Below are 60,505 nucleotides of genomic sequence, written 5' to 3'. Positions count from 1 at the left end.
CACATTAATGATCGTAGTTGACACATAGTGTCACCTAAAATATTTTGAAGCGAGTATACGAATAGTAATATTCATATCAACCTATGCTGCAATTTTGACTTTAAAGGGACACTTCACCGATTAGCATTAAGCTTTGTATCTTTAGAAAACCAGTTATGTTTTTGAATGGTCGTGCATCATTCCCTCAGTTTGCCTTGAGATGGGAGAAATACGGACTTCAATGTTGGACTTCCTGCTTTCAATGATGCAAAAATCATCATTTTACATCATTGAAAGCAGTAAGTCCTATTCATGGGTTTCATCGAAATCCGTATTTCTCCCATCTCAAGGCAAACTGAGGGAATGATGCACGACCATTCAAAAACATGACTGGTTTTCTAAAGATACAAAGCTTAATGCTAATGAAGTGTCCCTTTAACTATGTTATCAGAAAGTGAGTTATTTGCTTATTTCATACTTGCCCATATATTTGGTGGGCTTGTTGCTATGGCCCCCCTCTCTCCCCTTCTTTCTCTCTCTCTCAGCTGGAGGTCTCTCTCCTTCCCCTCTCTCCCTCTCCTCCCCCTCTCTCTTGCAACTTACACACGCACGCACTCTCTCATTAGCACACACACACACACACACACACACACACACACACACACACACACACACACACACACACACACACACACACACACATACACACACACACACACACACACACACACACTTGGGGCAGGCGTGGCCTACTGGTAGGGCTTGGGGCTTGAAAACTGGAGGGTTGCCGGTTCGATCCCCGACCAGTCCACCACTGAAGTGCCCTTGAGCAAGGCACCTAACCCCTCACTGCTCCCCCAGCACCGCTGGTTGGGCAGGCAGCTCACTGCTCTGGGTCAGTGTGTGATTCACTGTGTGCTGTGTGTGTTCACTAATTCGGTTAAATTGGGTTACATGCAAAGAAATGAATTTCCCAAAAAAGTGTATATTCTATTCTATTTTTTTCTATTGCTCCATTTGTCTCTACCCCCTCTGTCTGTCTCTCTCTCTCTCTCTCTCTAGCCCCTTTCACATTTAGAAACGATACATTAGCGTTTAAGAAATAGCGGGGTCAGGGCATTTCGCAATGTGAAAGGTAGACGTGTTTTGGTCCCGGGGTTGTTTGAAGCCGGTTTCAGAGACGAGTTACGGGAGGCGTTGCCTTGCAGCATGTCACACGCAATTTGGGAGTGAACAATGACGTTAAGCATGCCTTGGACCTCGGAGATAAACTGATATACACAACTGTCATGCTAGTGCTACGTGGTTTAGTTTCCAAATAATGGCGGGCCACTTGTTATGTTATTTGAATGCCAAATGAGGTCCTTTTGTCTGTTGAAGTCATATTTTAGTGTGTTGAATCCTGAACAACTGCTGCTCTGACAGTTAGCTCGTTGGCTAGTTAGCTAGCATTAGGCAAACATTCTAAAAAAACGTGCTGGCAGCAGACGGTTTTGGTAACCTAGCAACAATAAACACTTGACCGAAGTGCTGAGAAAAGGAGGTTCAGGGAACTCTCCGCATAAAAACGCGATTCAGCCAGATATATGGACACAGCAAAGTTGTCTTGTCTCCTGTGTGTTTCCTGTATTTTAACCTCCTGCCTTGCCAAATACGTCATCAGTCACATACCCCTAATAGCGGGGTTGACCTCTGTTCCTTTCATATTCAACACGCCTCGGCAATAATACTACCCCCCGAGACGGGTTCGATTGCCGAGGCGGGTTGACTCCCCACCCCGTGTCGTCAATGTGAAAGGAACAGCCTTAACGTTAAATTCAGCTGATTTAGCGTTAAATTCGGTGAATGTGAAAGGGGCTTTTCTCTCTCTCTCTCTCTCTCTCTCAGCTGCATTGTTCCCCCTCCCCCGTTCTTTCCACACAGACACACACACATACACACACACTTTCTCTCCCTTCCTTGATCCACCTGAAAATTAATGGCCAGAGTTGCCATGAGTCGGTCAAGAATGACAGTGTGATGTAAAGTAAAAGGTAAAGAAAAGATCATGTGTATGATGATTTTATTCAGGTTAAGTCGTTTTTAGTGATTGAATTGGGGACTGACTAAGCCAGACCCAAGTTCTTATCCTCACAAAAATGCTTGGTTGGAATAGCATGTAATAACCAAAATACAGAAAAGTCAAACAATCATGACTTATTTACGTTTTGTTTACATCAAGACTAAGGGTGTCACAATCTGGATTTTAAATCGAAATCGATCGAAATTACATCTCAATCTCGAACCCTCGAACTGAAAAGTAGAATCGACGATGCAGTCACACCCCCAACGTGACGTCCAGCATGTATGCCCAAAACGCAAAACCACACACGTGCAGCATCAACACTCCTCTAAGTTTAGGCTGCAGCCAGTTAAAAAATGCACATCAACCTCTTGTTACTCTGAAATCACGGGTTTGGAAGCATTTTTGCGTTCATTCACGTCAGTTAGCCTAACACCAATTTAGCCTTCTCAACTTAGCAAGTAAAAAAACGATTTAGTTAGCCTACAGTTCAAAATGACTTAAAGGCTTAAAATGCACATTGATAAGTACTTATTCCATTAACACTAACCTTGGGTCTCTTCAGAGTGTCTTCAGAGTGTGCACAAACATTCAAAGTATCATTCTGTGTTGCTTCATTTCACTATGTTCACATGTCTATGTTTGACTTTTTTTTTTGTTTACAACCTCACGGACGGAACGGTTTCAAAATAAAAAGTGCTTTCAAAATAAAAGCCCCCTGAAACAGAATAGGAAGAGGGCAAAAAATAAAAATGAATATAATAATAATAATAATGACTAGGGCCGGGACTTTAGCGCGTTAATTACGATTAATGAATTACACAAACATTAATGCGTTAAAAAAATTGACGCATTTTAATCGTATGCCTATTTATTTTTGCACCGCGGAACGTTTCTCACTGGATGAGTTTCAGACGGACCGATTATACTGGAGCACCAAGTAACGCGCATGAGTTCGGTTCAGACAAAACAAACCACAGTGGCACAGTGAACATGAACAAAGAAGCTGATGTGACCGCGTTGGCTGGCCCCGTGGTTGGGAAATGTTGTTACAAAAAACGAACGGATGGAAGCGTAGATAAGAGCATGGTTGTGTGCAACCTATGCAACAAGGACGTATCACCGCAGGTATCACCTCAGTGCAAAACATAAAGCAGCTAGCTGCTAGCGTGGACAAAGTATTGTGATACTCCAGACACTTGAGGGAAACCTTTGAGCTTTATTTATTAAACAAATAGCAACCGAGTTGCTGTTACAGCCACAACTCACGCTTATAACAGTAATCCACCGCACCTAATTCCATGTCCAACTTTCATAGACCTAAAAGAAACTTCACACTCAGAACCGCATACAAGCACACACGCACACACGTAAACTCCACCCCCCAGTTCCCCTTAAAGGGACACAACAATTTCATGAACTCAACTCAAGGTAACAGGTGACACAATTAACAGGATACCACAGTATTATAGTTTACAGAAGGTCTACCTATCTGTAGGCTACATGGATTTCTGAAAATGTACTATTTCTAAATATGGTATTGCTACACTTTATGGCAAAAATTGCACTGGTCTGTTGGACTTATTAATAAACAATATTTTTGTTGCTTAAGGTTAGGCCTATGTATTCAGTCATTATCCAATAGTAGGCTATACTAAAAATCCATGTGAAAAAAAAATTCTTCTCACTGTTCTCAGGTCATATATTTATATACAATTAAAATGCGATTAATTTAATTACAAAGCCTCTAATTAATTAGATTATTTTTTTTAATCGAGTCCCAGCCCTAATAATGACACAAGGAATGCATTAATAAAAAAAGATCGAAAATCGAATCGAATCGTGGTTTTAAAATCGAAAATTAAATCGAATCGAGGATTTGGGGAATCGCGACACCCCTAATCAAGACACACACACACATTTACACACACACATTAAATGCAGCAACAGGTTTTGTGAGTTCAATGATCTGAAGCAAAGATATTGATGTAAGCCTTACAGATGCATGATTTACTGTACACCATATCAACACACTGGTTATCATCTCATGGACTACAAATATGGATACAGAGACAGAGCTCTGGCCTAGGGTGTGGCTTAGGGGCTCTCTAGCGCCACCTAGCGCGTTGTGTATTGTGGTTGACTCATATATTCACGAAAATGAACCAAATTTAGTGGGCTTGTGTGTTATTGCTACTACTAGTCAGAGACAGAGCTCTGGCCTAGAGTGTGGCTTAGGGACTCTAGAGCGCCACCTAGCGCATTGTCTGTTGTGGTTGACACATACATTCACGAAAATGAAACAAATTTGGTAGGCTTGTCTATAGCTATTCAGAGACAGCGCTCTGGCCAAGGGTGTCTTAGGGACTGTATAGCGCCACCTAGCGCATTGTCTATCGTGGTTGATACACACATTCATGAAAATGAACCAAATTTGGTCGCCTTGTGCGTTATTGCTATCGATAGTCAGAGATAGAGCTCTGGCCTAGGGTGTGGCTTAGGGACTCTATAGCGCCACCTAGCGTGTTGTCTGTTGTGGTTGACACATGCATTCAAGAAAATGGCCCAGATTTGGTGGGCATGTGTGTTCTATTAATCTGAACAACTTTTACTTTTACACTCTATAGTAAATATTAGAAGAATTTGAGTTATGATTATGATTAAGATTTTTGCACATCATGTATTTTGAAACACTTCTCCTAGACGGTTTATCGAAATTATGTCATATCAGCAGTGCGTTGTCTGTTGTGGTTGACACATACATTCACGAAAATGAACCAAATTTGGTGTGCTTGTGTGTTAGTGCTATCGCTAGTCAGAGACAGAGCTCTAGCCTAGGGTGTAGCTTAGGGATTCTATAGCACCACCTAGTGCGTTGTTTGTTGAGGTTGACACATACATTCACGAAAATTAACCAAATTTGGTGGGCATGTGTGTTGCTCATGTACATGCCCACAAACACGCACATGTTGCTTTGTTTGATCCAAAATATCACAGGTCCTCACCGCAGGTGCTCGGGCCCGCCATCGCCGCTTGCGGCTACATTTCCACTTTGTGTCTGCAGTAAATTAAAAGTATGGCCATTAATCATTGGCTGCCAGCGATTTTCAGTGCAGAGCGCTCCATACTGCCAGACGTTTTACAGCATTTTGACTGTTTTTCCAAGATCCACCGAACGGTGAGCTTTATGACTATGTAAACACCGAAGGTAACAAATGAAAGAGTAGACTCTCTTCTTTCACCAGGAGAAAACGGCTTGTTTCTATCGTTTTCCGTTCTTTAGTAATCATCAGTAGAACATGGGTTAGTTTTGCTAAAAACACCTGTTTTTGACCAAAACATGGAGAAAACAATCTTTTTGTGAAAATCAACTTTTTAACGTTAGCGTTTCAGTAGTATGTCAACCACGATTGCACTGTTATCTCGTCAGTCTCGTCAAGGTTGCTAGGGACTCTAATGGTCGCTAAAGACTCTGAACAGGATGTTAGACTTAGCAAGCTAGCACTAGCAAGGTTGTTGTTAGTCTATATCGCAATATCCAATGTAAATGGATCATACCGTTCACGTGTTTTCCATCCTTGATGTAAGAAGTAAGCATATTTATTCCCTGCATCGCGTGCAAACTAGATCCATTGTGGTCGATCTTCAGTGTGTTTGCTAGTTGTCTCTGCATGACTTGTGCACTCTAGGCAGATACTAATGATCCAAATGGCACTGTTGCCATCTAGAGGTTCGGATCGCTAGTGCAGTCTGTTTACAAGCCTGAAACTCTGCCAGATCGTTCCCAAGCCCACCCAGGAGCCCTCCCCATTGAAAACGGCAATTGACGTCTATAGACGTCAATGGCAGTCAAGGTATGTGTCTAAATTGACGTTTAAAGACGTCAATGGCAGTTAATGAGTTAACCAGGTTCATAATGTTTTATGTAAAATGTTCAACCATAGGTCATTAGTATCATTGAGATGAGAGAGACTTGTTTAATTTCATTCTTCATTATTAACAGATACGGTGCTGCTGACAGATCCTCTGCAGGACATTGGTATGATGCAGTACTATCCTGAGAAACTGTCCCTCAGCACGGTCCTGGAGATCGGCAGTGAAAGTGTTACAGATGACCCAGTCCAGTCTCGTTCCTCACTGCCATGGCTCTTCCTGAAGAAACTAATGATGGTGAATGTTACTGCCAGGTCTGTTAAACTTGCCCTGTCTGATGATGCTAAGGCTGATGAGTCTGACACAGAGTGGGACATTGATGGGGAGAGCCTGCTGGACAGAAATGATGTAAATCCTTTAGACATTATCACTGCACTTTTTCTCTGTTCAGACAGCTTTCTCCAGCAGGAAATGACCCTGAAAATGTCTTTGTGCCAGTTTTCTGTTCCTTTACTTCTGCCAAACTCTGACAACAAACAGATAATGTTCATGCTTTGGGCAATGAGAGATATTGTAAAGAAGTTTAGACCACATTCACTATCAGATTCTAAGGGATTTGTTGAGGAAAGAGTAGTTGGTTCTAGACTCCCAATGGTGTCTTTTGTGAGACTCGGTGAAAGCAGACTTTCAAAGTCCCACATTTTAAACATGTTGCTCAGTAATCCCCAACAGTACCATGACACATTTGTGCATCGTAACATGGAGTCAGGTGATGCTTTGAGAAAGATATCTAATGGCCTGGTGGAAATCAGCTGGTACATGCCATGTGGGAACAAAAGTATTGACATCTTTCCGGAGCCTGTGGCTGTAGCCAATTTGAGAGGTGATATCGGTACATTTGAGAATCAATATTGTTTCCTGTGCCAGACATCTGCAGCAGTGTTTGTTGTTTTTGATAATCTGGAGACTACCTACAAGGTGCTCCCCAGAGAGCATATGAAAGGGCAGCTATTTTTGGTTGGCAATGCACAGAGCAGTACCTTCAATTACGCTGCTTTGAAAAGTGAAGCCAAGCGCTTAGAATTGAAGAAAAGAAATATCATTCTCAAAGACAAAAAGAATGATGCAGACTTTATCAAGGTTCTTCGCTCTATGGTAACAGATGTGATTACACACAACCCACACAAGATGGCACTGGAACAGATGGCCACAGTGGCAGAAGAACTTGGAATCCTTGTGGATGAGAACACTGATGAATGTCAGCATGCCAAGAGAAATGCGGATGCAATCACATCACAAATACAGGACATACAAGAATTCAAAGAGAAACACCTTCCACTGCAGGGTGATACATGGCTGGAGTTGGCCAGGGTGGAAAAAGAGGAGTGCAGACTGAAGCAAGCTGGTAATAAGGGAATTGAACAATATAAAAGTGATCTCAAAATCAAGAAAATGGAACTTAGAGACGCTCAAAGACAATATGATATGTCTGACACAATGGCATGTTTCATTAGTGCACTATCAAGTGGAAGCTTAGAGCGATCATACTTCTTAAAATGGATGAGGATGAATCTGGACAATTTGTCTCTTACAAAACTTTCAATTCTTAGAGAGCGGTATAAAGAAAAATGCCAGGACTCAGCAAGTAACAAGGAGGAGATTGCAGAGCTGGACAACAAGATTTCGAAGAGTTCCTTAGGAATTGAACAATTTTTACGTGAAATGGGCCAGTTGTATGAATCAGCAGTCACCCTTCCATTAGACGAAGAACGACATAAGCAAATGCGTTCTCTGCCCAGACGCTGTGCAGAGTTGTTGCTTGATGGCTTCCCCATTGAGCTGATTGATGGAGATGCCTCAAATATACCCATAAGATGGGTGAATGATGTTCTTAATGAGTTGAACAATCTAGTGGAGCCAAACAATAAAATGTTAGTGGTGACAGTTTTGGGGGTACAAAGCACTGGAAAGTCTACCCTTCTGAACACAATGTTTGGGGTGCAGTTTGCAGTCAGCAGCGGAAGATGCACAAGAGGGGCTTTTATGTTACTGATTAGACTCAAAGATGACAAGAGGAAAGAACTAAATAGTGACTTTCTACTCATCATTGACACAGAAGGACTTAAGTCACCAGAACTGGCTCAGCTTGACTATAGCTATGAACATGACAATGAGTTGGCCACCCTTGTAGTTGGACTGAGTGATGTTACAATTATAAACATTGCTATGGAGAACTCCACAGAAATGAAAGACATCTTGCAGATTGTAGTCCATGCCTTCCTCAGGATGAAGGAGGTGGGCAAGAAGCCAAAATGCCTGTTTGTACATCAAAATGTAGCTGATGTCTCTGCACATAACAAGAACATGAAGGATCGGAAAATGCTGTTGGAACAGCTGAACAAGATGACTCAGGCAGCATCCAGAATGGAGGACAAGGAGGAGAACAAAAAATTCACTGATGTGATGGACTATGATCCAGAGACTGATAGTTTCTACATCCCTGGACTCTGGCATGGAACTCCACCCATGTCACCAGTCAGTGCAGGTTACTCTGAGTCTGTCTATGACTTCAAAAAGAATATGATTGGTCATCTCAAGAAATGCGAAACATCTAGAAACACTGTGCCAGATTTCCTGGAGTGGACCAAAAGCTTATGGAATGCTGTGAAGTTTGAAAACTTTATCTTCAGCTTCAGGAACAGCTTGGTTGCTGAGGCCTACATGAAGGTGTGCACTGAGTTCAGTAAGTGGGAATGTAAATTCAGAAAGGACATGCATGCATGGCTCACAGCAGCTGAAACAACCATTTCCAATTTTGGAAAATTTTCTAAGACATCAGAGACATCAGACATAAAGTCTGTACTTGATCAGCTGAAAACTGATGCATACACTGAGCTCATCAAAGGAGAAACATGGATTTTGGATGGGATTTCTACATACTACAAGCAGGCAGATTGTCATGTGGAACTTGTTGAAAAATATAGAATGGACTTTGAAAACAGTGGCATAGCTTTGAGAAGGGAATTGGACAATTATGTGACAAATCGTCTAGATGGAGCAGCTTCACTCCGCCAGGGGATGATAAGGCTGGAGTCCATCAAGAAGAAACACACCAGTGTAATGGAGGACAGGGTGCTGAAGCTGCTTGAGGAGTGCCGCAAGAGTAAGTCTAATAAATCAGAGGAGGACCTACGATCTGATTTTGAAAAGATGTGGGTTGAAACAATTGATGAGTTGTCTTTCAAAGGACTTCAAAAGCAAGACATTATGACAGCAGTTTTCAGACAGATATGGTTCAATCTTAATCAAAAAGGAAGTTCAGTGGCTACAACATTAAACAAAGTCAACTTGCATGAATATGGGTTAAAGCCCTTCATTATCCCTGAAGGGAGAGGTTGGATAAAAAGGTTTGTTGGTTTATTTACGGGCCATTCTACTCAGGCAGCACAAGAAATGTCAGACAGACTTATTAGAGAATGTCAAGAGTTTACTGTGCGTTTGTCAAAACAAGACAGTCAACAGCAAGATGAGGATACATCAAAGGGAACTGATTATGATGACACATATACAAGAGAAATTTTGAATAAGATTGATGAGACAATAATGGCTCAAACAAACCTTAAAATAAATGAAGAATTTGAAATATCTTTAAAACTGCATATTTGTGCCAATGCTGCCAGGGAATTTCAAAAAATGCATGACAGATTCATAGAAAATAATGACCTACGCAGATCTCTTGACAATGACAAAGAGAAGTACTGGGCTGATTTCAAGGATATCTTCCAGGAGCGAGACCAGTCTCAGAAGAAAGCGGATGAGTTCACATCATCCTGCCTCAAACCAGCAGTAGAGATGTACATTTCCAAATTTCTTGGTCAGGACATAATTGACAAAGTTTTATTAAGTAATGGACTTGAATTCAGCTCACGTACCTCTTTTCAGTATTCCCTTTTGAAACTGCTGCTTGATGAATCCAACTTCGATAAGTACCTTTCTTACATTTCTCGTTATGAAGAGTTTACCAAAAACTGGATATCTGATCAAATCACAATACACTGTGATAAGGAAGTAATATTAAAACTGGAAGAGAAGCGTTTGTCAGAAATCATCAAAAAAATAAAGGAGGCCATTTCTGAAGCACAGAAAGACAAGCAAACATCCAGCAGTGTAGAACAGGAGTATTTGCCAGAAATCCCCACTGAAAGAGCAGATGCTATTTTACAGGAAGACCAAAGCACAGGAAGGAAAGCACAGGAAGACACACAAACATCTGGCAACATAAGAGATTTTATTCTGAAAATGTGTACAATTTTGAAAGCTAAATTGACAATCTCCAGTGATGCACTTAATTCATTTCTGAGACCCAACAATGCAAACCAAGACATATTTGTTAAGTGGCTCATGATGTCAGTGGATGAATTGCAACCACAACTGCTAAACTCATTGAAGGAAAAAACAATTAGTCGTAAACTAGAAAGTGTTGAATTCAAGCCACAGGATCAACTCTTCAATCAAGTGTTTGGCTGTGGACAGCAGTGTCCTTTCTGCAAGGCACCATGTGAGGCTGGAGGGAACAAGCATGAAAAACATTTTGCCTCAGTTCACAGACCTACGGGACTGGGTAAATACAGAAACATGTGGACTGGTAAACTTGTCCCTGACATCTGTTCATCTCTTGTTGTCAGTGATACATATTTTGGTTGTGAAGAAGCCTCTCATCACCCATTCAAAAAGTACACTGAGATTTTCCCTGACTGGCATATTCAGCCAGATAGCAGCATTCAGCCCTCAGACTACTGGAGATATGTGCTGAAAGAATTCAATGACAAGTTTGCTGAGGAATATGATGCTGAACCAGCTGATATACCATATGCCTGGAATTCTATTACAGAGGAGGATGCCGATCAGGTCTTGAAGAAATGTTACAACATAATATAAATAGCCTAACTGTTGTTCCCCGCACCAGCCCAAGTTTTGATCTACAATGTCCTTCCTTTATAAACACTCAGAATAGGTGAGCACAACAAAACATGCAAACATTAAAGCTGAAAAAGCACTAATCCATTGGTGACATTCAACAGTTTATGGTCCTGAATGCATGACGTAATATGCCAGTCATAGTGATCATCTTAAAGGAGTCCTAGAATTCAAAACCACATTCACCTTGTTCCTGTTGAATTTAGGCTGCGAGCAGTGTCCAAAGGACAACACCAAAGACTTTACCGCGTCCCCCACCTGCTTTCGTATGCAAATTGAGAAATAGAAACAGCCGTGTTGAAATGCTCCAATCTGAACAGAGCTCAGATAACACGTAATAGGCGCCCATCCCCCTTTAGATACACCCCCTCTCATTTGCATACCTTCGATTAATAATTCTTGTTAAACTGCTCTTACGATGCTAATATCTAGATATGTGGTCTATGGCAGAGACGTTGTAATGCTAGCGTTATTACAGCTAACTTTGGAGAGTTACTATACTAAGAAATGTACTGATAAAACTTACCAATCTAACACATTCATTCTGTTGGGGAATCTGCTGCACTTCATCTTCGTCAGAACCTTCTTCTGACTCGGTTTATACATGTACGGCTGTATTCCTTATTTAAATCCATTGTTGATAGCTTTATCAAAGACTTTGGCTTTATTTACCAGCAGTAAACGTAGTTTCACTTTGCTCTAGCTACAGACCGGTGGATTGAGCCAATCAACTTTCAGGACATATCGGCCAATAGACCAATCAGCGCGCATCTCATTTGAATATTCATGAACTTGCTGAGTGGGCGGGAAAAACAAACTGTTTCATTGCAAGGCTTATTTATGACCTTGTATTAGGCGATCTAGCAGTGCTCCTGGGGCGTTTTCAGCCCCACAAATTTACATATGACATTATTTAGGCTCAAAGATCAATTTGTAATGGTCAAAAAATGCGTTCTATGACTCCTTTAATGACACTTACCTTTCTGAATATAGCAACATCACAGAGGCAGAGATGGGAGTATACTAGATAATTTACACAAAAAGATCATCATTGGCCAATTTGTGAGGACTTGAGACATACATCATAACTTCCAGTTAATCAAAATTAATCAGATGCTTGTCAAAATTTAGCTTGATTAGTTTGATTTTATATTTGTACATCAAATTAATTTAGGGAAGCAAGGGTGTATTCTTATTGCAACCTTAACAGTATTTGTTTGCAATAGCTTTGGTTTCTAAGTGAAGTAACTGCACTTTTGTTGATATTACCTGAATTACACAATTACTGTAAATAACACGACTTAATTCATGTTTTCAAAAATGGATTTATAGCATTATATGAAGAGCACTTTTCTAAAACGCTATAAATTCATTTTAAAACATTAATTATGAGTTTCACTGTTTCTAATCAGGCTTGTGCACAATTCCCAATTTTAGAATTGGCCTCCATTCAATTCATGAATTGAAATTTGAATTGAATTGGGCTCGCCCCACAGGAAGTTGAATTTGAATTCGAAGGAAGTGGAATTCAATTCATGGCAATTCAAAACAATTCCAGGCACACATGAGGAAGAATGTGTTGAATCTCACATTACATTCAGTTTTGGGAAGGCTACTGTACCTTGGAAATGTAATTGGTTGCTGTTTGTTGCGATCATATCTGACATATATTGTGAAACTTCTTTGTTAAACACAACCCTTAAATGTATGTATATGTAAATGTGTATATGATTTTTTTCAAATTTCATTGAATTTCAATTCATCTTCCTTTAATTCAAATTAAAAATGTAACTCTACATCCTGTTTTTTATGTCAATTCAAATTCAAGAATGGAATTGGAATTTATGAGTCATTCTCAATTAAATTCTGAATTTTGCACAAGCCTGTTTCTAATCATTCAGGTTGTTCAGGCTCTTGTGCATGGTTGTATTCTCACTCATACACAATATTTGAATAATATATTCTCAGAAATTAAATTCTAACAATACTTGTACATTTCCGTATGGTTTTCCTTTTCCTTTCTTCACGATATGACCTTTTGCTTGTTTACCAGATCATGAATTGAAAATATCTTAAATTGTACTTTGTGATTTATGTTGCCAATTTAAGTCTAAACTCTGAACAAAGGGAAACTACTGTATACAGCAAGGATATTTACCACGAATGACAAAGGAAAAAAACAAATCAGGAGGTGTTCACACTAGGAGTTTTTTATTTACAGAAAACACCTGACCTCGGTGTTTTTTCAAAAGATAAAAAGCCGACAGGGTTTTTTTATTCCCCTAAAACAGCACCGAACCGGTGGCCTACGTCAGAGCCATATAGATACAGGCCTATGTTACAGTTATGTTACGTTCATTGCTACTGGTTAGCATTAGCTTGCCAGGTGAGCGGACGGAAACTGAAAATGAATATTTGTTATTATGGCCCAAAATTCCACCAATCGAACTCCAGATGGTCTCCTTATGGTAAATGTTGTGGTATAACTTGTTGGTCATGTCGTATAGCTCAACGTGTTCACTCACATTTTTTTTTCTGAAGAAAGAACTGTCAATAAAGTTTCACTATGACGCAAACTCTCGTTCATTGGTCAGCTGTCAAAAAAACACTTGACGCGGGGTGTTTTTTCTTGGAGAGTAGAAATTTCTCAACTTGAAAACCACCCAGGGTAGGTGGAAAAAAACGCTGGTGGCGGTGGTTTAAAAAGCGCCCAGGACCTTTTTTTTTTTTTTAAAAAAAAAGCCTCTCTGTATCATAGGAATATAATGTGTAAAACATCCACCCGCAACCGGAGAAAAAACCTCCTAGTGTGAACACGCCCTCAGTGTATCGTGTGTCAACTATAATGTTTCTTAAAGACTACTTTTAATATGCTTATTTTAGTTGATCTTATTTATCTGAGTTTCAATGTTTCTAATGATGATTTGGCTGATGTGCATGTTTATTATTACTCAAATGTATTGTGAGACATTAAATTGTTATATTTAGCGGCTTCCACTGAACTTAACTTTAAACTCTGATGTAAACATAAGGTATAAATTATTTACACTAATGTTTTAAATGAATAATAAATTCAACTAAAATTTAATTTTGAGACAGTGATGTGTGGTTTGTTTACATCTGTGTAGCTTTATTCTACTGCTATAAATGGGAAACATCCTCTTCTTGACTACTGGCAGATGAGCAAAACAGCATCTACACATTTATCAGCCATAACTTATATGAACTGTAAACACATAATGAGGTCAGTTGTGTTTAGCATAAGCACATAGCACAAGGCCACATCACAATTGGAGAGGGACTGAGGAACAAACAGAGGTAGGGAGGTAGATATCAAGTTGGTATGTGAGAGTGAAGAAGTACTGGAGGGGTACAAGATATAGGGAGGTGAGCTGTAGGAGAAAGATGCAGCTCAACGTCTCCTGCTGCTGTTGTCCAGGAGTGGACTAAAGAAACATTGCAGTACTTGCATGAGTATACACTATATACTGTAGGTCCCAAGTCCAATGCTGCTCAGTGTTAGTGGATATTTAGTCACTTTTTAGTGACTAAAGTTAAAGTTAATGCTACTACGCACATGTACTGTATGCTATATTACTATTGCCTGAGAGAGATTGATTTGTTATAGATCTTAGTAATTTGGCTATCAATACTAATGGTTTGGCATAATTTTTGACAATACAATTTAAGAGTGCAAATGAAGATGAGCCAGTGAGTTTTCAATATATTGTAAATTATATTGTACACGATATTGTAGATGACCTCAGGGGGGAGAGGGCATAGTGCTGTTTGAGGACATTACACATTTTTGAAGATACTGTATTTAGCAAATGGTTACTCTTCTTGATGAATTATATACAAAAGTGTGTCAAAGAGATAACGGGATGGTCTGCACACTGTATGATGGCTTCAAAAATACTTTATTTATTTACTAAAGAGGCAATGTTTTGATCTACAGGTCTTCACCAGCAAAATGATCAGGTGAAAATGATCAGGAATTAAATTACAATTTAAAAAATGTTCCATGTATGCCTAAGAGCTCAAATATCCTGCCACAATGAAAAATGAAACAAAAATACCCACAGTATTAAATGTTCCTCTTAAGCACAGGTCAGGCGTGACAAAAGTAAAAAATAAATGTGAATCTGACATTTGTTATTACCATCCTGGTATGTGATGATGGCCATGTCTAAAATGAAAAAAAGCTAACAAAGAAAAAAGTCAAAACTAAAATAAAAAATATGTTACTTACTGTATGTTACTTTTTTATTGTTTTTTGTTAAATAGTTATGTTATTTTTTATTATTTGATGTTTTTGTTAATGAGCATGGTATTTGTGTACCTCTTTCACATCAGTAAGTTTCATGTAAGACTAAATGAAGACATGTTTGCAATTTGTTCAGTTTGCGATTCAGTTTTCATCATCATGGGCCATGTTTTATTTGTCAGAATTAAAGGTGCATTCAGTAATCGCACATGACGATTGCATTGGTTTATGTTTACATTTCTTAGCAGACACTTTTGTCCAACAGCATTTTATTTTACCCAAGGACCAAACAAAAACACACTACTGTAGCTCACCTCTCCCTTCAGTAGAGAAACACACACACATAAGTGTTTTGTTTTTGTTTGGGGGACATGCTGCCCTCTCTCTCTCTTTTACAGTGCTCACAGGATGGACAGCTAGCAGATCATGGGGAGATTATTGTTATGAAGATGATTGCTATAAACATTAAATGGCCATTGAATGGCCTGCACAATCGCTGCCAGTAGTAAAAGGCACAAGAATAGGAACACAGGTGCCATCTGCTGCTGTTGTAGGCTACTGCATGTGCTTTCACTATGCATAGGCCTATGTGTTGCATAATTCACTGTGAATCACTCTTGTTTGTGTTCATACGTGCTGCAGGGTATACGATTGGTCTTGTTTTAAAGTGAAATCGATAAATTACTTGTAGTCTTGTACATTTTAAAGACACTTTTCCATTCTACTAGTTGCTTTTTTTCACAGTGCAACCTCCACAATCCACCCCATCCTCTTTGTCTGTGCATCATGGCCAATAGAGTTTCTTTAACAATCTTCTGTTTTTAGAGACAATAAAAAAGCATATTTTTCCCGTAAGCACTTGACGATGCTTTGTCGATAGTGAAATTTCCTGTTGTGCTGAGAGTAGCTTGACAATGTTGGTATAGCTTAGGCTGGGTGAACCCTGCCTGAACTTCCGGGGGATTTGAATGTCGCCCGTCAGCTCAGGCTGGAAACCAGCAGATCTATCTCCTCTGTTTACTGCCAGAACCTTTGGCTCCAATCAGAAACGGGCATACTAGTCCTCGCATGGCCAGTGACGTGACGATAACGAAACTTAAGCGACACAAAGTGCAGTAGAAACAAAGCGCAGCCTCCCCAGACTAATGTTCAATCTTAAAAGATTGAGCTTAGTATGGTGTAAACCAGACTAGGTATAGCTGTGATGTGAGGTGATATTCCTCACATGAGAATACTGTAGAGGCATTGTGTGTGTGTGTGTGTGTGTGTGTGTGTGTGTGTGTGTGTGTGTGTGTTAACTTGGGGTATCGCAGCTAGTCCACCAGGGGGCAATCTGGTCATCAGTTTCCACCTCTTGGGTGGCAGTGTTCTGCAACCTGTGTGCATAGCAATGTCACATGCTCATCCAATCATCCACACTCCAACCCACAAACCAGCATGCATATTCACACACACACACACACACACACACACACACACACACACACACACACACACACACACACACACACACACACACACACACACACACACACACCAGGCAATCCATTGCCATTGCAGGTGAATATGACTACAAAAAGGAAGCGATGCGCACATCCAAAAAGTAAACAAAAAAAAAAAAGGGGGGGGGGGGGGTAATGACCTCCTGCATAGTATTACTGTGCCAAGTATTATGGATATTTCTATTCATATTACAGGGTTGTCAGATGCAATTGCTGACTGCACCTTTCATCTGGTTTTCTTATGTTATCCTTTTTATTCTAATTATTAGAATAATCCACTGGAAGTATATTTCATAAAAAAGACGCAGCATGTTACCTGGTTTCATTTGTCCATCTTTTAGAGGATATGACGCTGATGTTTTGTCGATTCTTGACGGAAACCCGTTCTCCTGTCCTCTTATGATCGTCGTACCCATGATGACCACTAGAGGGAAGCAGCTCCTCTGTTCTGCCACAGCACTCCTTGTTCCGTGAGGTGCTGACTATTTGCCTCTGATCATCACAACACCAGACGAGCATAAGTGTATGGTTTGAATATAGTGAATACTGTTACAATGTTTTACACTTGTTTTAGAATACATAAATAAAGTGTAACGATAAAACAGTGAGAAAATATCATGACATGACTAATTTTCTAATTTTGCTTGTGTTATAGCTAGCAACCACAACCCAGGTTGATGTGAACTCAGGTACTGACCTAGCCTGACCTGTGACCAGATACTTATCTGGACTGCTGTGTCCAGATAATATCGTAAGCAAACTGCACTTCCTATTTAATTACATTATTTCCCCCTGTTAACAGCAGTATCTGATCCTGTCACGGACAGCTCAGTGAATGTGTCTGCAGGAAGATCAATTAATCTGACATGCACTTCTCAAGCAGGGAAGTCATGAGGAAGGGGAGTCATGCAAGTTAAACTTTTCATGTGTACTTGATCAAGACTGTTGCTCGGAACATGGGAACATATCACAAGAATTGTGAAACATCACCTGGTCAGGATACTGTAACTCATTGGAGATTGTCTTTGCCTGTTGCTATTCCGTCAGCTCCAAAACAAATGCACATGTACCGTGTCTAGGGGGAACGGCTCATTCTTCACTGAAGCTGACCTGGGTACCATGGGAACGCTCACACCAGGGCTGGTCTCAGTTGGTATGTTACAAATGCCTGACATTTTGAACCAACAATATGTAAATAATGACTTAAAATGTATTTTGGAACACTGACTCATAACAGGGATAATTGTGTCACTGCCTGGTATTGCACTAATAATGTTTATTGTACCAGAAAAGTCAGACAAATTACCTTTTCAATCACTTCAGACACCTTTGGCTACATTTTCAGCATGCAGTGCAGTCTAACAGACTTTTATGGAATCCTACACATACACCAATAATGCTAAAGGATGGATACACAGCAGGTTGAAAAGTATCAACAAGGAGTAATAACACTTCTCATATAGGGCTGTGAACAGAGCACACATATGAGGGTCAAAGAGTTTAGCAGTTGGACTATATCTCATCTACCCTCTTCAGGTCTGGCATATAGCCAGTGCGTCAACAGTGCCCATCTAGCTCAACTATGTACTGTAGTTAGTATACTTCATCTACCTGTTACACATAGAATGCACATGTTCAATTTATAAGAGTTTAATACTTTTTGACAACTAGAATAGCACCATATGAGAGCACTGTAGGCTACAGTCAGTCTGTTTCAACTGCAAATCTGTAGCCTATTTACAGTTGTTACATTTCTTGAACAGCAGGTCAAGCAACAATAGGGAGAGAACGAAACTGAAGTGTGATAAAGTAAAGCAGGAAAGAACCTCTTAGTAGGTCTACACTTGTCGGATACGTTGTTTTCTTCAAAATGATTAACAACTCGGCGTTATGTCAAGAGGAGATGATAACATAAACATTGTAACACTTATTTAATCGAGAAACCACGGAGCCTACCGACTTCTGTCAAAATCGCCAGTCTCTCGGTTGAAGAAGGACGTTTCGAGGTGAGGCAAGTTACCGTTTAGGCCTACATCTTGTTTAACTTCTTTCATAATTTTCTTTAAATAATATTAAGGGTTCCGCTCTGGCACTATCTAAGCATGCTCAAAATAAACGTAGGCCTACCCTGTCCACAGCGTAGGCTATATAATAAATGTATCCACCGCGTTTAAAAGTTATGAAACTTTTTCATAGCGTTGACCAGTGGCCAGGGCTATTCATCTAGCGTTAAAAAGTTTCAGATTGTGTCGGAGTGGGTATTTACAGTACGAACGCACAATCTACTGTACACAATATGAACTCAAAATCATAAATCAAATATGAGCTATCCCATGATGCTGTTTCACTGGTTTATTTGACAAATAATCTACATAGACCATAAGCACATAGGCCTACTGTAATATCTTTTTGGAATCTGTTTTGAGAGCCTATTGATCTCAGATTAAAGAAAGGTCCACCAATGTTTGTGAATGTATTTAACTGAATATAAATGTAGCTGGATAGGCTACTCATAAATGCATGTTTCGTAGCCATAATAGTCATTTAGCAATACCATATTTTGGGAGACCGCTGGCCCAACTTGGTATTGAAGTTGAATAGCTCTGGCATAGGCTATGGAAAGTATGTATTGCTTCCCATCAAAAAGCAGTGCAACAGATATTCCGGGCGCGCAGTGGTGGTGCCTATATGACCAGTAAAACAGGAAAGGCTAGTAACTCCAGTCCTGATGGGTGTGTCAGTTCCAAAAGTACATCCAGCAGTCAAAAAGAATTCTGCGCTGAGGATGGTCTGAATTGGAGCGAAAACGTTTTGCACACACTTTTTTTTTAGCACTTTTCAAATACAATAAAAACGTTTTTTGCGTCGGCTATAGTGTGCAAGTTCTGTTCCTTTTGACTGCTCTATTTAGGCTATGTCAATGAAACTGCCAGTGCAATCAAAACGAGAAGTCTTGACACCATTGTTTATGAACAAGATAGTGAACTGTCTTTGTCATGTTTTCATTATAACAGTTTTCTCAGTGTTTTCTGATGCAAAAAAAGGTCAGAACTCAGTGATACCACCTGAAAATGCCCAAGACAGCACTATACACTACTACAGAAAAGTTACACATTGCTGTAGTGAGGGGAGTATGTGAGTACTAGTTCAACAATTTTGTATGTAATGACTCAAACAATGAAGTGAAGACTAATACCTTTATTAGGAACGACTATTCAGCAATCATAAGTTCATTTTGACTGACATGACACACAGTAGGCTAAGCAAATGATAATATTATAAAACCGCAGAGAATTGTATGAAAGCAAATACATGTCGAAAAGCATTTGCAATTTGTTTAGAGGAAGAAGAAATTGCTTGATGTGCACAAATGACTAAATGTTGTGGAGGTTTAACTAGTAGTAATGAGAATCAGAATTTTCATTCTGATCTGAGAAAAGCACCAAAGCAACTGAATCTGTAAACTCAGATTGTTGAGAGGGCTCTTTAACACAGGATGCACTTCGTATGATCATACTGCATTCTGTCTCTACTACTATATGGACGATGGCCTGTCTGATTTCTCAGAACACTATGCACTTTATTTGCTAATGCACTTTAGTAATGGACTAACATAATCATACTGCATTCTGTGTTTTATGTGTTGTTAGATGTTGCACTGCATTTCGTAGTGCTGGTTCTCCTTACTTGTGCAATGATAATAAAGTTGAAACTAATCTAGTTCGATAAAGAATAGCTTGAATGCAAGCATATGAAAGAGTTCAGGATAAACAACAATCTTTGGCGTAGGCGGCATCTCTGATCCATCCAACGATAAACGAATCTCAATTCCTGTTGATGGAAGAAGGCAGAGGAGATGAGCCTATACCCGAGACAGGCCTATACATCGAGACAGGGACCAACTGGTAGCGGTGGCTAAAAGGGAGAAGATGCAAGTTGGCGTGCTGAGTAGCAGAGAGAAGTGTTAGAACAGATTTAAAACAGATGCTAAATTCATATAGGCTAGCACTGATTGATTGATTGAATGAATGAAGGGTTTCCCCGAAAATACAAACTAAGGCTATGATTAGTTCCATTTATTTATTTTTTTTATTTTTATTTATCCTTTATTTTACCAGGTGATAACCCATTGAGATAATTGAATCTCTTTTACAAGGGAGCCCTGGGGCAACAAGTACACAAGTTACACAGAAACATTGATGACAAAATAGACTAACATAAAAAGAGGACATGAAGACTAGACAGGACAACAACAAACAGCAACTAAAGCCAATGACACAACATGCAACATGCAACACAGATTTACAGTACATAAAAAAATTACATCAAGGGATCATTGAAAACATGTGCACTGTTCAGATTTGGATTTTTTAAGTAATTGTTTAAAATGTCCAAGTGGGATAAAAACAGAAAGCTTCAAACCTTTTTGGAGCAAATTCCAACACCAGGGGGCAGCATAACTAAAAGCAGTTTTACCAAATTCAGTTTTTCTACGTGGAATATGTAAAGCCAGAGTGTTAACTGAGCGGAGATTGTAAGATGAATGATTCCAAGTCAACAGACTACTGAGCTGGTTTGGTAAATGACCAATAATAGCCTTATAAATGAAAATGTGACAATGGAACCACCTACGCAGACCTAAAGAGGTAAAACCAGTCGCCTCATAAAGACTACAGTGATGTGTGCGTGACTTGGTATTAGTAATAAACCGCAGTGCACCATGGTAAACTGTGTCAAGTGTGTGCAGTGTAGTGGAGGCAGCATGCATATAAATCACATCCCCATAGTCCAACACTGGAAGGAAAGTGGCCCTGATCAGTTTCCTCCTAGCTTGGAGAGTAAAACAGGATTTATTTCTAAAATAAAAGCCAAGCTTTATTCTCAGCTTTTTCACCAATTTGTCAATATGAACTTTGAAAGTTAGCTTTTCATCAATCCACAGACCAAGATATTTATATGATGAAACATTTTCAACACACTTCCCATCCAGTGTGGAAATGGCTAGAGCGGTTGGTACAGGTACTGTGCGGGACTTTGTGAACTGCATCACCTTAGTTTTACCAGCGTTTAAAACCAGTCTCAGTTCAAGAAAGGTGGCCTGTAATAAATTAAAAGACTGCTGTAGCAACTGATAAGCTTGAGCTAGGGTGGGGGCGGAACAATAAAGAACTGTGTCATCTGCATAGAGGTGTATTTTGCAATTATCTGCAGCAGAGGCAATGGTGTTTATGTAGATGGTGAACAAGACCGGACCAAGGATAGACCCTTGAGGGACACCTCGCCGGACCCCCAGTGGGGCAGAACTATGCCCATCGACAACCACAGTTTGAGTTCTGTTGGCAAGATAGTTCCTGAACCACTCAACTGCCTTAGAGCCCAAGCCAATGTCCCGGAGTCTCTTGAGCAGGATACGGTGATCAACAGTGTCAAAGGCCTTTGACAAGTCGATGAACAGTGCAGCACAGCTCAACTTATTGTCCAGGTCACAGATGATGTCATCAAGTACCTTGGAAGCTGCCGTAACGGTGCTATGCTTGGCTCTAAAGCCTGACTGGGCCGGGCAGAGGATATTGTGATTTTGCAGGAAGCTCTTAAGTTGGGTATTAACTAAAGACTCTAGGACCTTTGCAAGCACAGACAATTTAGAGATTGGACGGTAATTGTCAAGAATGGAGGGGTCCCCCCCTTTTAACAGGGGCAGCACATGGGCTGACTTCCAAACGTCTGGTAGGTCATTTGAAGACAGAGACAAGTTAAAAATGTAAGTTATAGGTTCCACTATGATATGTGCTGACAGTTTCAGTAAAGCAGGATCTAGGCCATCAGGGCCAGCTGATTTCCTAGTGTCAATTTCCTTAAGAGCCTTAAGCACTGCAGATGAGGGAATGATTTCAAAGTCAAATCCCTCACTGACCAACGAAGAAGCAGGTGAATTATGTTGTATGGGTGATGACACAGGGCTATGGGAGACCTCTTCAGGATGTGATTGTTCAAATAAGTCCCCAGCCTTAATAAAATGGTTGTTAAAAGCATTTACAATATCATTTTTGTTTGTGATCTGGTGAGTGTCTTTAACTACATGCTTGGGGAGAGCAGAGTCACTGGGAGGTAGATCAAGGGATTTTATCATCTTCCAAAATTTAGATGGGTTATTTAGATTTGAGGACATTGATTTGAGGTAGAAGTCAGATTTGCACTTTCTTATAAGGTGAGTGCACTTATTCCTAAGACACCTAAAGTTGGTCCAATCAGATTGGAGGTTTGTGGTCCTTGCTAGGGCCCAGGATGTATTTCTCTCATGGATCAAAGAAGACAGTTCGTTGGAAAACCAGGGATTGTCACGCCCTTTAATTCTATAGCATGTTAGGGGTGCATGCTTATCAGTGATAGAGAGAAAAAGTGAGTGAAAGTAGTTCCAGGCCACATTAACATCCATGAATGAATGGGTGGAGTAAGAAAGATACACTATCTATGAGTCTTCCTATTAGAACTTTAGCTAAAGCTATCATATCCTATAATACTATTTGAAGCACACAACTGGGTGTATTATTGTTTCCCATGCCTGCCTCTATGTTTATGTGGCTAATGACTATTGTTTTTATTTTGCCACAATTTCAGTGTTGGCCATCTAGCAATGCCTTCAAAGTTATCTGTGTAGCAGCCGATAACAATATCATGATTATGTGTCTTTATGGAATCTTTTTTTCCTGCCATTTCCCCCTGACCTCAGGAATTGAGCTGATGTGATCTGAAAGAAATAGAGTCAGGAAGGGCTCCTTGAGGACATGAGTCTCCCTGACAAACAGCAGTATCATCTGAGAAGAGGACAGATAGGTGACCCAGAGAATCCTCACAGGTAGGCTGAGGTTATACAGCTGAACATAGCTACATTCTCCTTGTCTTCTGCTGAACCTCTCCCTGCTGTACTGTAGACTTGTGTGATTCTCACAGGGACATCATGAAGAAACTAGGCTCCACTGGGTCCAGTGCCCCATCGATGGAGAGTGACCATTCAAAAGGCCTCCCACCTGAATTCAAGGGGGAAGAGGAAAGGTATAAACAACACAAACTCAACTCCTACAGAATGCATTCAGCTAGTGGTGAAGTCAATCAATGAGAATCAGCTATTAAACAGAGCAAATGTGAGGAAAGAGTGGGTTTGGAAGATTGGATGATCTCCCTTTTGAAGCTATCCAGTTTTACCTATTTCATCACATTTTACAGCCTCAAAATGACTGATTACAGTAAAGGTGTTTATGTACTGTATTCTCGCTTGGATTTCCATATTTTGGCTTAAGGAGTTTTATTCATGAAATACAATATAGAGATACATTGTAAAATATGTGTAGTTTTCTATGCTTTCAATTTCTTTGATTGGACAAAGGTGTCTGCTAAATATCATAATCATAACCATAGTTGAGTGATATGCTCACTAACTAATCTTCTAAAACTGCTGGTTCCGGTCCTTGATTCTGATTGGCTGAATTGCGTTCAATGCTGGTGTAAAGCCCAACACATACACCTTGACCGCATTCCATTCTATAGTAATGCGCTAACACAAAATTAGAGAAGCTGCGTCTCAATGTTGCTTGGCAACCATTCAGATAGAGGAAATATATTTCTTGGCAGAAGAATGATTATATATGAATACATGGTTATATTTTTCATTGCTTTGCCTTTGTTTCATGAAATCTTGCCGAATCGACTGCTTGCGTGTCGTGCCTAACAACGCCCCATAGCTGTTTTAAAATCAGCACAAACAGTGGCCTCTTGGGATTTATTGCTTAATTATGCATGGATATCTTGGGGGATCAACAGCTCAATAAAGATACAAGATGAGATAGAATGGAGTAATGTCAGAATGTGAATGTGCTTTGTTTGAAGTTGAGATTCTGGATGGCCTGAAGATAGGAACTCCTCCTCAGTTTTTCATGTTGCTACCGAAGCGTCCACCGGACCTAGGTCAACTGTCAGAGTGTGAAATGTGAAATGATCGTAATGCTTAAAATGATTGGCTAATATCCCTGATTCCCTCAGCACCAAGTCCTGGGATTCTAGTTCTGTATCAACCTATAGGTATGTTACTACTTCTGCTTAATAGCATTCAGACAAATGCCACTCTCAACAGAGAAGAATGCAATCTAATAGAACACACATTAGTTATTAACACAAGTTTTGTTCAGCATAATGCGTCTCAAAGACAGAAGAACCTCTCAGATGACGGAATGAAAAAGATTCTTATACTGTCCTTGCAGTGTATCAAGTGGAAGGGACCAGTGTGATGTTTGCAGTCACACAGCAGTGAAGACATGTTTAACCTGCATGGCCTCCTACTGTGGGACTCATGTGAAGGACCACTACACATCCCCAGACCTGGAAAGACACCAGCTACAGGTACTTAGTAGCCTTGACAATAAGTGCATTTCACAAGATGGTGCCAGTGTGTAAACCAGTGTTGGCTGTCTGCTGATAATGATTAAAAATGCAGTGCTTTTTCAAAACTTCTTTGTCACGTTTGCTGAGGTTAAAAGGTTTGAAGGTGTAAACAGAAAGTGACTCTTCTGTGACACAGTCTACAGGAACGACAGGAAGATGCTTGATCATGATACCATTCACCTGAGTTCAACAAACCTGGAAATAGATATAGTTAAATGGGATAATTATCTTTAGTAGACTCCGTTTCTGTAGCAGATATGTGGACATATGAATTCAGACAGCACAAGAATACCAAAAAAACGCTACTGTAAAAAGTCTGTGAACATTATGGAAATATATGTGTGTCTGAAAACGGCTACAGTGAAATGGGATTCTCTTTAACAGACTCAGGAGACCCTGCTAGTGTGCATGGTTCTGACACAGTAACACTCTCACTCTCATTCCCAATTATTAATTATGTGTTTGTTTTGCTGTGTTCATGCAGAACCCTCAAGACACATCCTCAAAGTCTATCATCAGAAGAGGTACAACATATTTTGAAGAACATTGTTTGGTTTATTTTTGTGACCTAACAGAAACACATTTAGAAATCTTTAGCATGCAAACAATCACCTCATGGTCACCTCCCGTGTTTCCAGATATTCCTCCTCCTGGACAGATCCAGTTCACTTCAGTGCAGACAGACTCTGTGTCCTTAAGCTGGTCACCACCAGAGGGTGCTCCTGGACCCCACAGGTTCAGAGTGACCTGGAGAGGAGGTGAAAAGCAGCACAGAATGGTAGTGGCAGGTTTGGGTCTGAAGGTGACAGGACTGATTCCAGGAGAGAAGTATAACTTTGCTGTGGCCACCCTCGGTGAAGATGGCTATCAGAGCTCATGTGTGGAGAGATCTGTTCATACAGGTGAGATATACATCTATATAAGTTGCCAAAGGTCGGCATCTAGAATGTCTCCATAGAAAAACTGGTCTCACTATTCACAAAGGAATGTACAATAACCATATCTTATGCTATAAGGACTCCATTGCCAGCACCAAGACCCACTACTACTCCAATATAATCGCTGCCAATAAAGGCAACTCTAATACACTATTCACCCTACTAAACAATATCACCCAACCCCAGGACTCTCTCCCTCCTCACTTGTACACAACCTCCTTCTGCAACTCCTTGATGTCATTTTTCATAGCAAAAATCCAGAATATTCACCAGCACCATTGGAACAACTCCTCACCTCAGCATTCCAGCCGACTCTCACCCTTCCACACTCATTATCCTCCTTCCAGGCCCCCACTCTCTCAGAAATCACAGAACTCATTCAGGAATCCAAACCAGCCACCTGTCAACTTGACCCTCTCCCCACACAACTTGTTAAAGCCAGCCTCCCCTCCCTTGCCCGCCTCATGTCTGATATCATCCACTCCTCTCTCACCACTGGAACTGTCCCTACATCCTCCAAAACTGCTGCCATAACCCCAATTCTGAAAAAAAAAAAACATTTTGCAGACCCCTCTGACTTCAACAACTTCCGTCCTACAGTATTTCCAATCTACCCTTCATCTCCAAAATCCTTGAAAAAACAGTTGCCTCCCAAGTCCATTCTCATCCAATAACCTGTAACAGTTCCAGTCCGGTTTCCATCCGGTTTCCATCCACTCCACAGCACTGAAACAGCACTTATTAAAATTACCAACGATCTCCTTATGGCAGCTGATTCTGGACTCCTCATCATCCTCATCCTCCTCGACCTGAGTGTAGCCTTTGATACCATTTGTCACACCACCCTCCTCAACAGGCTGTATTCCATAGGCATCACCTATACTCAGTTCAAGTGTTTCACATCCTACCTCTCTGGCCGCACTCAGTTCATTCAACTTAAATCCATCCCCAGAGTAGTGGCTCGGGCCCCTACTCTTCATCATCTACCTCCTTCCCCTTGGCAATATCGTCCGCAAATCATTTCCACTGTTATGCAGATGACACCCAGCTGATACTAAATTCACTCTATCCAAAACCGACAGCTTTCCTCTTTTTTTTTATCTCTTTTTGATAACTCCTCTGTTTCACCCTCCCCTCAGGTTAAGAGTCTGGGTGTCATCCTTGACAGCACACTGTCCTTTCAATCACACATCAATAGCCTCACTCGGTCTGCTTACTTCAATCTACGTAACATCAATTGCCTCCGCCCCTCCCTAACCCCCCGCACACTGCCGTCTTCCTTGTCCACAGTCTCTTCTCGTCTGGATTACTGCAACTCTCTCGTTTTCGGCCTCCCTCACAAATCCCTCCATAAACTTCAACTAGTCCAGAATTCAGCTGCCCACATCATAACCCGAACCCCCTCCATTCACCACATCTCTTCTGTCCTAAGTCCTCCTGTCCTACTTTCAAGGCCATTCACAACCTGGACCCCCATATTTGTATGAATGTAATAACGTTTGGTATAAAGCATCTTTAACATAATGAATGTGTACAGTACTCCAGAAAGTGAAAGTAACATAGGCCTACAATGTGTTTCATGTCTGTTATGTCTGTTTATGTCTGCAATCGATTATGTTCCTCGGGGTTCCTCGATTACGTTGGGAATCGGACCGGCAACCCTCCGGTTACAAGCTCAAAGCCCTTACCAGTAGGCCAAGGCTGCCCCTTGTAACTTGTTAAGCAGAGGTTTAACCCGAGCCAGGCTAAATGCAATAGGAAATGTACAAGAAGTCAAGGAAATATTGATAACATGTGACTGTTGGCATAATGGTAGGAGATGAGGCTAGGAAGAAGATGGTTTGAATGATGTCCAGTGGGTAGTAGCCTACCTACTGTTTTACTGTACATTTGTCAGGATTGACAATAATGAATTATGAGTTTTGATATTTAATAAGTCTACAGTCTACAGCCATTGTTTAACTGACCTGAACAGCAGGACTTGACCAAGGGTAGACAAGTAAATAGTTGTGTGATTTGTGCATCAATGATGTGTCACAACCACCGGGCTCAAGGTAGCCGTGACATTAAGGATGGGGACCACACTGTAGCTAAAGGTTTTAAATAGAATATTTATTGAAACATTAAAAGGGTAAAGTCAGTATATGATAAAGAAAAGTGTAATGCAAAGTGTCTAGGGATGATCAAACAAAGAGTGTAAAAACGCGACGTCTAGGTGCAAGCTGGCAACGGGTTGCGGCTCTCCCCAGAGGAGCAGCCATCGAGCGCAGAGAGCAGGCCCAAGCGAAGAGCAGAGAGCAGAGCCAAGATCAGAGAGAACGCGTCCATTCATCCTGGTTGTTATATAGCACCACCCATTACTCCAAACACCAATGGGGTCCTTGCTCTGCAAACCAGGGAAACAGATTCAAGGGGCAGAGCCCACACAGGCATTAGACCAGAGGGCGCAACCCCAGGACTGACTAGCAGGGTCTTAACAGATGTAATGTGGACACACAGCATATCAACTTTTGTGATGTGTGGAGCGGAATAAATTAGTCCTGACGCAGGTCTGGGGCCTAATAATAATTATAGCCCAGTAAAACAATGTTGGCCCATACTGCATTATGCCCCCCACTTCCTACCTGTGTTTGTCAGACAACACAGCTTTTTATTTTTACTAACGGTATTTACTAACGATATTCGCTCAAAATTCTGAGTGATGTGAATGTTATTTGTCAAAAAAGTGGAGAAGGGAAAACCATGTGGTGATGACCACATACAATGTGACAACATGCCTCCTCTTGTCCCCACTATTCCCTACAGAGGTTCCTCCACCAGAGAATCTCACTGTGGATTCGAGCTCATCGGAGGCCTCTGTGAGGTGGACCAAACCCGCCGGAGTGGACCAGATATCTTACCTGCTGGAGCTTTTCAGTGATCAGATATGCATAGGCTCTATCCACAGAGATTATCCTAATTATACCATCCCTGACATACAACCTGGAAGAGATTACACCATCAGAGTGACCACTGTACTGAGCAATGGTCGTCAAAGTGAACCAAGCAGCCAGGTCTTTAAAATAGGTATCAAATACAGTAAGTATTGCAGATACATTTACAATTAATTTAGTGTCACAACAATTAAGAAACTTTTTGCAGAAATGTACTCACTCTTGCCCTGCTAAAACAGGTTGGATTACCCCTTTATCTGTCAGATATCACATGGATAATCAATTCGTTCCATACTGTTATATGATTAAATGAGTCATTACCGGTTGAACGGTGTTTTTTTCGGCTGCCCTAGTGGTCTGTAGCGGTAGAACAACGCTTGCAACTTCAGGAGACCTCGGGCACGCACCCATGCTCTACTCCAGGAAGTGTCATGTAAAGTCTCATGAAAAGGCACGGCAGACTGACCGATTGAGGAGTTTTGTAAAATATACACGCTAAAGCTGTAGGGGAAGCTCTGCAGAGAAATATGCAAGCATAAAACGAGCGAAAACGAAAAGTGAAAGCGAAACCGGCGATGAAATCGCCAATCCTGCATAGTATACCTTTAAGACTACATATACTGATTTCACATGGACCTTCAAGCAAGTTTTCCTATAGCATTCAGATAGATTGCTGTTTCATGAGTTAATTTTTAAGATTGTTGTGAAATATAGCTGAGATACTATTTACATACGTATACATTCATGGACACCACATAATCTTCTCTTAATTGTTTGGCACACTTTTGAAATAGCTTATTGAGAGTCTTTAGAACCTACAACTTTAGGATTTCTTCTTTTTATTAGTATTGCATTTTAAAGCACATCTCTTCTATTACTGTACCATTTGACTATTACTTTTATAGGGAATCAGTTGATTAACTGCTACCTAATTGCTAAGTTACCTTTACATTTTCTTTAAATTGTAGGGAGAGTATGGTGCATAAAAGCTATGGGGTCACAGGGCAAGCCCCCAGGGATAACATATATAAAATAACCCTTTTAAGGCATCCTACAGTATGTCTTAAGGTCGCTTTATGTGATAGTGTTTTGTGTTTTATCACCCTGTTTATGTCAATGGTATGCCTATGCAGGGATATAGAGTATGACAGGTGAATAGGCAAAAAATATCAACTAATATTTATCCTCTAAAAACTTACACTGGCTATTTTTACAATAAGTCAATAATATTTACATGGAACGCTTTCTGAAATGTTATGTTGTATATGTAAAAATGAGCAGAGATTTATAGAAAAGAAGTAGAACTACTTCACTACTCTACTTAAATTCATATTTATGAGGGTTAAAACACCCTTACTCCTCCTGTCAAGCTTCAGTGCCATGCTTGTCTTGTCTGATGTCTGAAGTGCTCTGATTCGCCTTTCCACTTCCACTTGTCCCTCCCAGTGCCGCCGCACTGCGAGTAGGGCACCAAGGACAGAGGGGGCACCAACATTTAGCCACTTAGTAGTTTTACTGCAAACTGCGTTTCACTATTCGTCGAGAACGTTTACAATGTGACAATTTGCCATGTTACATGTAAGAATAGTACTTTTTGGGCCCCTCCTATCTCAACCACGTAGCATTATCTAACCTTTATTCCACTTAATTGGGAACGCATCTTGTGCACGCAGGAGGGAGAGTGGCCGATTCCAGCTGGCATGACAAAGCAATTCTGCTTTGGGCACCAAAATGTTCAGCTGCGGGCGGCACTGCTACCTACGGTTGCTGTGTTCACACTGACCTAGCTGCTGTGAATGCCGAGCCAAACTATGAGTCAAACCAATTATATGCAGTTGTCTGTATTGATTCTAAGACTTTCTCATTGAATTAGCAAATGATGGGCAGGAAAGTATTGCAATCATTTCCATGAAAAATAAATAAATAAATAAGATAAAAACAATCTACTTCGCGAGTGGTGGAAACTTGGTTGTCAGCATCATATACTGTAGGTGATGGGGTAACATCATGGTATTAATATTTTTAAACCACATATTACAAATAATTAATGTGTAATTTCTAGACAATTGCTGTGTAATTATCATACAACAACAATGCAAATAACTTGGGTAAAATAAAATGGTAATAACTGCTGTAAATATGTATTTAATGAAGCAATAAATATTTAGGATTTACTTATTGTGACATAATATTCCTGGCCATCTATGGAGAACCAACCTCGCAACTTGCCCTCTCTCACTGCCGGGGGCATGCACACATACAGTAGTGACCGGTAGAGAGAGTGAGTGAAATTTAGTGTGAACGTTTGGCATCCTCGTCCTCATGTTTGTGTTTTCTTATGTATTCCTTTTAAAGTTCCTAAGTTCAGTCCACTCCTTTTCATTACATTTTTTATAGTGATATTTATGTGCTTATCCACAATGGACATTTCAGCTCTGACTGCCCTTTGGATGCTAAATGTTGGATAGTTTGACCTGAGCAATAACTTGGTGGGCTGGATCCTTAACTTTTGAACAAATAGGATTGAGCGTGATAGAAAACCATGGTAATATCAATGAAAACCCACTCAACAGCACACCAGGTATTATGCCTGATGTATGACTGACAGCACAAGGATTCAAGTTTCATTTGTCACATTTAACTAAAGTAGTATCCCTGAGATGAGAGACTTATTGTATTCTTCATCAACAGATGCAATGCTCACAGATGTTCTGGAGGACCTCGATATGAAGCAGTACTATCCTGAGAAGCTCACCCTCGGAGCAGTCCTGGAGATCGGCAGTGAGAGTGTCACAGATGAGCCAGCTCAGTCCCTCTCCTCACTGCCACAGCTCTTCCTGAATAAACTACTGATGGTGAATGTTACTGCCAGGTCTGTTAAACTTGCCCTGTCTGATGATACCAAGGCTGAGGATGCTGAGGCTGATGCGTTGTCTGATGAGATGGCATATGAGACGGCTGATGTTGCAAAGGTTGATGAGTTTGACACAGAGTGGGATATTGATGAGGAGAGGCATGATGAGGACAGAAATGATGTAAATCCTTTAGACATTATCACTGCACTCTTTCTCTGCTCAGACAGTTTTCTCAGGCAGGAAATGGCCCTAAAAATGTCTTTATGCCAGTTTTCTGTTCCCTTACTTCTTCCAAAATATGACAAAAAACAGATCACGTTCATGCTTTGGACAATGAGAGATATTATCAAGAGATATAGACCACATTCTCTAACAGATACTAAGGGATTTGTTGAGGAAAGAATAGCTGTCTCTGAACTCCCAATGGTGTCTTTTGTAAGACTCGGTAAAAGCAGCCTATCAAAGTCCCACATTTTAAACATGTTCCTCAGTAATCCCCAACAGTACCACGACACATTTTTGCATCATAACATGGAGTCAGCTGATGCTTTGAGGAGGATATCTAATGGCCTGGTGGAAATCAGCTGGTATATGCCATGTGGGAACAAAAGTATTGACATCTTTCCAGAGCCTGTGGCTGTAGCCAATTTGAGAGGTGACATCAGTACATTTGAGACTCAATATTCTTTCCTATGTCAGACATCTGCAGCAGTGTTTGTGTTTTTTGATGACCTGGAGACAAACTACAAGATGCTCCCCAGAGAGCATATGAAAGGGCAGCTATTTTTGGTTGGCAATGCACAAAGCAGCACATTCAATTACCCAGCTTTAATAAGTGAAGCCAAGCGCTTAGAACTGAGGAAAAGAAACATCATTATCAAACACAAACAGAATGATGCAGAATTTATCAAGATTCTTCGCTCCATGGTAACAGATGTGATGGCACACAACCCACACAAGATGGCACTGGTGCAGATGGGCACAGTTGCAGAAGATCTTGGAATCCTTGTGGATGAGAACACTGATGAATGTCAACGTGCCAAGATAAATGCAGATGCAATCACATCACAAATACAGGACATACAAGAATTCAAAAAGAAACAGCTTCCACTGCAGGGAGATATCTGGCTGGAGTTGACCAGGGTGGAGAAAGAAGAGTGCAGACTGAAGCAAGCAGGTCGTAAGGGAATTGAACAATATAAAAGTGATCTCAAAATCAACAAGATGGAGCTTAGAGAGAAGCAAAGACAATATGACATGTCTGACACAATGGCATGTTTCATTAGTGCACTTTCAAGTGGAAGCGTAGAGAGATCTTACTTCTTGAAATGGATGAGGATGAATCTGGATAATCTGTCTTGTACAAAACTCTCAACTCTCATAGAGCTGTATAAAGAAAAATGCCAGGACTCAGAAAGTAACAAGGAGGAGATTGCAGAGCTGGACAACAAGATCGCAAAGAGTTCCTTAGGAATTGAACACTTTTTACGTGAAATGGGCCAGTTGTATGAATCAGCAATCAACCTTCCAAAAACAGAAGAACGACATAAACAAATGCTTTCCCTTCCCTCACACTGTGCAGAGTTGTTGCTTGATGGCTTCCCCATTGAACTGGTTGATGGAGATACCTCTAATATACCCATAAGATGGGTGAGTGATGTGCTTCATGAGTTGAACAATCTGGTCAATCCTAACAATAAAGTGTTAGTGGTGACAGTTTTGGGGGTACAGAGCACAGGAAAGTCTACCCTTCTGAACACAATGTTCGGGGTGCAGTTTGCAGTCAGCAGCGGAAGATGCACAAGAGGGGCTTTCTTGGTTCTAATACGACTCAAAGATGACATGAAGAAAGAACTCAAATGTGACTTTCTGCTCATCATTGACACAGAGGGACTTAAGTCACCAGAACTGGCTCAGCTTGATTATAGCTATGAACACGACAATGAGTTGGCCACACTTGTAGTTGGACTGAGTGATGTGACAATTATAAACATTGCTATGGAGAACTCCACAGAAATGAAAGACATCTTGCAGATTGTTGTTCATGCCTTCCTCAGGATGACAAAGGTGGGCAAGAAGCCCAAATGCCTGTTTGTACATCAGAATGTAGCTGATGTCTCTGCACATGACAAGAACATGAAGGATCGAAAGATGCTATTGCAACAGTTGAATGAGATGACACAGGCAGCATTAAGAGTGGAAAACAAGGAAGAGAACAAACAATTCAATGATGTGATGGAATATGATCCAGACACTGATAGTTTCTACATCCCTGGACTCTGGCATGGAACTCCACCCATGTCACCAGTTAGTGCAGGTTATTCTGAGTCTGTGTATGACTTCAAAAAGAGCATGATTAGTGTTTTCAAAGAGAGCAAGGTAACTAGAAACACTATCATGGATTTTACTAGATGGACTGATGACTTATGGAGTGCTGTGAAGCATGAAAACTTCATTTTCAGCTTCAGGAACAGCTTGGTTGCTGAGGCTTACATGAAGCTGTGCACTGAATTCAATAAATGGGAATTGAATTTCCGAAAGGAATTGCACAAATGGGCAACAGCAGCTGAAACAGACATTTCCAATTTTAGACGACACGGAGAACTATCTCAAATAAAATTGGACATACAAATGCTCATCGATAATCTCAAAAAAGAAGCATCCACTGTGCTCACCAAACATGGAGAAAACATTTTAAATAATGTCGCTTCATACTATGAGAAAACAGACTGTCACGTGGAACTTGTTGAACAATTTAGGGAAGAATTCAAAAGCAGTGTCACATCTCTGAAAACAGAATTATTCAATTCTGTGACAAATCGTCTTGATGGAGCAGCCTCACTCCGTCTGGGGATGATAAGTTTAGAATTCATTGAGGAGGCCAACACCAATTTAATTGAGCAGAGGGTGCTTCAGTTGCTTGACGACTGCCGTAAGAGTAAGTCTGCTAAATCAGAGGGGGAGCTAAAATCTGATTTTGAAAAGATGTGGGATGAAACCACCTCTGAGGTATCTTTCAAAAAACTTGAAAAAAGAAACATCACAGAATGTGTTTTCCATCAGCTACGGCGGAATCTTCTACATAAAACAGGTTTAGTGGATGAAACTTTAAAAGATGTCAAATTTCAGGACTATGGATCACAGTCATTCTCGGTCACCAAAGAAGGAAAGGGATGGATTGAGAAAATAACAGATATGTGGCACCGTACTGCCATTAAGGAAGCACAAGACAATTCAGACAAACTTATAGAAAACTGTCAACAGCTTGTAGATAACTGGAAATCAAAGGATACCGACTATGATGACACCTACTCAAAAGAAATTTTGCACAAGATTGATGAGACACTAAAAACTTCACTCAAAAAGATACACAAGAAAAATGAGCAATTTGAAATATCTCTTAAACTGCATATTTGTGCCAATGCAGCCAGGGAATTTAAAAAAATGCATGAGCTTTTCATTGACAAAAATGACCTACGCAAATACCTTGATAACAACCGAGAGAAATACTGGACAGACTTCTTCTCTATCTACCACGAGCAAGATCAGTCCCAGAGGAAAGCTGATGAGTTCACATCATTATGCCTCAAACCAGCAGTAGAGGAGTATATACTCAAACTTCTTGGAATGGATATTGTTGAAAACGTGACTTTTGGGGCAATTTGTTTTAGCTCACGCATCTCCTTTCAGTATACACTTTTGAAACAACTGCTTGATGATTTCAAATTTGACAAGTATCTAAGTTACAGTTCTTCATATGAAATGTTTGTCAAAAACTGGATATCAGAGCGAATCAATCAGCACTGTTCTGAGAATACAGATACAGTGTTTCAGCTAGAAGAGAGGCATTTGTCAGAAATCACCATGAAAATAACAGAAGCCATTTCTGAAGCACAGAAAGACCCATCTGGCAACATAAAAAACTTGATCAACAACATTCGCAGAACTTTATCAACTGACTTGACAATCTCAAGTGCTGCCCTTGTGTGCTTTCTGGTTTTCAACAATGCAAATCATGACACATTTGTGAAGTGGCTCTTGAAATCAGTGAAAGACATGCAGTCGGAGTTGTCTCACTCACTGAAAACACAAACAATTGAATACAAACTACGAAGGGTTGCATTCAAGCCACAGGATGAGCTGTTCAAGCAAATGGTTGGCTGTGCACAACAGTGTCCTTTCTGCAGGGCACCATGTGAGGCTGGAGGGAAAGAGCACAAACATTTTGCATCAGTTCACAGACCTCGTGGATTAGGCAAGTACAGAGTAGTTTCAAGTAAAAAACTGGTCTCTGACATCTGTACAACTGCTGTTGTCAGTGATATAGAATTTAATAATGAGAAAGTTAAGGGTCACCCATACAAAAAGTATGATGAGATTTTCCCTAGCTGGCACATTCAGCCAGGTGACTCCAAAGATGCATCCGACTATTGGAGATATGTGTTGAAAGAATTCAATGAAGAGTTTGCTAAGGAATATGATGCTGAACCTGCTGATCTACCTAAAAAATGGAACGATATTACGAAGACAAGAGCAGATCAGGTCTTGAAGGATTATTACAACATGAAGTAACTAGAAAAGCACTGAGAGAGCGCAAACCGCCTCCTGCATCCACACAGTGATACAGATCACTCCCAAAATTGAATATTTCTTCCTTGGGTCATTTCAGACCTTCCCTGAAAATGTCATCGAAATCCATCCATTATTTTTTTTGTTATCTTGCTAAGAAATAGACAAACAAACTGACAAGCCCCAATGAAAACATAACCTCCTTGGCGGAGGTAATTAGCAAGTTGGTCAATAAGGCTATTTTATCATTTCATGTCTAAGCAATTACAGCACAACAAGATGTACAGTATTAGACACTGAAAATGCAGTAATCCTTAAATGAGGGCCCTAAAACATTCATGCCTTGGTGCATGACGTAATATGGCAGTCACAGTAATGATCTTTTGATACCCATCTTTCTGAAGAGCACCATCAATAAGCAAGTTAGCAGATAATGCACTAAAATGATTATTAGCCACTTTTTGAGGCCTTCAGACATACTTTAGGTCATTCAAAAGAAATCAGAGGCTCAAATGAATTTAAGGGAGCATGGTTTTTGAAGGAGGTATACTTATTGTAACCTTAGCAGATCCTAACATTTGTTTTTCCTTTCTCACTGTGTGACTTTTTAGGTAAACATGTTTGCCTGTTTAGAGTATGTTGAATTGAATGAGCTCAAAATGTCTGCAAATATACTTTGTGATTTATTTTGTTTATTTTGATCTAAACTCTAAGGGAAACTATAGATCAAGGATATATAGCAGAAAAGACAAATGTGTGTATTGCCAAATACAATTTAATAGTAATTTTAATATGTTTATTTGATTTGATCATGCTTATCTTTTTTTCAAGTTTCACACACACACACACACACACACACACACACACACACACACACACACACACACACACACACACACACACACACACACAAATCATATATTCTGAGACATTAAGTTCTAACCATAGACTGTATATACATTTATTTAAACATGTATTAAATCATACTTTGTGATTTTAATAATAATTTAATCTAATTTTAATCTAAACTGGACTACTATAGAGCAAGGATATTTACCAGAAATGACAAAGGAAAAAGACAAATCAGTGTATTGTGTGTCAAATATAATCTTTCATGATATGGAGTACTTTTAATGTGTTAATTCAATTGTATCATATTTATCTGAGTTGCACTGTTTCAAATGATTCCTACGTTTTGTTTTTGACCATTAAATCATCTTTAGCAGCTGTAAACTGACATTAACAAAATGTATTAATTATTTTAAATTAATAATACATTCAATTAAAATCAAACCACAGTGATGTGTGTTTTGTATCCGTGTGTGTAGTCTTCTTGTCTACTGGCAGATGAGCAGAACAACATCTACATTTCAGAGCCTAAAATTGCACTGATATGTCTTACAGTGAGACGCCATAAATGATGTATTTAGTAAAAAAAAAAACACATAGTGAGGTCAATTATTATCTATAGATATCAAGTTGGTATGTGAGAGTGAAGGGGTACTGAAGGGGTACAGGATATGGGAGGAGAACTGCAGGAGAAAGAAGCGGCTCAATGTCTCCTGCTGCTGTTTTCCAGGAGTGGACTACACTGACATTGCTGTACTTGCAGGAGTGCCTATACTCTGTACAGATCCCAAGTCCAGTGCTACTCAGTGTCATTGGATATTTACAGTTTTTTCTGAATGCTAAAGCACTAATCGTGATTCTTGTAGCACAATTTCTAAAACTATTAACACATATAGCAAAACCTGAGTTTGCATAACTAAAAGCACAAACACTGCTTTGAACTCAGTTTGCAATTTTGTAACACACACTTTGCAAAACTGTAGGCACAATTCACTGCACAACACTCTTTTTGCGGAACTTTAAACACAACTCACTGCTTACACTCAATTACCAAATTTCCAACACACTCCTAGCAAAATCCTACACATGTATGGCTATCATTAACACTATTTTGCCAACTGTCTGGCACATTTTCACATGTGAAAACTGTTTTAGATCATTAGTTCACTTTGCAATCAGCCTAAGCAGTGTAAATAAGGCACAGGTAAGATATCCGTGTGGAGTACAATAGAAGGAGCAGGAAGAGTGAGAACAGAGACGGTTGAAGTATCTTTGGTGAGAATTAGAGGAGGCCTAGGAACAGGACGTGGAGGTGAAGGAGCGAGAGGGAGAGGACGACAAGGACAAAGAGCCCGGTGCCTTGGACAGGCAGACATTGCATGCAATGTATTTTTGTCTCAGTGAAATTACTATTTTGTGTTTTGACTTTGTATTTGTTTTGATGAGTGTGAACACCAATACTTGAAGTTTGGATTCCTATATGTTTACAGAACTATGACAAAAGTATGACCTCTGTCAAGACCACTGGGCTCGTACAGCGGTAACGACATGGAGGGAGACCACACCGATCACTATATTTAACAAATAGATGTTTATTACATAAAATAAAGGTGAATCAGTAAGTGTAATGGTTAACCAAATGTGTAGTGTTCATCAGTAGAATGGAGTGTAGTATAGCAAAAGTGTATGTGCGAAGCGAGGGCTAGCCAGCCGCGCAGACGGACAGCCGGGACCAGAGAGAGAACTCGCAAGCAGACAGGAAGGCCTCTTTTAACAGGCCTGGTGGCCACCAATCAAGCTGCACAGCCAGGTAACAGCTCCACCTGTGGGTCTGGGACAGACAGACAGACAGCAGCCATAAGACACACAGACAAAGGGGCGGGCCGCACCACAGCACGGCAAAGCCGGGCATGACACCTCAAACTGACATACTGTAGCCTACCTTGTGCACAGAGAAAGCAAAAGCCAGATGTGTCTTGTATTCATACCATCAGTGTGTTGTTGACACAATGTGTGCTTAGTAGATGATGGCTTGTGTTCACTGATTGATACAGAAACACCATTTTTACAAAGGTGTGAATAGTTAATCAAGCTGTGTTCGCTTTTGCAAGAGAACTACAATGTTTTGATAATTTGGTGAAAGGTTTTGCTATTTGTGTGTAGTTTTGCAAAAATAGCTAATAGTTACAAAAAAAGTGCTTAACCAATCAGAAAAAACTGTAATACATTTTAATTTAAGTTACAGTTTTTTCCAATCGTTTACACACAATTTTGAAAACAGGGCTCTTTTTGTCAAAACATATCACACAATTAGCCAAACACCACACCCAATCAGCAGAACATAACAGATTGTTAGCAAAATGGAATATTTCTGTCAAAACAATAAACACATTGATAAAACCTTATACTGTTCTCATATCACTAACACATTCCTTGAATGATTCTACACTGTGTCCATCTTATACACACCAACACAATAAATTCAAAACACATCTGTAAAAACCCTCTACCAATATAGGGATCTTATTCAGACATATTGTTTGAGAGCATTAGGATAATTTAGATGACAAAAATATTTTGATGAATCCTCATCGAGCAATGCACAAAACTGATGCTGCAGGCAATATTTCTTTCTTTCACTGTACCATATGTTCAGTTACAGTGACAAGTCAATCAACAGAAAATGGCAAAATTATAGTTCTCGCTACTGTAAAGTGTAGAAAAATAAAAATCTGTACACAAACAAAAAGTATGACTGAAGAAAAACTAAAGCAACAATACAAATAAGTAATACATAATACTCTAATCATCTCTCTGTCTAGCTGGATCAGGCCATAAGAGTTCACCACATCACAGGCTATGGGTGCCTCTCATTTGGGCTTTTATACGTCCTCCCTTGCTCCTCTGGCCTCGATCCTCACTGATCGACAAAGAATGATGCTGCGAAAACAATGGGATAGTCTATCCAGTGTTAGTTATAGATCAGTGGGAACGCCCCTCGAGGATCGAGCATAACACACCTGAGTGCTGCGTTTTCAATTTTGCACATGTGTGCTTACACACCTGGTGGATGTGGTTATTCAATTTGTTCATTAGTGTGGTTATTGGCAAGCCAGGGCTCTATAATGAGAAGGAAGTACCTAACAATCTTTATCTGTGTCTAAGGTGTGAAAATGTGTTTTACGTTTTGACATTCACTGTGTGTAATGTTTCGCAAAAAGTGTGAAGCTGAATTTGTGCTTACTGTTGTACTACTCTGTGCAGGTGTTTTGCTTCTTAAGTGTTAAGTATTGTTAACTGTCTGTTCATCTTAATTTTAGTGTGTAAACGATTGGAAAAAACTGTAATACTATTACTGTACTATTGTATCACCTGATACATATTGTTTGTTCTAGAAACATTTTAGTAGCAATACTGCTGTCAAGACTAATGGTTAATGCATGATTTTGGACAATTTACCAAATACTAATTACTTTTTCTTAAAGAGTGCAAATGAAGATGAACCAATCAGTTTTCAACGTTGTTACACTGAAGACCTAGAAAACAGGATGTGGATTCAAAAGCAGTTTATTAATCAGGCAGGATATCAAAATACTTGACAACAGGATTATGTATTACAGACACTATCTTACGTAATCAGGGTCTTGGGCTTATGTTCGTACAGGCAGACAGATCCAAGTAGACATTCAGAATCAGAGTCAAAATAACAGGGCAGATTTTCAACCACAGGCTGTTCATCAAAAGGGGGTAAAACATTTTTCAAGGAAATCACTAGTAATGATCATGAGGTGGGACATGATGAAAAAAGATAAATGATAAATAGCAAACTAAAAGTCTGGATGAAGATGACCTCTGGTGGTCAGAAGGTATAGTGCTGTTTGAGAACATACTTTGACGATATTTAGTAAATGGTTATTCTGTGATTGTACGATTTTGAATGAGCTCATTCTTGACACCAAATAAATTGACCTAGAGCTCATAATAATGAATGAAAAAAAATGTTGATGTATTGGTGTAAATAGCTTATTAATTAATATCTTTCTATGAAATTATATTTTTAACAAAATACATTAGCTTTTGAAGGTAGTGCTCCAGGGAAATGTGTGGATGCATGTATGTGCGTGTTTGTAGCTGTACATATGTGTGCACAGTATGTGTGTGTGTGTGTGTGTGTGTGTGTGTGTGTGTGTGTGTGTGTGTGTGTGTGTGTGTGTGTGTGTGTGTGTGTGTGTGTGTGTGTGTGTGTGTGTGTGTGTGTGTGTGTGTGTGTGTGTGTGTTTCTAACCCAGCTGGATTTGGTCATTGGGCTGACCCACGCCCCAGTGCTCTTCTGTGTGGTGGTGGATCAGGGGGAGTTCCCAAAGTACCATGCTAACACCACTGGTGTAGTGATGGACACCGCTCTCCAATGCATCACCATCCAGGTCATGATAAGCTACTGACTGCTACAGAGGTGACATTGGGCTATGAAGTGATGGGGACTGCCTGTAAGTCGCTTTGGACAAAAGCATTTGCCAAATACCATACACCTGAACAAAAACATTTTGATATCAGAAACATTAGATGAGAGATTACATAAGAGGGCTGTAGTCGTTTTGCATATGCTGTGATTTGTAAAGGAAATGTTTGGCATCAACCACATCTGCATCAATAGGTTGTGGCATTTTAATAATTAGAGATGTGGTAAAATAGTGAAATCTTCTGATTTTAGAGACAATAAAAAAGTGTATTTTTCCCTCAAGCGAGTCACGATGCTGAGTCGATAGTGGAATTTCTTGTTGCAGTGTGTTAGCTTGGGGCTTGGGCCCCCTCAGTGCACCTTGCAGTAACACAACCAGTCCTCCAGAGGGCGATCTGGTCCTCAGTTTCCAGTGTTCTGCAACCTGGGTGCATAGCAATGTCACATCCACACTCCAACCCACAAACCAGCACGCGTGCACACACAAACACACACACACACACACACACACACACACCAGGCAGTTCATTGCAGGTGATTATAACAATGCCAACAGTTGGAAAATGGCGGTCTTAATGGTGGGTGGGAGTACAATTCATGTTCTACTTAGGAACAGCGCATTTGGGGCAGCCGTGGCCTACTGGTTAAGGCATTGTGTTTATTGTAACCGGAGGGTTGCCAGTTCGCACCCCGACCAGTCCACGGCTTGAGCAAGGTACCTAACCCCTCACTGCTCCCCGAGCGCCGCTGGTTGGGCAGGCAGCTCACTGCTCTGGGTTAGTGTGTGATTCACCTCACTGTGTGTTCACTGTGTGCTGTGTGTGTTCACTAATGTGGTTAAATTGGGTTAAATGCAGAGAATGAATTTCCCTCACGGGATCAAAAAAGGATACTACTATGCTATACTACAAATACTTCCAATTCAACTGAAATGGTACTCTTTGAATTCATGATATTTGAAAAGGGAATTACATTGCAGTCTGAATGTATGCCTTGCCTTCACTGCTGCTTGGCTGGATATGATGATCACTGATTGGTCATACTGTAGCCCTGGCTGTGCTTAGCATTCTATCAAAAACAGTAATGACCTCCTGCATAGTGTTACTGTGCCAAGTATTATTGATATTTCTATTCATATTACAGGGTTGTCAGATGCAGTATAATCTGATGAGATGGAGAAACGGTGTTTTATTCTAGAGATGGACTAAAAGCCATAACTTTTATTAGTGAAAACTCAAAGAGTAAATATCTACTTTGATAAGCTGCAACAGTATATCATTTTATATAATATAATGATTAGTATTCAGGGTTTTGGACTTTCTTCATGCATCATTGATAAATGGCACAGCCAGGGCTGGACTGGGACCAAAAAACGGCCCGGGCATTTTTGGCCATAGTGGCCCACCATGATAATTTACACGATAAAACATATGTGCACACTGTTTTGCTTGTAAAACATATTTAAGTAAACCGCAGTAGCCTGCATGGAAGCGAGTAGACTAGCCTACCCTTGCTAAAAAAAATATTAATTATTATTATACTCTCTCTCTCTCTCTCTCTCTCTCTCTCTCTCTCTCTCACACACACACACACACACACACACACACACACACACACACACAACCACGCACAACCACGCACCCACTAGAGTAAACCAGCAAGGATGAGGTTGTGCACAAAATATCATCGCAGAATTCAAACTTGTAATTGTTCGTTGTGCGCCCAAAAAGTTCAGCCAACATTTCGGCTACTTCTTACCTGGCTCACATAGCTATTCTGACCTCCTCCTCAATCTGTCCCTGCTGGGTCACGTCTCTCACCTCTTCCTCCTCCTCCGAATCAATTTGAATAGCTAGTCCTTCCTCTGTGTAACTACTCTGTTGCACACTCGCATGTGCCTCTCTGAAGCCTGTGCACTCGGTGCTGCTTCTGCACTGCTGCTATGTCGACGGCCTTGTGTGAACTTGTGGTGGCAAACATTTCTGTAATTTTAGCACATTTTTGCTGCATCCACTTGTAGGCTTTTGCCTTTTATCTCGCAACTTCTCTGCGCCCCCCTTGCGCTTTTGTGGTTTGTCTTTGTACATTTTCATATACGGACGGTCTCATACTCCGGTCGAACTCCAGTCAAGAGGGAGATGAGGCCGGGAGGGAGACAGGGAAGGGCCTGAGATGTCATTGGACTAGCCCAATGTCCATTAAGGCAGTCAACCAATGGGCCGCGATTCGCTACCGTTGCGGCCATACGCTATATAAATTAGCCTATTGTTTTTTATTATTAGTAGTAAATTATGACAGCCTCGGCCCATATATGCGTCGGCCCACCGGGCATTGCCCGGTATGCCCTATGGCCAGTCCATGCCTGGGCACAGCTATATTGGATGGAGTCGTTATCATCAACTCAGGCCCTAGTAGACGGGGTTCTGATGAATCGGTCTGTCACTATGGAGATGGACTGCAACATCCGTACAGTGAAGAGGAACAGGACAAAATGAGCATGTGTACACACAATGTAGACAAGTGCATATATCCATATAGCCATACTATATGTTGTTAAGCCCAGCATTATTCACACTCACACCACTTTGTATTTGGCAATGGCCAGATGGGGGATTCTGATTTAGCAGCTGATCTTTTCATTTCACTTCATCTAGAGGCCATATAGCATCAGATCTCTATGAACACATCATTGCCATCAGAATGGTAAGTCATTGTTTGTTAACAAGCTAGCCTACTCAAAATGCTTAGCCATGTTGCATTCAGCGGTGTGACATATGTATATCAATTTCTGTACAAGGTCCCATAAATAAATATTGAAGGGAGGGGTGAGCTACCTCGCTGGTGTGTCCTTAGTTAAATGTACTTGTTTTGAAGAAAAGCTAATAAATATATAAATATAAACAAACAAACAACTGCGACTTCACACGCAATCGCTGACTGTACTTTTAGAGTTGGTGGTATACAGTATATTTAAGAGACACTTTAATCCAAAGGTGCCAAAGACTCACAGCGGCTGGTTTGGAAATCCAACTCCAGCCGACCGATTGTGCCTTTTCCGTGACTCCACCACACCCATAACGCAATGAGGACTACACTGGAGTGATAAAGGACTACTGAATACATGGAATACGGTCATGACATACAGTACAGTCATCACAAGGTCAGAATACAACTTCTGTAGAATAGAATAGAATATATACTTTTTTGATCCCGTGAGGGAAATTCAGTTCCCTGCATTTAACCCAATTTAACCAAATTAGTGAACACACAGCACACAGTGAACACACAGTGAGGTGAATTACACAACCCAGAGCAGTGAGCTGCCTGCCCAACCAGCGGCGCTCGGGGAGCAGTGAGGGGTTAGGTGCCTTGCTCAAGGGCACTTCAGCCATGGTGGACTGGTCGGGGATCGAACCGGCAACCCTCCTGTTACAAGCCCGGTGCGCTAACCAGTACACCACGGCTGCCCCAAAACAAACACTCAAAAGACGAATCACATCATGTATCATTGATAACCCACACAGCTATTTTGGGTGGAGTCATTCTCATGAGCTCAGGGCCTGGACTGTGCTCTGAGGCATCGGTCAGTCAGTACAGAGACATGTTGCAAGTTGCATTATGCTTACAGTGACAGGAACATATCAAAAATAGCGTATTTTTGTCGTAGGCCAAGGTGAATTTTCCTATGAGCTGTGCATTAACACTAACATGTTAACATGCTGCCTATGTGTACAGGCACATTATACTGCTGTTGGAGTGAATCTGTCAGTCGTGGACCTGTCCAAGGTTTCTTCCTCTATCTATCTCCAATTCTAGAGAGTTTTTACTTGCCCCTCTTACTCATGTTTAACACTCTGTAAAGCGCCATGAGACATGTGTAATGTTTTGGTGCTCTAGAAGTGAAATTAAATTGAAATTGAAATTGAAGGTCAGTCAGGAGGACATGAGTCTGTACGGACTCTGCATCATCAGTATTGACCTTCTCCTCCTCGTCCTCCACTATAGTCAATGGCTTATGACCTTCATTTAAATGAGGATCCTGCTCCCCTGACTGACCAGGAGTTCACTAGTACACACTCCAAAATGTGCACAAAGACATAACAGAGGAGCATGTTTTTTTTTTTTTTTTTTAAGATTATTTTTTGGGTTTTTTATGCCTTTATTTGGACAGGACAGTAGAGAGAATGACAGGAAGTGAGTGGGAGAGAGTCGGGGTGGGATCTGGAAAGGACCACGGGGCGGGAATCGAACCCGGGTCGCCAGCGTACGGTGCAGGTGCCCCAGCCAGTTGCGCCACTGCCGGGGCCAACAGAGGAGCATGTTTGGCGAAGTCTCTGGCCAGGGTCCTGAAGTGCTTCACGGAATCACGCCGGAGTCGACTGCGCAGGCAGGAGTCGGGCAGGATTCCGCCATGCACCCCTTTATTCTTTACCTATGGAAGACGGGAGGCGCAAGGGGAGGTGGTGGATTGGGAGCAGAGTAATGCCGTTGCTGAAGGTGGACTGCAAATAAGTAATCTGACTGATTGAAGAAGGAGGCGTGGCAAATTCCGTCATGCTCCTCCTGAACTTCTGTTAGTGAACGCCATTTCAGTACAGAGCCCATGAGTTAGGGCAACGGTTCTCAGGTTCTCAGAGTGTGGGGCGGGCTCCACTTCTGGGGAATGGAGACAGTTGGGCATGATGATGAACGTATCCACACACAAGCATAGGAATCCTAAACAAACTAACATAGGAATTAAAATCCAATTTGAATATCTGACCCAGCGGACCAAAACGGGAAATGTAATGTGGAACCAAAAGGCGGAAAAAAATATTTCAACATTCCCATTTTGCCGGGTGGATGGGGTCAGGTGGGGCTCGGAAATTCCACGCCACCAAAGTGGGGAATGACGGGAAAAGTTTGGTTTTTCTAATATGAGACAGGGTTAGATCCCATGAGTTGGGGGTAGTATTGGGGGTAGCTGTGGCCTACTGGTTAGGGCTTCAAGCTTGTAACCGGGTTGCTGGTTCGATCCCTGACCAGTCCATGGCTGAAGTGAATTTACTCACGGGATCAAAAAGTATACTTATAAATATATATAGATGCTAACAGGTGATAATTATATGGTAATAGCGCAAAGTGCCACTTGACTGCTCTGAGTTTGAAATACTGAGATATGTGTTCAGGTGAGGAGACATGACATACATTTCTAATCAGTGAACTTGCTTGCGTGCTTTGTTGTTTGTTTCTTTGCTCTATTTAAATGTCTGTGTCTATGGCGCTTGGTGGCACGTAATGCACCATATAAATAAACACTTATCTACTTACATGAGAGCTGCAATACTGATTTGAGAGGCAACAGAAATGGGAATCACTTTCAGAGCGATTTTGAGAACGATAAAAAGCTGACGGCCAATCAGAATGCTAATTTTAGTCATCACATTAATCAGCACTAGGAGATACTTTCCTTATCGCTGGTCAGTGTGGTCAACTGTTATTGCTATAGTTACGCAGAGGCGGACATCCCGGGTTCATAAAGTAAAAGTCCTGCCAAGTATTTGATCCTACCATTTAGTAAACCAGCTCATCCTAATGTGCCATCTCTGCAGTCGATTCTCATTCTCATAAACAGCACTATGTGTGGCTGTTAGAGTGCCAGACAGGTCATGTTTGTCAAGGTCACGTTTGCCGAGTTGGACAGGTTCAGGTAAGGTACCAGGTCATGTCAACACGAGCAGACAAACTAATTACAGATTACAGTGTCACTCTCACAATGGAGCGAAGTTATACTGTGCCCACAGGACAAGTTTGTCTGCAAGTTTGTCTGCATCAAGCTGGTATGTGAATGAATGTGTGTGTGTGTGTGTGTGTGTGTGTGTGTGTGTGTGTGTGTGTGTGCACTTAAGTGGCTGTGCGTATGTGTGGTGTGTGTGTATGCTTGTGTGTGTGTGTACATGTGTGTGAGTGTGTGTTGTGTGTCTGTGTGAGTGTGTGTGTATGTGTGTGTCTGTGTGTGTGTGTGTCCGCACACCTTTGTGGCTGTGCTAGGTGTATGGTGTGTGTGTGTGTGTGTGTGTGTGTGTGTGTGTGTGTGTGTGTGTGTGTGTGTGTGTGTGTGTTTATGTGTGTGCATGTGTGTCCGTGACATCCATCACACTAACATGATACAGCGCTGAAGAGGGAGTGCCTGAGAAGGAGTGAGTGAGTCAGTCCTCACATATACTCCTACTCTCTCTCTCACACACACTCTCACACTCACACACACACACACACACACACACACACACACACACACACTACTCCTCATCCTCATCCTCCCTGTCCTTACCTCCCCTCTCCCAGCAAGGCGGGGTGATTGGGCGGGGATACACACACACACACACACACAAATAACACAAACACTCACAGGGTGAATGGGCGGGGATACACACACACACACACACACTCACACACAGAGCAAGGACACACACCCTCTCAGTACTAGGACGGAGTTCTCACTAAAAGCAGAGAGAGAATGAGAGACTAGCGGGGATGAGAGAGTGAGAGAAGAAAGACAGAAATACAGCTGGTGAAAGAGAGCGAGAGAGATAGAGAGAGTGAGAGAAAGCGAGTGGAAAGAGAACACAGTGAGTGAGTGATTGAGTGCAAGTAAGAGAGAGAAAGAGACAGAGAGAGAACACGAGTGGGAAGATAACTCAGTGAGTGAGTGCGAGTGACAGAGACAGAGAGAGGGAGAGAGAGAGAGAAAACTCAAATTACAGCAGAAAGCCCATCATTACAGAGGAACCAAGAGAGCCACAGACCCGCCGGGGAACCAGGAGCACCAATCACAGCAGACCCACGGCCCACAGCGGAACCACAGGACCCAGGAACCCAGAGTGGCTGCAGCTGTTTCCTCTCTGATGGTGAGTGAGCGCCCCTCCACTGGGGATCCCCCCTCTATCAAGTGGGCCAGCACCGGCTCGGGTCCTCAGGGGATCGTTTGGGCCCTGGGGTTTGAGCTGATATCTTAGGATAAGTGTGTGTGTGTGTGTGTGTGTGTGTGTGTGTGTGTGTGTGTGTGTGTGGGACATGAGGATAAACAGGCTTTACAGTAATGTGGCCCGACTGTTGAAATCGGATTCACAAGGGAGTAGAAGAGCTGGCCAGCTGGAGAATGTGTGTTGTGTCCCATCTCTCTCTCTCCCTCTCTCTTTCTCTCTCTCCCTCCCTCCCTCTTTCCCTCTCTCTTTCTCTCTTCCTCTCTCTCCCTCCCTCTCTCTTTCTCTCTCTGTCTCTCTCTGTTTCTCTCAAGCGCTCTCACTAGATGGGTACTTTGTTTGGCGTGATTTCCAAGCGTGAATCGATGCAACTTTTTTGGCCAGATATCCCATAATCCATTGCGCAGTGCAGGTCAAGCTCCACACGTAATGCAAATCGTCAAGAACCCCCCCCCCCCCCCCCGAGTCAGGTGACGCCAACTAGTTTATGCTGTCCAAATGTAGGGACGCATACTGAGGAGCAAGCTAACTAAGACGCTACTGGAAAGAACGGTACTATCCAGCGTGCGCCCTTGACAATTGGACACGGCCAGAGAGAAGAGACACATGGCCAAGGGGAAAGGTCAAAGGTTCAAGGTCCGTCTATCAATCTGACTGGATACATGGACATACATATGGACACATTTGCGTGTGTGTGTGTGTGTGTGTGTATATGTGTGTGTGTGTGTGTGTGTGTGTGTGTGTGTGTGTGTGAGTGTGAGTGTTATTGCACCAGATCACTGGAGTGTGCGTATACATCAGGACGAGCCCATTTAATCAGGCTTTGAGTTTAACGCAGGGAGACCAGTCGCTTGACATACGCCTCAATCGATGCCCTTCGTCCATGACAGAGCTCGCTGACTCAGAAACTGCACCACACACACACACACACTCTCTCTCTCTCTCTCTCTCACACACACACACACATGCAGAGACTCTCTCTCTCTCTCTCTCTCACACACACACACACACGTAGACTCACTCTCTCGTTCTCGCTCTCTTTCTCTCTCTCTCTCTCTCACACACACACACACACACACACAGCAGAACGTACAGTATGCCAAATCCTACAGTAAAAACAAGGGGACAGCTGTCCGTCACGCTGCAAAATGGCTCAATCTGGAGTTCAATGAGTTATTTCACTTATACATGCAGGTTATGCACCAAATCTGATGAAGGTCATCCTTAAAAACTGTTTCTACATCTCTGGCACACCCAGTCTGTGTAATACAGAGAGAGTCCGAAGTGTTTATGTAATTGTTCACATACTGTAATCAAACAACTCACTGTTTTTTTTTTTTTAATCTGATTTTGTGTGACAGTTCTATGAGGGCTTGATATCTTGATTACATGCTTGACTGCCTTCTCATATCATGGCTAAATGTCAGACAGCCCATTCAGATAGTTTAATGTTTATTACTGTCTGTGACAGTAGCCTATGACAGAGTGTAGTCAAAATTATTGTTGCAAGGGGGAGGCTGGCGTTTCCATATCCCAGAGGAATTTGAATGTTGTCGGAGAACTGCCTTGAAATTTACACTGCCGGCTAACACTAGTTAATATAACATGTAATAAAAAGTTTTTAGAGGACCTTGACATTTGTAGCATACAATACCAAGGCATTGGGTTCTTAAAGCCATAGAATGCGCCCAAAAAATAAAAAAAAATAATTACGAATACATGGATATTTTCCAAGTTACTTTCCAAACATGATGACAAATGATTGACTTTCAGCCTTTCACCCTGTAGTTTAGATAGGCAAATATGGGTGTACATGTTGCTGCCAGTATGTTATTCAGTACTACAGCTCATTTGCAAACCCATCTCTTAGTCAACATTCCCTTAAGTCACTGTAACAGTGTCATTGCAGGGACCCAGCCCCGTGTTGCTGCAAAGCCGCGTTATCAACTCCTCATTACTCACGGATGAAAAGCATAAGACATGACAGTTTCATTTAATTTTGACAACTGACCTCATATAGGCCTACAGTACACAACGCCCCCGGACATTTTCTGTTTGAGAGTGTACCCAGGTAGCCGATCAATGACCGAGCGCTGACTCCGCCTTGGCCCGCCCCGGCTACTCTCATTGGAAGCCGGGGCAGAGGGGCCGGAGACTCGGTGGGGTATCGAGCTTTTGTGAGTCTGACTGCATATGACAAGACCGAAGCGCAAAACAGATCAACTTTTCCTCCCTACCATTGTGGGATGCCACACCCCTGTCACCTTATAATGCGCTCGTCTTCGGAGACATTTATGCATCGGCGCAAATAAAAGTCACTTCGCAAGGATTATTTTTTGGACTTCTTCGTTGTTTTTTTTGTTTGTTTGTTTGCTTGTTGAATAACTTCATCATGAGTGCCGCCGTGGCCAACGACAGTTTCTTTCTGTCCGCTCTCCAGCCTAACAACTCGGTCACCACGTACGCTGTCCCCTCCGACCAACAGCTTGGACACGGAGGCTCCTTGTCGGACGAGGCGGCGAAAGTCAAGCGGGTCCAACAGCAGGTCCAGATGCGTCTCGCGGAGCGTTCGAGCGGCTCCCTGCCCCGGACAAGCACCCCACAGTACGGATCTGCAGGTACCTGTTGAATTCCTCAATGCCCTTTGCAATGCGCACATTCCACATGCTATTTATTTCAGTCGCTTTTACTTAAGCAGTATTTACCTTTTTAGCAGGTGTCAGTGCAATGAATTCAAAACAAAAACCAAGTGAACAGCAGTATAACTACTCTGGAGGTATTCTCTTTCAGAGTGAGTCAAGCGTGATAGGGATTGGGTGAGATATGGAAAGCCGTTATGTTTGCGGTCGAGGGGGGAGTGAGCCTGTGGTTGAGTTGAGCTACTTCTGTGCGCAATGCGTGACCGACTGGCGTGAGGCCAACGACGTGGGGTTTGTTAGGTCACCCAAAGTGCTTCACTGTATAGCCTAGGTATGAAACTATGGTCGACTCTTTAATCTACATGAGCATAGTTACACCGCACATGCACCTCTAATGATGTCGAGAGGTAACAGCAAGATTAAACATCTGTTAAACCCGTTTACCATTAACATTAATTGGTAAAGAAATAGTACGCTTCATGTTTTTGTTTTTTCCATCGTAAGTTGAAAACCCTCTGACTTAATTGAGTTTGTGTCTGCCAGTAATACATTCTTTTTGAGTGAAAACATCCGTGTTGATTTCTACACAGATGTGTTGATTTCTACACAGATCTGTGATGGATTATAAGGTTTGATGAGGCAATCGTGAGAGAAAGTGAAGTGGGGGTGAAGTCACAGCCTCTCCCTTGGCTCTGTCAGACAGTGTGATAGCTGCATATCTTTCTCTGCTTCTGACTGCCCTCCACTTCTGGCGAGTTTGTAGTAAGGATCTGAGTTTGTGTGGGCTTAGAAAGGATCTGAGTTTGTATGGGTTTAGTAAGAGTCTGAGTTTGTATGGGTTTAGTAAGGGTCTGAGTTTGTATGGGTTTAGTAAGGGTCTGAGTTTGTATGGGTTTAGTAAGGGTATGAGTTTGTGTGGGTTTAGTAAGGGTGTGTGGGTTTGGTAAGGGTCTGAGTTTGTATTGGTTTTGGGGTCTGAGTTTGTATGGGTTTAGTAAGGGTATGAGTTTGTGTGGGTTTAGTAAGGGTGTATGGGTTTGGTAAGGGTCTGAGTTTGTATGGGTTTAGTAAGGGTATGAGTTTGTGTGGGTTTAGTAAGGGTGTATGGGTTTGGTAAGGGTCTGAGTTTGTATTGGTTTTGGGGTCTGAGTTTGTGTGGGTTTAGTTAAAGGGTCTGCGGAGGTGGCTTGGAAAGTTCTGCTCTTTGATCCGGATCCAGTTTTGTGCTTCAGGTGGTCAGTCAGGCCCACTGGCCACCCAGCAACACACCCGCTGACTTCCACAAATGTGTCCTTGTGTCCTGGTGGCAACACAGTAGAAGATTTGTCCGTCTCTTCTCTTCCCACACAGACATACACATACACACACATGCACACACATACACACACAGAAACACACGTACAAACATAAACTGTACACACACCTGCACACATTTGCACGCACACACAGTCAGTCGGTTGCGCCAAAGACGTACGTTACATGTTATTTGTTTGTGTCAACATTTCTCCTTTTTTGGCACTACTGTAGCACACTGTAAGTGACCTGGTAAAAGCAATACCGAAGTCTGTCATATCAAATTGAAATAGAGAGAGCGAGAGAAAGAGAGCGAAAGAGAGATAGAGAGAGAGAGAGAGAGAGAGAGAGAGAGAGAGAGAGAGAGAGAGAGAGAGAGAGAGAGCGAGAGAGAATGTTATCACATGTGAAATGCCCACTGAATCACCCAGTGGTAAAGATGTGGTGAGGTGTGACGTTCCAGGAGTAGGAATGTGGGCGAGCATGGTGGCTCGATTGACATGATGTCACATACTGTTCATTTGGGAGCTACTTGTGAGGTAGCCACATAGCCTTTCAGCTAATCACTCATCCAAACATGTAGAGAGAGACAAGACCAGCCACATAGCTTTTCAGCTAATCACTCATCCAAACATGTAGAGAGAGACAAGACCAGCCACATAGCTTTTCAGCTAATCACTAATCCAAACATGTAGAGAGAGACAAGACCAGCCACAAAGCTTTTCAGCTAATCACTAATCCAAACATGTAGAGAGAGACAAGACCAGCTGAGATTGATATTAGAAGATAGAACATCAGCTGACTTCGTGGGCCCACAGCACAGTGGCAAATGAATTAAATGATGTTACAGTTACGGTTAGTTATGTTGCTTAGCAGACACTTTTGTCCTAAGTGACATACAAACACAACTGCACAGTAATTCAATTTAGCAGTTGATCAGACTACAGTGTCGATGTGAGACGACTATTTAGATGTGAGCGTCCTGTAAGCTCTGCTGGTGTATTCAACACTGAATTAGATGCTGTGAGATATGAGTATTTACATGTGAGAGTCCTGTAGTCTCTGTTAGTGTATTCAACACTGAATTAGATGCTGTGAGATATGAGTATTTACATGTGAGAGTCCTGTAAGCTCTGCTGGTGTATTCAACACTGAATTAGATGCTGTGAGATATGAACATTTACATGTGAGAGTCCTGTAGTCTCTGTTAGTGTATTCAACACTGCTTCGTACTGTATCTCAGTCTGTTGAGTGCAGAAGAGGAGAGCTGACCTGTGCCAGGAGGAGACTGTGGCCAGGATGCCCTGAAGATGTGGCTTGTGCAGTTACGTAATCAAATGAATCGATTAATTGTCAATTATGACTTCACACTATTATGTAAACAACATAATCAAAATGTAACGATTATTTTTGCTTCATTCAGTTTTGCAGCAATGCAGTCGTTTTGTCAGGAGTCTTTGCTTTAGAGTGGTACCTGTTGATCGTTTTTGCATGCAAAGTCATGAATTGTAATTGTACTTTTCTTTAGTTTGGAAAATGGAAGACGTTTCCATGCGAAATTATCGTGATCTCAATATTGACCAAAACAGTCTTGACAATGATTTTTGGCAGAATCAAGCAGCTCTAGATTGGGATGGGAGTGTTCAGGTGGTGATGAGATGGAAGTGTTCAGGTTATATTGGGATGGTGGATGTTCAAGTGATGATGGGTGCTCAGGTGATGTATATTTGTATAGCATTCTTTCTCCTCTCTCTCTCTCTCTCTCTCTCTCTCTCTCTCTCTCTCTCTCACACTCTCATTCTCCTCTCTCTCTCTGTTCCTCTGACTCTCATTTGGTATTTGTTGCTCTCTTTGTCTTTCTCTTCCTCCCTCTCTCTCTCTCTCTCTCTCTCTCTCTTTCAATCACTTGTCAGTTCATATCTGCTTTATTGTCTTTTCTGATATAATGCTGCCAGAGTCAGTATCCCCACAGTCTCTCTCTCTCTCCTTGCCTCTCTCTCTTTCTCTTTTCATCCTTCTCTCTCTTTATTCTCCCTCTCACTTTCTCCCTCTCTTTTTCCTTTTCATCCCCTCCTCTCTCCCTCTCTTCCTCCCTCTCTCTTTCTCGTTCTCTTTTCATCCCCTTTCTTTCTCTCTCTCTATTCTCTCTCGCTCCCTCTCTCTCTTTTCATTCTTCTCTCTCTCTCTATTCCCTCTCTCTCTGGTCCTCTGTGCCCTCTCAGCTCAGGTGCATCTGACCCTCCACTAGGTGTGCTGATGTAATGTCCAGGTAGATGTGTGTGTGTGTGTGTGTGTGTGTTTGGGAGGTCTTTTGCATGGTAATCCCTAAATAGGTCATCTCCGGCTGGGCTGAGTCGCTACTGCTAGAGAGGAGCATTGTGTGTGTGTGTGTGTGTGTGTGTGTGTGTGTGTGTGTGTGTGTGTGTGTGTGTGTGTGTGTGTGTGTGTGTGTGTGTGTGTGCTTGCTGAACTCACACTGCTAGAGAGGGGCATTGTGTGTGTGCTGAACACAGGAGAGCCGCACCATCCCATGGGGCTGGATATCACTTTTCAAACTCGACACCCATATACACACTCACACAGGTAGCTCACAGACACACACACACACACACACACACACACACACACACACACACACACACACACACACACACACACACACACACACTCAAACACATTCACTCACACACATACACTCATGCTACATATACACATGCACATACACGCACAACGCACAAGCAGACACAAACACAGACACACAGACACACCCTCACTCTCTGTCTTTCTCTTTATCGTTTTCTCTTACACACACATCCAAACATGCACACACACACACACACACACACACTGACACACAGACACACACACTCTTGAATCAGAAATGAGGACGCATTCAGTCCCCTGTCCCTCGTGTGAACGTACCTGTCTCCTGTCCCTCAAGGCATATCTCCGTGACCTTTGACTCCCTCTGTTGTCATGGCGATGAATGCTGCCCGCCGCCATTTACATGTGAATGGGCCGGTTGCTTTCCTCCGCAGTGGCGTACATCACGGCCTGGACAGCCTGTTTATCTGGACGGGGCATTCGTGGGACCCTGGGAAGACATTCAGCCATTAAGTTTAATTCTGGTTGCTCTGGTTGCCAAATTGTCAGGGGCACATTATCGCTGATGAAAGCGATGCGAGTCAGTTCATTTTATGGGGAAAAGAAGCCAAGCCCAGAGCTGTGCTATAATGCATTAAGGTGGTATCCTCTTTAGCTGCGTTATACAATCATTTGAACATATCATATACCAGACAAAATGTAATGTATTGCTCTGTAATGGGTTATGCACTCTTCAAAGAGGATGTGTTGGATGCAGCACAAACTGTGTTGTCCCTATCTGGACACAGAGATGAGTTGTTTTCAACCCATTCATTTTAAGAGTGATAAGTAGGATATTGTATTCTCTGTTTCCACAGTAGCGATGATTGGTTTAGTTGCTGCCAATAGACAAAATGGTGTTATGTAAAGGGTTGAGATTGTGGAAAAACAGGTTGATAAGAAAGTAGTTAGTGAAGTGGATTGTTAGTTTTTAATATCAAAGTAAGATGTCTGGCTGGCAGTGAAATCATCCATCAATCAATTTATAGAAACAAGGGGCAGAAAATCTCCTCTGTACTATGATTACACAGCATGATTTCTGTCTCCAGACTGAGGACAGATAAAGGCAATGGATTGCAGTGAAGAGTTTCTTTTTAGTTTATACTGTTATACGTTGTAGGATTCTGTGTAAAAGGTTATGAAGTTAACTATGGGCTCAAGCATCAGTGAGCTCACTGCAGTTTTAGGGCTTATGGCAGAGTTTGAAAAATGCTCGGCATTTAACCTCTGAACCCTCACACACACACACACACACACACACACACACACACACACACACACACACACACACACACACACACACACACACACACACACACACACACACACACACACACACACACACGTTGGCCTCAGGCTGGTGCCTTGACCTATGTGATCTTTTGTGTGGCTGTAAGTGTGTCCTCATAATCTCCCAATCAGCAGGGCAAGCCTGGACCACTGACCACATGCTAACCATCAGCAGTTTACACACACACACACACACACACACACACACACACACACACACACACACACACACACAGTCCAGGGAATTCACTTGCTGACCATGAATAGTGGGAAACATGACATGGTTTGTGTTAATACAAGAGAATACAAGATTCTGAGTAACCCCATATAAGGTGTTTCCCATCAGGGACTCACTGCTCCACAAAGTGTCAGGTGCTGAGTCAGATCTGGGGTTGTGTGTGTGTGTCGTGTGTGTGTGTGTGTGTGTGTGTGTGTGTGTGTGCGTGTGTGTGTGTGTGTGTGTGTGTGTGTGTGTGTGTGTGTGTGTGTGGTGTGTGTGGTGTGTGTGTGTGTGTGTGTGTGTGTGGTGTGTGTGTGGTGTGTGTGTGTGGTGTGTGGTGTGTGTGTGAGTGGGGGGGGGGGCTGGGGTGTTAGAGCTGAGCTTGGAAATTCCTACAGGACGCCTCATACTGTCCCAGCCCAGTCCAGCCCAGCCCTGTCCATTCACCTGCCTGCTCCACCACGCCATTGAACACCACTAGTGACACCATGCTCCAATCAGCAGGGACATATAGTCAGAGAGGGTTAAAGCGGAGCGAGATGCGCTAACGTTCGATCATTTCCGCGTTCTGTCTTCGCGAAGGGGAGGGGGGCTAAATCCCCCTTTAAGCAGACCTGTTAACATTCGAACTGAACTGCTTGCCAATCTGACAGAGATCGATATCCCACTATGTCTTTGCGACACGCCTCTTTAAGCAGACAGGAACTGTTCGAATTGTTCTTCCATAGAGATGCATTATGTTGCTCTATCTGGTCAGTAATTAAGGATCTTTGATACAGTATAGCATCACTCTGACCCTCGTTTGGCCCTGAGGGGGTTCCGAGGTGTGGTCAAATTCGTAAGCATAGGCGAACGTTCCGCTGTTGATGAGTAGTACAGTAGTTTTGTCATTTTTCTTCCAGTAGAATCCGGCTCACTTCTGCTTCTGATCCGACTGGCATGAAGTGTTCTGCCACAGAAGTGTAGAAGTCCGGCTTCAGAAAGAAGAGAGCCCTGCCACATGTTAGTTCCAACCATTCACTTAACCAGACTGATTTGAATTTCAATTAGCACAACTCTAAAGCCTGGTAGATTATAGTAAAACTCACTTAGAATCAACACATGGCAGGACTTTTATTTGCTGACGCTGAACTTCTACATCTGTGGTCAGCCATGTCAGTGAGTCACCGTCCTGTGATAATTCATTAATCCCATGATGCATCTGAAGCAGACTGACCAGCAGGTCTGAAGTCCACTGTGCTGCGCTCACAGCAGCATGATGTGCGATCTCTTTTGTGGTCACACAGCCGGTGACTTATCAGAGATCCAGCTGCTATTTATGACCACCGGTACAATGTGTGGCGTACATCTCTGACAGCCTCTCTAACGGAGACACCACACACACACACACATACCGGCACTCTTACTCACTTACAAAGACACACACACACACACACACAGCTCCAAATGTTACAGAGATATGAGTGTTAGCCTACAGGCATCAGGCATCATCCTGATTCATGGTGATTATTGGTTCCATTCTAATTCATTCTGATTCCTTCCAGTTCTCACTGGTTCCCTCTCTGGTTCTCGATCGGAAAGTGAGTTTTTATTTGACCAATACTGTGATGTTCCAGATCTGCTGGGTTATACAATGGTAGCCAGCTGACGTGATAACTGTTGGTATGCACATTCATTTAGTTAAATTTCATGTATTATACAGGGCGATATAAAAAATTATCATGAAGTTACAGTTTAAACAAGCCTGACTCAGTTTAAAAACTGGTTTCCAGCAGGTTCCTGTTGCTCCTTAAGAGACATGTATGCCAGTTGGAGATGTTAGCAAGCACCAATAGGCTTTATCTCCCTTGCTCGTTCACGCCTCCCAGTCTAAGGTGCTGGAAGTTGTGGGTTTGAGTTCAGGGAGGTGCAGGGACACACACAACACAGTTACTGTACATGTAGTCATGGATACCGACGATTGTGGGGGCGGGGGGGGTCATGGAGTCATGAGGGGTCGGGAGGTCATGGCGCTATATAAGGACAGTGTTCTCAGAATGAAAGTGATTGCATCACCTCTACAGACACGTCATAGTGCATCACAGGAATAGCTCCACTGACACACTCTCCGTGACAGCTCACTGTAGGAGTTCAGGCGCATAGACTTTCACTTTGTGGTTTTACTTCTGTTCTTCTGTTCTGTACATCCCCAGGAATATCTATCTATCTGGTCAGAGCTAGCCCTGATCTGACCTTGAGCTGAGAGGGTGTGGATCAGTCATTAGCTGCCTATGAGGCCTCACAGTCATAATACAGCAGTTGTAGCTTGCTAGCATGTTGAGTATATGAGTTATTTTTTTCACAAACAGATTTTATAATTACAATTTTATGTATTGACTTGGCTGACACTTTAATCCAAAGTGACTTACAAATGAGAAACAACAACATTGAAGTGACCAATTTGAGACTTTAGATATAGATCTGTTGTGTTGCTTAATCTTATCTGTGGAAGGAATGGCGAAAGAGCTGTGGTCTTTCTTTCCCATAACACCAGATATTTGAGGACTCCGGACAAAGTCCAACTCAGCGGTCATTCTCTATCTCTCCTCAAGTCTGTTCCCTTAGTCTGTTTACTCAAACGTTCAACATCTCAGTTTGCATAGTTAAGGGTATCATCTGAGACGCTAGCCTGAATGTCATTCACACCAAGGAATGGATTCCTGTTTCAGTAATTGCTCCAAGATAGAAGTTTTTCTGAATCAGCCCACACAGTGAGATGGGATATGTTAAAGGGATATTCCGCCATTTTTGGAAATACGCTCATTTTCCACCTCCCCTCGAGCAAAACAATCGATATTTACCTTGTTCCCGTTCATCCAGCCATTCTGTGAGTCTGGCGATACAACTTTTAGCTTCAGCCTAGCATAGATCATTGAATCGGATTAGACCATTAGCTTCTCGCCTGCTAGCTTCATGTTTAAAAGTGACTAAGATTTCTGGTAATTTTCCCATTTAAAACGTGTCTCCTCCCAAGTTAGAAAGTGCAATAAGACCAACTGAAAATGAAACCTGGCGTTTTTCTAGGCTGATTTGACATGGAACTACACTCTCATCTGGCGTAATAATCAAGGCAACTTGCAAACGTACCATAGGCGCAGTGATATTGTACGCAGCATCTGAAAATAGTCCCCATAGACATCAAGCAGTAGTAGTGCCAGTAGCTGCAAGTTGCCTTGATTATTACGCCAGATGAGAATGTAGTTCCATGTCAAATCAGCCTAGAAAAACGGCAGGGTTCATTTTCAGTTGGTCTTATTGCACTTTCTAACTTGAGAGGACACACGTTTTAAATGGGAAAATTACCAGAAATATTAGTCACTTTTAAACATGAAGCTAGCAGGCGAGAAGCTAATGGTCTAATCCGATTCAATGATCTATGCTAGGCTGAAGCTAAAAGTTGTATCGCCAGACTCACAGAATGGCTGGATGAACGGGAACAAGGTAAATATCGATTGTTTTGCTCGAGGGAAGGTGGAAAATCAGCGTATTTCCAAAAATGGCGGAATATCCCTTTAAAGTAAAAAAAAAAGAAAAAGGCTGACTGACATTTAGCAGACACTTTTATCTAAAGCAACACATACTCGCAACGGCGCGAATCAAGCACGGGTCGACCCATGAATTGAATTTCCCCTTGGGGATCAATAAAGTATCTATCTATCTATCTATCTATCTATCTATCTATCTATCTATCTATCATTGCTGCTCCACCACAGCAGGATG

At 41.7% G+C, this 60,505-nt stretch overlaps 3 protein-coding genes across 3 annotated transcripts in view; all 3 read left to right on the top strand.

The window, feature by feature from the left end:
• The first annotated feature begins 6,085 nt into the window (after positions 1-6,085).
• Positions 6,086-22,100, top strand: LOC134069462 (up-regulator of cell proliferation-like). Its single transcript, XM_062525426.1, has 3 exons — positions 6,086-9,077; positions 9,666-9,768; positions 21,872-22,100. The coding sequence occupies exons 1-3, from the start codon at positions 6,086-6,088 to the stop codon at positions 22,098-22,100; spliced, it is 3,324 nt and encodes a 1,107-aa protein (XP_062381410.1).
• LOC134069461 (fibronectin-like) lies at positions 18,455-31,435 on the top strand. The gene is made up of 9 exons (XM_062525424.1): positions 18,455-18,666; positions 23,391-23,516; positions 23,612-23,713; positions 24,698-24,736; positions 24,916-25,054; positions 25,581-25,620; positions 25,735-25,998; positions 28,840-29,112; positions 31,365-31,435. Exons 2-9 carry the CDS (start codon positions 23,446-23,448, stop codon positions 31,433-31,435), a joined length of 999 nt encoding a protein of 332 aa, XP_062381408.1. The 5' UTR covers positions 18,455-18,666; positions 23,391-23,445.
• Positions 31,436-48,421: 16,986 nt separating this feature from the next.
• Positions 48,422-60,505, top strand: part of LOC134068657 (plakophilin-3-like) — a 46,590-nt gene continuing 34,506 nt past the window's right edge. Inside the window, exons 1-2 of the mRNA XM_062524353.1 lie at positions 48,422-48,586; positions 51,102-51,279. Of these exons, the coding sequence (XP_062380337.1) occupies positions 48,584-48,586; positions 51,102-51,279 (181 nt within the window). The 5' untranslated portion in view covers positions 48,422-48,583. The remainder of the gene's footprint in view (positions 48,587-51,101; positions 51,280-60,505) is intronic.

The sequence above is a fragment of the Sardina pilchardus genome, chromosome 21, assembly GCF_963854185.1.
Source record: "Sardina pilchardus chromosome 21, fSarPil1.1, whole genome shotgun sequence".
Classification (NCBI taxonomy): domain Eukaryota; kingdom Metazoa; phylum Chordata; class Actinopteri; order Clupeiformes; family Clupeidae; genus Sardina; species Sardina pilchardus.
This window is presented reverse-complemented; position numbering and strand designations above follow the sequence as displayed.

Excerpts from the sequence above, each read along its gene's own strand:
- LOC134069462 (XM_062525426.1), top strand. The coding sequence starts at position 6,086 with ATGCAGTACTATCCTGAGAAACTGTCCCTCAGCACGGTCCTGGAGATC. Across the intron at positions 9,078-9,665 it reads GCTTGAGGAGTGCCGCAAGA|AGAAGTACTGGGCTGATTTC; the intron begins GTAAGTCTAATA and ends ACAATGACAAAG. Across the intron at positions 9,769-21,871 it reads CTCAAACCAGCAGTAGAGAT|CAGAGGCAATGGTGTTTATG; the intron begins GTACATTTCCAA and ends AATTATCTGCAG.
- LOC134069461 (XM_062525424.1), top strand. The coding sequence starts at position 23,446 with ATGAGTCTCCCTGACAAACAGCAGTATCATCTGAGAAGAGGACAGATA. Across the intron at positions 23,517-23,611 it reads GACCCAGAGAATCCTCACAG|GGACATCATGAAGAAACTAG; the intron begins GTAGGCTGAGGT and ends TGATTCTCACAG. Across the intron at positions 25,999-28,839 it reads GGAGAGATCTGTTCATACAG|AGGTTCCTCCACCAGAGAAT; the intron begins GTGAGATATACA and ends TATTCCCTACAG.